The sequence below is a fragment of the Dama dama genome, chromosome 9 (assembly GCF_033118175.1).
Source record: "Dama dama isolate Ldn47 chromosome 9, ASM3311817v1, whole genome shotgun sequence".
Lineage (NCBI taxonomy): Eukaryota > Metazoa > Chordata > Mammalia > Artiodactyla > Cervidae > Dama > Dama dama.
In genome coordinates this window covers 91,872,208-91,944,296 of record NC_083689.1, presented here as the reverse complement: position 1 = coordinate 91,944,296, position 72,089 = coordinate 91,872,208, and the positions used below count along the sequence as shown (strand labels likewise).

Sequence of the window (72,089 nt, the reverse complement as noted above, 5' to 3'; positions counted from 1 at the left end):
ACTATAACTCAAAAAGGTACATGCACCCCAATGTTCATTGCAGCACTATTTACAATAGCCAAGACATGGGAGCAACCTAATTGTCCATCAACAGGGGAATGGACAAAAGAACGAATCAGTGAGCTGGAAGATAAAATGGTGGAAATAACTTCTGAAGAGCAGAATAAAGTAAAAAGAATGAAAAGAACTGAGGATTGTCTCAGAGACCTCTGGGACAATGTCAAATGCACCAACATTCAAATTATAGGGGTCCAAGAAGAAGAGGAGAAAAAGAAAGGGTATGAGAAATTTTGTGAAGAGATTAGAGTTGAAAATTTCCCCAACATGGAAAAGGAAATAGTCAATCAAGTCCAAGAGGCACAGAGTCCCATAAATGCTAAACCTAAGGAGAAACACACCAAGACACCTACTGATCAACTAAGAAAGACTAAATACAAAGAAAGAATATTAAAAGCAGCAAGGAAGAAGCAACAAGTAACATACAGGGAAAGCGCCATATGCTTAACAGCTGATCTTTCAGCAGAAACTCTTCAGGCCAGAAGGGAAAGGCGGGATATATTTAAAGCATTGAAAGGGAAAAAAAACTACAACCAAGATTACTGTACCAGCAAGGATCTCATACAAAATTTACGGAGAAATAACAAGCTTTTCAGACAAGCAAAAGTTAAGAGACTTCAGTACCACCAACCTAGCTTTACAACAAATGTTGAAGGGACTTATATAGTCAAGAAATACAAGAGAAGAAAAAAGATCTACAAAATCAATCCCAAACAATTAAGAAAATGGCAATAGGAACATATATATCAATAATTACTTTAAATGTAAATGGATTAAATACTCCAACCAAAAGACACAGACTGGTTGAATGGATATGAAAACAAGACCCATACATACGCCGTCTACAAGAAACCCACTTCAGACCTAAAGACACATATAGACTGAAAGTGAGAGGATGGAAAAATACATTCCATGCAAATGGGAAGCAAAAGAAAGCTGGAGTAGCAATTCTCCTATCAGACAAAAAGGACCTTAAAATAAAGAAGATTACAAGAGACAAGGAAGGACACTACATAATGATCAAGAGATCAATCCAAGAGGAAGACATACCAATTGTAAATATCTATGCACCCAACATAGGAGCACCTCAATACATAAGACAAACACTAACAAACATAAAAGGAGAAATTGACAGTAACACAATAATAGTAGGAGACTTTAACATGCCACTCACACCAATGGACAGATCATCAAAACAGAAAATTAATAAGGAAACACAAGTCTTAAATGATACATTAGATGAGATTGATCTCATTGATATCTTCAGGACATTCCACCCAAATGCCGAAGAATACACCTTCTCAAGTGCACATGGAACATTCTCCAGGAGAGACCACATCTTGGGTCACAGATCAAACCTCAGTAAATTTAAGAAAATTGTAATCATTTCAAGCATCTTCTCCAACCACAATGTTATGAGACTAGATATCAATAACAAGAAAAAAAAACTGTAAGAAACAAAAACACATGGATATTAAACAACATGTTTATAAATAACGAACAGGGTACTGAAGAAATCAAAAGGGAAATCAAAAAATTTCTAGAAACAAATGACCATGAAAACACGACAACTCAAAACCTATGAGATGCAGCAAAAGCAGTTCTAAGAGGGAAGTTTATACCAACACAATCCTGCCTCAAGAAACAAGAAAAACATCAAACAGACAACCTAGCTTTACACCTAAAGCAACTGGAAAAAGAAGAACAACAGCAACAAAAATCAGTAGAAAGAAAGAAATCATAAAGATCCAAGCAGAAATAAATGAAAAAGAAATGAAAGAAACAATGGTAAAGATTAATAAAACTAAAAGCTGGTTCTTTGAGAAGATAAACAAAATTGACAAACTTTTAGCCAGACTCATCAAGAAAAAAAGTGAGAAGAATAAAATCAACAAAATTAGAAGTGAAAAAGGAGAGGTTACAACAGACAATGCAGAAATACAAAGGATTATAAGAGATTACTATGAACAACTATATGGCAATAAAATGGATAACCTGGAAGAAATGCATAGAGTCTTAGAAAAGTTCAATCTTCCAAGACTGAACCAGAAGAAGTAGAAATTATGAACAACCCAATTACAAGCACTGAAATTTAAGGTGTGATCAAAAATCTCCCAAAAAACAAAAGCCCAGGATGAGATGGCTTCACAGGAGAATTCTAGCACACATTTAGAGAAGAGCTAATGCCTATCCTTCTAAAACTCTTTCAAAAAATTGTAGAATAAGAACACTTCCAAACTCATTCTATGTGGTCACCATCAACTTGATACCAAAACCAGACAAAGACAATACAAAAAAAGAAAACTACAGGCCAATATCACTGATGAACATAGATGCAAAAACCCTCAACAAAATTTTAGCAGACAGAATTCAGCAACACATCAAAAAGCTCATACACCATGATCAAGTTGGGTTTATTCCAGGAATGCAAGGATTCTTCAATATATACAAATCAACCAATGTGACATACCATATTAACAAATTAAAAGATAAAAATCATATGATAATCTCGATAGATGCAGAAAAAGGCTTTGACAAAACTCAGCACCCATTTATGATTAAAACTCTTCAAAAAATGGGCATAGAAGGAACCTACCTCAACATAGTAAAGGCCATATATGATAAGCCTACAGCAAACATTATTCTCAATGGTGAAAAACTGAAACAATTCCCCCTAAGATCAGGAACAAGACAAGGGTGTCCACATTCACCACTATTATTCAACATAGTTTTGGAAGTCCTAACTACAGTAATCAGAGAAGAAAAAGAAATAAAAGGAATCCAGATTGGAAAAGAAGTAAAGCTCTTGCTGTTCACAGGTGACATGATACTGTACACAGAAAACCCTAAAGATAGTATCAGAAAATTACTAGAGCTGATCAGTGAATTTAGCAAAGTTGCAGGATACAAAGTCAATATATAGAAATCACTTGCATTTCTATACACTAACTATGAAAAATCAGAAAAAGAAATTAAGGAATCAATCTCATTCACCATTGCAACAAAAAGAATTAAATATCTAGAAATTAACTTACCTAACGACACCCTGGAATGTGATGTGAAGTGGGCCTTAGAACGCATCACTATGAACAAAGCTAGTGGATGTGATGGAATTCCAGTTGAGCTCTTTCAAATCCTGAAAGATGATGCTGTGAAAGTGCTACACTCAATATGTCAGCAAACTTGGAAAACTCAGCAGTGGCCACAGGACTGCAAAAGGTCAGTTTTCATTCCAATCCCAAAGAAAGGCAATCCCAAAGAATGCTCAAACTACCACACAATTGCACTCATCTCACACGCTAGTAAAGTAATGCTCAAAATTCTCCAAGCCAGGCTTCAGCAATACGTGAACCGAGAACTTCCAGATGTTCAAGTTGGTTTTAGAAAAGGCAGAGGAACCAGAGATCAAATTGCCAATATCCACTGGATCATCGAAAAAGCAAGAGCGTTCCAGAAAAACATCTATTTTTGCTTTATTGACTGTGCCAAAGCCTTCGACTGTGTGGATCACAATAAACTGTGGAAAATTCTGAAGGAGATGGGAATACCAGACCACCTGACCTGCCTCTTGAGAAACCTATATGCAAGTCAGGAAGCAACAGTTAGAACTGGACATGGAACAACAGATTGGTTCCAAATAGGAAAAGGAGTAAGTCAAGGCTGTACATTGTCACCTTGCTTATTTAACTTATATGCAGAGTACATCATGAGAAACGCTGGGCTAGATGAAGCACAAGCTGGAATCAAGATTGCTGGGAGAAATATCAATAACCTCAGATATGCAGATGACACCACCCTTATGGCAGAAAGTGAAGAGGGACTAAAAAGCCTCTTGATGAAAGTGAAAGAGGAAAGTGAAAAAGTTGGCTTAAAGCTTAACATTCAGAAAACTAAGATCATGGTATCTGGTCCCATCACCTCATGGGAAATAGATGGGGAGACAGTGGAAACAGTGGCTGACTTTATTTTGGGGGGCTCCAAAATCACTGCAGATGGTGACTGCAGCCATGAAATTAAAAGACACTTACTACTTGGAAGGAAAGTTATGACCAACCTAGATAGCATATTAAAAAGCAGAGACATTACTTTGCCAACAAAGGTCCATCTGGCCAAGGCTATGGTTTTTCCAGTGGTCATGTATGGATGTGAGAGTTGGACTGTGAAGAAAGCTGAGCACCGAAAAATTGATAATTTTGAACTATGGTGTTGGAGAAGACTCTTGAGAGTCCCTTGGACTGCCAGGAGGTCCAACCAGTCCATCCTGAAGGAGATAAGTCCTGGGTGTTCATTGGAAAGACTGATGTTGAAGCTGAAACTCCAATACTTTGGCCACCTGATGCGAAGAGTTGACTCTTTGGAAAAGACCCTGATGCTGGGAGGGATTGGGGGCAGGAGGAGAAGGGGACGACAGAGTATGAGATGGCTGGATGGCATCACCGACTCGATGGACATGAGTTTGAGTAAACTCCGCGAGTTGGTGATGGTCAGGGAGGCCTGGCGCGCTGCGATTCATGGAGTTGCAAAGAGTCGGACACGACTGAGCGACTGAACTGAACTGACTGACTAACGAGACAGAAGAACTGTACACAAAAAATTGTAAGACACGAATGAAAGATATCAAAGACAACATAAACAGATGGAGAGATATTTCATGTTTCTGGGTAGGAAAAATCAATATTGTGAAAATGACAATACTACCAAACACAATCTACAGATTCAATGCAATCCATATCAAACTACCAATGGCATTTTTCACAGAACTAGAACAAAAAACCTAGATAGCATATTAAAAAGCAGAGACATTACTTTGCCAACAAAGGTGCGTCTAGTCAAGGCTATGGTGTTTCCAATGGTCATGTATGGATGTGAGAGTTGGACTGTGAAGAAAGCTGAGTGCCAAAAAATTGATGCTTTTGAACTGTGGTGTTGGAGAAGACGATCCAACCAGTCCATCCTAAAGGAGATCAGTCCTGGGTGTTTATTGGAAAGACTGATGCTGAAGCTGAAACTCCAATACTTTGGCCACCTCATGCAAAGAGTTGACTCGTTGGAAAAGACCCTGATGCTGGGAGGGATTGGGGGCAGGAAGAGAAGGGGACAACAGAGGATGAGATGGCTGGATGGCATCACTGACTTGATGGACATGTGTTTGGGTAAACTCTGGGAGTGTGAAAGTGTTAGTTGCTCTGTCATGTCCAACTCTTTGTGACCCCATGTACTGTAGCCCGCCAGGCCCCTCTGTCCATGGGATTCTCCAGGCGAGAATACTGAAGTGGGTTGCCATCACCCCTTTAAAATGATTTAAATCTTTGTGGGTTGAAATGGTAAGGTTTTCAAGATATTATTTTCTGAAAAGACATTTTTATCATTCTACCTCACGGTTCCCTGTTGGCCCATGGAAGAGAGCATACTCTCTTCTGTGCCCCCAGGCCACTTCTCAGTGCCTCCACCTACTTCTCAGCTCTCCCTCTGCCTCCTAGGAGAGGAAACACTGACGTCATCAGCCTCATGCTTGGATCAAAGTTGACTAGTAGAAGAGCTACTATTCCAAAAGTTAAGAATAACTTCCACTAACTTTCTATACTACCTGATCCTCTTCTGTTGGTTCACAGACCAGAGTCCAGCCTCAGAGGCAGACCAGCATCCTTATCCAGGGGCTGGCTAGATACCTGGACTTAGGAAGCCAGGGGCAAGGAGCCCTGCCTAGAGGGCTAGGCCACTTGCTCATGAACCACTGCCATTTCACAGGGAAACCTGCTGTCTAGAGCTCTGGGCACTTGTCCAGCTATTCCATCTCAGAAGTCATGGCTTGTACTTTGGCTCCCTCCTCCCTGCCTCTCAGTGGTTGTTTACTAGTCAAGAGTCCTAGAGAGCAGGTGGGCCAGTGGTAGGCTTTAGCATTAAAATTCCACCAAAAATTCCAGCACAAATCTTTCAGTGGAAGAAAGAAAAGCCTTAGAACAATATCTACATTATAATTCTGCTTCTGTCAAATAAAAATGTCCCAAAATTCTGTGTATGTTCTTATACAATTATGAGAATAATGTTTGAAAAGGTCACAAAGGGTGCAAACCAAATTCTCACCATGCCTGCCATTAGAGAGGAGAATGGGTTGGATGGAGTTAGAGGGGGAAAATGTAAAGAGAGGTATTGACTTTTTCGCTGTGTAGTTCTGTATATTGTTTGGATTTTTACAATGAGCTTATATATTCATACTTGATGTGTGTTTCAAGCAAGAAGGTTTTCTGGTTTTTCATACATAAAAAAATAACTTGCTGAATATCAGAAATCTAAGGAACGACAAAACTCTTGCACAAAGATTTGCTTGAGCAAATGTATGGCCTTATCTAAAACAACACCTCACTTCCTCTCAAAAAAATAATAAGAACTATGTGAATTGGTGGGGAAAATCACTTTTTAAAAACTAAGAAAAAAATAAAAAATAATTCCTATCCTAAGTTTTATTCTTGGTTCTTTTGACTTGCTGCCACCTCTGGGCCTTTATGAGTACTAGACAAACAAGAGGTATTTTGAGGGATGGGTGAAGCATTATGAATTCTCAGGGAACAGAAGAGAGGATGTAATTTGCCAAAGCAGGAACTGATGTCTGTCTTCTGAGTCAGGTGGTATGATTACCAAGTACTGTATATAATATACATATACACTTAGATATATAGCACACACATATCTATGTATATTCACACAATTCATGCAAAATATATATTCCTGAACTTCCCAAAAGCAAGAGCCATAATTTAGCCATCTTTGTATCATAGTACTCAGTATAATAACTTGATACTTCATCATCAATACAAATATTCTGAGCTATGTAACAATATTTTAGCTACCACTGATTGAAGACTATGCTGGCCACTTAAGTACACTGTCATCTAGCCAACAACTTACCAGGTAGGTATTATGGCCTGAATCATGTTCCCCCCAAATTCATACGCTGTAGCCCTAACTTCCAGAACTTCAGAATGTGATTCTATTTGAAGATAGGGCCTTTAAAGTGGTAATTAAAGTAAAAAACGAGATCATATAAGTGGGTCCTGATCCAATACAACTAGTGTCCTTATAAGATGAGATGAGAAACGACATACAGAAGCAATACCTAGCAAAGACACTGGCACCATCTACAAGCCAAGGAGAGACCTTACTTGGACTTCCAGCATCCAAGACTAAGAAAAATCCATTTCTATGGTTTAAGCCAGTCTGTGATAATTTGTTATGGCAGCTTTAACCAACTAATCTAGTAAGTAAATGATTTTACCCTACTACCTGATTTGAGATTTACTCAAGTCCGGATAGTATAGCCCAATGGACTTGTGATGGGTATCTGTTTTGGTAACAGGACGCTGTTATCCCTAAAGATTTCTATTCCATGAAGTCTTTCTGGGTCTACAAAGGATAAGCACAATATCAAGACTATGACATCCTAAGAGTCTTCCTTCTGTAGCTGGCCCATGGGAGACTTCTGGACCAAGCAATCAATCAGCCTCTCTCTCTTCGGATCTGAAATCTAAGTAGAATCACACAGGACAGAAGGAATTTGGAACTGAGACATTTCAAGTCTACTGCCCTTAATAGATTCTCCATGAGTTCTTATCATAGAGATCGCTGGGGCTACTCTGGTTACTGACCTTCGCAAGGCCTTGAATTTTCAGCTCTTCCTCTGCTTCTGAACCAGTGCAGTCCCTTTTTTGACCTAAACTTACTAGGGACAGTCTTTGCTTCCTGAAGCCCAAAACGCTTCAGTGATACACATATCATTTCATATAATTAAGTCCCTCCCATGATAGTCTCCTAATAAGTATATCAACTGTATATTCTTGGGCCCCTTAAGGAAAACAGTTTGAAAACACCTTGCAAAATAAAACTCTCCACCATACCCATCCAATGTCAGTAGGTGACAATGCCATTTCACAGATGAAAAAGGTCAAAGAATAGAAGCTAACATATAACCAGACTTTTCCAACATACCAAACAGAACTTCAAAAAAATTAGGGGCAAGAGAAAAGAGTACATGGAAAAGTTGAATTGCAGAAGTATAGAATTTGCTCAATAACTAGGCTGTAGTTTATATCTGCAGTGTGCTATGGCACGCAGCTAAGAGCTAGACAGCAATTGAGTGCAGAAGTTTTGCACAATAATTCTGCCCTACTGGACTCTCAATCCCTAAGCCAGATGGTTTCCACAGAGACAACCTAACTCATTACCAAGGTGAATTAATATCATGGCTTGGTAAAAGAATTTTAGAATCACTTCCAATAGCACTATTTTCTGATATCCCTACACAAGTAATATGCCAAGTTGTGTCTATTTGCCAAAACAGTGATTTCCCACAATGAAAATTACTTATCCTTAATGTATTATTTATATCACTTGCAATTTTTTAGCATAAAGTTTATTAAAAAATATATTCCCCCAATCCCCATCAGTCACAATTTTAAAATTGTCTACAGCCAGATCACACAATTAGATCTCAGAATTAACATATCTTTTTTTTCTGCTTAAATTTTAAAACTTCAATAAAGCTTTCGTTTACTTTTCCATGCTCCTTTAAAATTAGAAATTAAATTTCTTTAACTGTTTTCTAACACCTGGAAGATTTTTACTTGCAGTTTCTGCTTTCCTTTATCCATCAAAAAATGGCTACAGTGGTTTTCAAAAACTTTATATAAGTCACAATCTAAACTGATTTCATCCTTCGTGAAACTGGCATCATTCACCCTGCACTTGCTACCTCAGATAGTGAGTATTAGGAATGGCTTTTATATTCCAGTGAAGTAAACCACCTACTAAGATAGGTTAACTAACCTGATCAACAGGAAAGTGTTATTCTCGAGTCCTATGCCCAGAGAAGTTTGCAGGTGTCTTCATGAGGTGTCCCCAAAGCTAATACTTATTTTGCCCAACTACACATCTACAAATCAAAATCTCTCCTTTCCTCCCCCTCCCTCACTTCCCACCTTCCCCTTCTCCCCCCACCCCACCCCCACCCTACCCTCATCTCTCTGTTTCTGTTTCAGTTTCAGTGTCTGGATCAATCAATCCCTGCTCAACCAATTAGCTCTCAGACAGAGAGAAACACTGGGAGAGAAAACACTATGACTTACAAGTTGCTAAGAGTCTCCATGGTGCTCCTTCCTCTACGTAACCATTCACTTTGCCCCCAAATTCCCACATTAATAACCACAGACATTTAAGTCCTGATCAACTCTGTTAAAATACCTAGTGCTGCCCTTGGTAAATCAGTGCATGAATAGCCACGGCCGTGGAAGGGGGTCTTGTGCTACAGGGATGAAAAATGCCATCACTTAGAAAGCCTAGACCCAGACATTTGGCTCTGATGTGAGGTAGAAACAGATTAAAGGCAGAAGTGAAACAAATGGGAAGGTATAAGAAGTAAGTATATGTATGGCTGAGTCCCTTCACTGTTCCCCTGAAACTACCACAACATTGTTAATTAGCTATGACCCAATACAACATAAAAAGTTTATTTTTAAAAAGTAAATTATGATCCAGAAGGAGAGAAGGAAAAGTCTGTAAGGTGAATTGCTTTGATCAGAATGGTAGGGGAAGATTGACATTTGTGTCATATGCAGACTGACTCTTTTTTTTTTTAATTGGCATAAAAGTGAAAATGTATTTAGAATGAGAAAATAAATAACAATGAATTACTCATTTTTTAAAGATGACATATCTGACACATTTTTTTTCAGCCTTTCCCATATTTTTATTTGGATCTTAATAAATGTATACATTAATCTAAATGGAATTGACAGCTTTACAAGTTTAAGCTTTTTATCCCAAGATAAGTATGTGATTTATTTAAGTCATCTTTTACAGACATAGAGATAGAGATATAACATTTTCTTCAAGAAGGTTCTGCTCATTTCTAGTTATATTTATTCCAAGGTATTTTAAAAAATCTTTCTGTTGCTACTGTTAACCTATCTATAGATATACTTTTATACTTTTTGATATCTATCTATATGACATATCTGCCAGAGTTTTAAGACTGATTTCTACATTGTTTTAATCTGTATACTCACTGACCATCTCTATAAATGACAACAGCTCAAATTTTCTAAAGAGGGAATAGAAAAGTAATTCAGTCTTTCTTCTAACACAGTTGGCAGATTTTTAGTTTTTGTTACAAACAGATTCTAAACGTTTCTGTCATAACACCACCTAATATGGTATTGAGAAAATTTGGGGATTTTTTTTCCCCATTTATTTTTATTAGTTGGAGGCTAATTACTTTACAATATTGTAGTGGTTTTTGTCATACATTGACATGAATCAGCCATGGATTTTTTTTTTAATTTGACAAGGCTTCTTATTAAGTTTCTTTCCTATATGCCTGGTTTCTGGTTCTCTGCATTTTCAAACCCTGTTTCTCTCCGCTGCCTACGCACTTCCCACGCCAAGAACACGCTCGCATTGCAAATGCTCCTGGTCTTGCACCTTCCAATCCAGCTGCCACTGTAAGCAGCAGCTCTACTCAGGGACAGTAGCTTCGGTTGTGAAACCACGTGTTAAATGTAGAACATACATCAGCAGCTATTTCCTTTTTATAACATTTCTCTGTCACCAAGTTGCAAGATAAAGAAGCATGCAGAGTATCAAGCAAATCCACACCAGCTTTTAATTGTATGTTAAATGTCATAAATCACATGAATTTGGTGATAATTTCCTCCTCACCAGAGCAGTTGCTTCTAGCGATTTGGCTTTCTTCCAGGCCCTTTTAGATAGCAGTGCTGACCAAATTATCCTGTTATTCAGAAAGCTCAATGAAACATTAGATCACATTTATTTTCAATAATTAAATTCATACCAGCTGCCGAACAAGAAAAGTGTTCCTTCTAACGCAAACCAAAATCAGTTTTAAAAAGACATTGCTCACAAAGAGTGCATGCAATGAACCAGAATATTTTACACTTCAAGCCACACATAGCAACGTGGGCAACTGTAGACACGTTAATTTGCAGGTAGTAGGGGATGTCTTCCTGTTCACATTCTTTTGTTCTTATAAAATATAGTGTTCTATCTAAGTAGTTTACAAAAGAATTGATCATCATTTTCAAAGTGCCCAATATAGAAGTTAGATTGAGAAACTATGAAATAAAAACTGTATTTCCATAAAGTTATTTGAGAGCATCTATTCACACTAATTCTTAGGACAACTATAAAATTTCTGGTTTGTGTCAAAATTATTTTATAAAATTGAAAAGCTAAGTATATGGGCTTTTTACTCTGACCTTAATTTACTAAAATGCGGAAACCTAAAAATGCTGCTTTATCACACATTTGATCCTTTAGGAAATTCTTGTAGGAAAAAAAAGCTTAGGAATTCAAGACGAAATAAATACGCTTTAAAGCTCACTTTGACTATAAGCAATAGTACTATGTTGTTTAAAGGCAACTGTTCTCCATCTTGAATCCTTGTTAGAATCATGTGGGGAGCTTTTAAAATTCCTACTGTCCAGACTACACCCCAGAAGAGTTCATTAGCATTTCTGTATATAAGGGCCAGGCATCAGTCCCAAGTGATTCTGATATGTGTTAAAAAGTGAGAACAAGTGCATTATTCTGTATTTGTAATGAGCAGGCAGGCAAGAGCAGACAAGAATATTTGCTCTAAATTAATTCAGAAGGAAAAGCCATAGAAAGCACCAAAGTCACTCCCAACCTCTCCAGGCAAGAGGTCCTCAAAATAGGAAGATTCAGCATAAAGATTATTTAAGGGTGTGCTATGAAACTCTTTTTTTAAGTCTTCAGAAAAACTAACCCTCTCCACCATTCCAACTGGCTTCTGTGACTAGTAAGGGCTTTGTCTCACAGCACCCTATCAGCCAACCCAGAGAGGGATCTGTCTTGAAGAGACTTGTGGGTGTGGTTTTTATCTAATGGAGTAAACCCCAACAGGACTTACAGAAAACTCACAAAACTTTCAAGAAAATTGTACCAACAGGAGCACCATTGGCTTAAACTAAAGGGGATAAGGAAGAAGGTCCATGGTGCCGCCAATTCTGCAGAGGGTGGAAAGCCGTCTGCGAAGTTAGTCTGCCCAACTACCACATCGATGAGGAAGGATGATACAGAGGGTAGACCCAAAGATCCTAGGGTATGGAGCCAAGAGCTTAGAGACGTATAACCAGGGCATCACAGGACCTGATCAAGAAACTGGTGGCAGCCTGTGCCCAAATGTATTTCAGAATTGCTATAGATCAGGAGACTCGTTGGAGAAGGAAATGGCAACCCACTCCAGTGTTCTTGCCTGGAGAATCCCTGGGACAGAGGAGCCTGGTGGGCTGCTGTCTATGGGGTCGCACAGAGTCAGACACGACTGAAGCGACTTAGCAGCAGCAGCAGCAGGAGACTCGTTTTCCCCTGATGCCATAACAAAATACCGCAAATTCAGTGGATTAAAACAACACAAATTTATAATCTTAGAGATCACAGATCAAGTACAACAAGTTTCACCAGATGAAAACCAAGGTACCAGCAGCGCTTTCTGGAGGCTCTAAGACAAAACCTGTTATCTGTCCATTCTGGTGTTTGACAAAATTCAACAGCTTGAGATCATAAGAGTGAGTTTCCTATTTTCTTGCTGACTATAAACAGAGGGCCATTTCCAGCTTCTGGAGATCATGACATTCCTCAGCTCATGGTCTCCATTCTCCACCTTCACAGCCAGCAGCAGCCTTTCTCTGACTCACTCCTCCTTCTTCCTCTTCTACTTTTAAGGACACAGGTGATCTGGACAACCTAGAATAATCTTCCCATTTCAAGTCACCTTAAACACACCTGCAAAGTAACCTTGGGTATGGAAGGCAACATATTCAGATTCTGGAAATTAGGACATGGCATCTTGGGGTAAAGGGGTCTTGTTTTATCAGTCATAACCACTAGGTGGTACAAGCCTTCTGTTCTCCCCCTTTTTAATAGGACAACTTCTGCAGTGATCCTATCTCCGTCTCACTAAGGTATGCATGGGAGTGGGGATATTCAGTTTAGTTCAGTCACTCAGTTGTGTCCAACTCTTTGTGACCCCATGGACTGCAACACGCCAGGCCTCCCTGTCCATCACCAACTCCTGGAGCTTGCTCAAACTCGTCCATCGAGTTGGTGATGCCATCCAGCCATCTCATCCTCTGTCGTCCCCTTCTCCTCCCACTTTCAATCTTTGCCAGCATCAGGGTCTTTTCACATGAGTCAGTTCTTCGCATCAGGTGGCCAGAGTATTGGAGTTTCAGCTTCAGTATCAGTCCTTGCAACAAATATTCAGGACTGATTTCCTTTAGGATGGACTGGTTGGATCTCCTTGCAGTCCAGGGGACTCTCAAGAGTCTTCTCCAACACCACAGTTCAAAAGCATCAATTCTTTGGTACTCAGCTTTTATAGTCCAACTCTCACATCCATCCATGACTACTGGAAAAACCATAGCCTTGACTAGATGGACCTTTGTTGGCAAAGTAATGCCTCTGCTTTTTAATATGCTGTCTAGGTTGATCATAGCTTTTATTCCAAGGAGCAAGCATCTTTTAACTTCACAGCTGCAGTCACCATCTGCAGTGATTTTGGAGCCCAAAAAAGTAATATCTGACACTGTATCCACATTTTCCCCATCTATTTGCCATGAAGTGATGGAACTAGATGCCATGATCTTAGTTTTCTGAATGTTGAGTTTTACGCCAACCTTTTCACTCTCCTCTTTCACTTTCATCAAGATGCTCTTCAGTTCTTCTTCACTTTCTGTTATTAAGGGTGGTGTCATCTGCATATCTGAGGTAATTGATATTTCTCCCATGATGTTAACAGTGGGGAGGTTAAAATGGGGAAGAAGGACAGTTAACCAGTCTCTTCAATGAACAGGTCTTCAGAACAAATGGCTCTGAATGCAAGGAACTATACCCAAGTTACCACATGTGAGGCTCTTCAGCCATACCTGCATCCAATTTAGTTAAAGAAGTCCTGGATTATGGACTGATGCTATAGTAGAATGACAGTTTGGAAAAACCCTGGAAGGGGTACATGTTTTTGCAAGTGAGAGGGATGTAAATAATCTGCAACCAGAAAGCAGACTGAGGTAGACAGACGATGACAGAAAATGCTTAGACTCCTCCCACTAAAATGTAGTCTGAGGCCCCACCCCTTGAATCTTATGACCAACAGAGTAGGCAGAAGTGATGCAGTGTGACTTCCCTGGCAGGTCATTGTACCTGTCAACAAGAGAATACTCAGAAAACATGTGTTGAGTGAGTGGGTAAATGAATACCTACTCTGTGTAGAAGTCAGGGGAGACGATTATTTTAAACATTAATAATGCATATGGTCACATAACCATTTATTGGAGGCTTACTAGGTACCAGGCAGTATGTAAAGTGCCCTATACATGTGTTATAATTGTATTATCTGCACTTTATACATCAGAGAGATTAAGTGATGTTAATGAAATCATATGGTCAGTAAGTGGCTGAACTGGTATTCAAACTTGGGTACCTCTAACACCAGAGTCCCCTTATTTGCCTTCTCTCTTCTTTCATTTCTTTTGAACTTCCCTTTTAGTTATTCATATAAATGGTCAAAAAACTCCACAAATAGTGTCAAAAGCATACAGTGAAAAGTCTCTCTCTCACCTCTGAGTCTCATCTCCCATTCCCATTCTCCAAGAAAAGCATGGCTACTAGTTTCCTCTGTATTGTTTTAAACATATCCTAGGTAATTATTAATACAAATATATGTGAGTATCTCTTTTTACACAAATGGTGGTATTTTAAATGCAAAATGTAACTTTTTCTCATATAATCATGTCTCCAAAATTGTTAAACAATACACTGCATTAATGTATACACAAAAAAGAGGCAAAAACTGGATAATATCCAAATAATTTGAGTCAGTATAATTGTTTAAACAATAAAACATTAATGTAGTGAAAACAAAATAAATATTCTATTCCTCAGGGTTTTTTAATTAAATCTCTTAAATGTGTATTGCATTCCTTGAAACAGTTTAGGAATATCAAATTTTATATTCATTAAGCACATAAAAAATCAGTCAATGTAACTTTAGTAATATTGAAATTTTATTCAAGCAACAGACACCTTTAGAATCTTAAATGGTAAATAGCAAAGGTTTAGGTCTGACAATATTTAATTAATTTTAACTGACCAATAAGAGAAAAAAAAATGAAGGGTATACTAAGAACAAAATATAGACATTTTCCAGAGTTATGAAATACATTTTTTAAAAATTGTGAACCTACAGCTAATTATCATATGGAAAATACTATCTTGGCTACCTCTTATACTGAGCTTGCTTTTCTATCTAGTACTGATGCAAAATAAAATTTAGGCTGAAGTTTTCTGAAGAGGAAGCAGGAAAGTTTTATTAGTATAAAAGGAGAAAATATAAATTTAACAAAAGATGAAAGAAAAATTTTGCCATATGAAAGATTAATTCAATACTTCAAGAATCACTGTCCTGGAACAGGCATTTATGTTCAAAAATATGAGAAAATTATCAAACTGCATCTTTAAGGATAAATTTGGCCGATAAATGTCAAACAGAATAAAACTATCAATTAATAAAATCTGCCTTTCCTTTAGTAGTAAGAAAAAAAATGACCCAAATGTTTGGTTATAAATTTTTCATCACACCTGAGTAGCTTATATATCAAAGTGACACCCTAACTAATATATATACACGAATAATTCACATTTGTCTTGGTTTGGATTTTCCCCCAGAAGCACACTGTACAACAAGGATTCTAGTACAAGGAGTTGATGTGGAAGATCTCAGCAAACAGTGGAGTGGAGTGGAAGTCAGTGAAGGGTGTTTTACCGAGGCAGTTAGCACTGTGGGCAACCAAAAACGACCCTAACAGTCAGTGTTGAATACGCCCAAGGAGGGACAAGGAGCTTGGGCGTGTATCCACCAATACTCACTGAGACAAAACAGCTCCCTCAAGGTAGTAATCTGTGGCTGCTTCCCACCTGCGGAGAACCCAGGTGAGGGCACCCAGGCCCAGAGAAAGCCTGCAGACCAAGGCAAGGATTTTGCACTCCAGGGATGGGTGTGATCTGAAGGGATCTGGAGAGTCTCTGCTCTATTTCAGACCAGAAGAAGACAAAGGTTCTCTGTAAAGGTCCCAAGAGTAAACATTCTAGGCTGTGTGGGCCACTACAATCTCTGCTGCAGCCGCTCAGCTGGGCAGTTATAGCGCAAAAGCAGCCACAGACAATACATAGACAAAGCTGCATGACTGTGTCTCAATGAAACTTTAGGGACACTCAAATGTGAATCTCATATAATTCTCATGTGCTAAAAAATATGATTCCTCTTTTGACTTTTTTCAACCACTTAAGAATGCAAAAACTATTCTTTGTTTGCACCCATACAAAAGTAGGAGGTAGGCTGCATTTGGTCCATTGGTTCTAATTTGCCAAACTCTGTTTCAGACTATGAAGATATTTAACAAACATTTATAAAATCCCATGGGAGACAACAATCAATTTGTAAGATTTCATATGATAATATTTAATAACCAACCTAACACAAAAACTTCCCTATTGTTTTGAAAATAGTGTATTTCCATTCTAGTGTACTGATCTATGCTGTAGTTACTAATGAGTTATTAAATGAACGTGCACAGGAAAATGCAAGTATACAAATGATTTCAATCCTGTTTAAATGCTATTAGAGTTCATCTCATTAACCTGTTCTTTTGTCAGAGTAATCTCATATCTAATGAATACCAAAAAATACATACATTAGTAAATTACGGACAGCTTTTCATCAGTCATGAGTGCATTGTGCTAATCTGCATATTTATATCAGCTATGAAGTCTACGTAACGCAATCTAAATAAGCAAGTACAGAATGTCATTTTATAGAAGGGATTTAGGTGAACTGGTTGGAAAGTGAGGTTAGTCTTGGCCTATTTTTGCAAAATGATCATGTTATTGTTCTTTAGACTGTAAATTTATGTGGGATGAATAAGTAGGGAAGAAATGTAGATGTAGATGACAGAAGGATGTAAAGTCTTCTCCTCAAAGTGCCTCTTTATGCCAACACTACAGGAGCCAAAAGCATTAGAGGACTTGAGTTCAATCTTCCAGAAAGTGGTATGTTACCTTCAGTCAGTTCAGTCACTCAGTCATGTCTGACTCTTTGTGACCCCATGGACGGCAGCAGACCAGGCCTCCCTGCCCATCACCAACTCCTGGACCTTGCTCAAACTCATGTCCATCGAGTCAGTGATGCCATCCAACCATCTCACCCTCTGCCGCCCCCTTCTCCTCCTGCCTTCAATCTTTCCCAGCATCAGGGTCTTTGCAAACGAGTCAGTTCTTCACATCAGGTGGCCAAAGTATTGGACTTTCAGCTTCACCATCAGTCCTTCCAATGAATATTCAGGACTGATTTCCTTTAGGATGGACTGGTTGGATCTCCTTACAGTCCAACGGACTCTCAAGAGTCTTCTCCAACACCACAGTTCAAAAGCATCAATTCTTTAGCACTCAGCTTTCTTTACAGTCCAACTCTCACATCCATACATGACTACTGGAAAAATATAGCTTTGACTAGATGGACCTTTGTTGGCAAAGTAATGTCTCTGCTTTTTAATATGCTGTCTAGGTTGGTCATAACTTTTCTTACAAGGAGCAAGCGTCTTTTAATTTCATGGCTCCAGTCACCATCTGCAGTGATTCTGGAACCCAAAAAAAATAAAGTCTGTCACTGTTTCCATTATTTCCTCATCTATTTGCCATGAAGTGATGAGACTGGATGCCATGATCTTAGTTTTCTGAATGTTGAGCTTTAAGCCAGCTTTTAAACTCTACTCTTTCACTTTCACCAAGAGGCTTTTTAGTTCTCCTTCGCTTTCTGCCATAAGGGTGAGGTACCCATTTGACCTCTCTGGTCATCATTTGTCTTGAAAATAGACACTCAACACCAACTGAAACTATGCAAAAGCAACTTGCTAGATGGAGATGGCCAGACACCATCTTCTCAAAGTCCAAAATCTGGGACTTCCCTGGTGGCCCAGTGGTTAAGAATTTGCCTTCCAGTGGAGGGGATGTGGGTTTGATCCCTGGTCGGGGAACTAAGATTCCACATGCCACAGGGCAGCTGAATCCATGTGACACAACTACTGAGCCAGCATGCCCTAGACCCCATGTGCCACATCTAGTAAGAAGCCCACTCGCCACAATGAAGATCCTGCATGCCACACCTAAGACCCAACACTTTTTTTAAAAATCCAAAATTTAATGGACAGATGACAATTCAACATGAGAAGTGCTCAATTAAATGTGTACACAATGCAGAGTGGGATATCAGAAGAGAAAGTGACTAAGGAGCTTCACACAGATAACATGTGGGCTAATTCTCAAAGGGTAAGCATGGCTTACCTTTAAGCCCTGGGAAGATGGCTAGAATTTATCCTGCGGACAGTAAAGGGATATGACATGTGTTTTAGCACAGGCAGCAAAGATGAGGTAAGCAATCAGACTGGGAGACACATCTGAGCTAAAATGGGCCGGACTTGCTTGATCAGATATGGGATGAAGCAGAGCAATACTCCAGAGGATTCACATTGCCAGCCTGGTGGACTGTGTGAATGGTGTGGACATTGATCTTGATTTACAAGAAGAAAGAAGTATGCGAAGAAAATAACAATTTGGCTTTGATAAAACATTATGTTTAAGTTACTTGTATTCGGAAAACTCATAGTAATAGCAGCCTAAAATTAAAAGAAATGTCCCAGCTAACGGGTTAGGTTTAGGAGATTCTAATCCATGGAGAGCTGTGAGAGAAAACAATTAGGCTGAAGACAAAATCCTGGTAGAACAAGTGTTCCTGTTAGAGAGGGAGGTGGGAGGGGGGATGGGGATGGGGAATACATGTAAATCCATGGCTGATTCATGTCAATGTATGACAAAAACCACTACAATATTGTAAAGTAATTAGCCTCCAACTAATAAAAATAAATGGAAAAAAAAATATTCAAAAAGTAAAAAATGGGTGTCATTATGGGCCTCGGAGAAGCATTCTAAATGCACAGACAGGATGCAAGAAGTTCCACCAAAAATTGTTTATTTGTTGATTAAACCAATATTCATCAAATACCTTGTAGGTACTAAGTCCAGTGCTCACAGATTTGCAGCAAGAACCAGACAGACAAATTTAAAGATGTGAAGACCTTACAGTCTATTATAGAGATGCATTTAACTAGGAAACAAAGTAAAAATAATTCTATACTATTCCAATAAGAAGAAAATGAGTAAAGTGCTATGATAGAATAACAAAGGATCTACTCAGAAATTTAAAAAAAAACTTCAATTATGGTTTGTCAGGACCAAATTTCTCTGCAGAGGCTTCATTTGAGTTGAGACCTGAGAGAAAAGATAAAGGAAGCATTTCAGGAAGATGATGTCACATACCAAATCCTTTTGTAAGAAAGAGCTTGATTTGTTTTCAAAATTTCTAGAATGCCCACATAACTAGCAGATAAGCATCAGGAGAGAAATGAAGGTAGAGATGGGGTAGGAGACAGGCCTTACAAAATCTTGTAAAACATGAGGTTAGGGTTTGAGAGTTTTTAGAAAAGAGATAAGGATGACTCCCAATTTTCTGATTTTATTAACTATATTGATAATTTGCAGAGGAAATGGAGACCCAGGAAAAGAAAAATTGAGGGCTAAAATCTAGAATTTGATTTGTGCAAATTAGGTGAAACATGTACAGATGACAGAGTAAAGAATGTTAAAAAGGCATTTGGGTAAATGAAGAAATACTCTGGGAATATTTATCTTCTATCTGATATTGTAAGGGATGAGAAGATATGAGATTATCTGACAAGAGTGACACACCAGTAAATGTTTGCTAAATGAGTGAGTAAATAGTCCATTTAAAAATATGTCTTATAAGTCAGATAGATAAAGATTTAAGTCTTGACTGTGAGCTGTGTGACCTTGGGTAAATTACTTAACCACACTAAGTATAATTTTTTCATTTATGAAATTAAAAACAATAATAAAGAGCTCACTTGGTTAGTTTTAGGACTAACGAAATTATGGGTATAATGTGCTTAACAGTACATAGTAGTAGTCATTTTAGTTCCGAAATCATTTTCAACTCTTGAGACCCCATGGACCATAGCCCGACAGGCTCCTCTGTCCACAGGATTTCCCAGGCAAGAATATTGGAGTGGGCTGCCATTTCCTTTTCCAGGGGATCTTCCAAACCCAGGGATCGAACCTAGGTCTCCTGCATTGCAGCTGGATTCTTGACCGAATGAGCCACCACGGGACCCTTTTATCGTGCATGGCATATAGCAAATTACAGTGAGTGCTAACCTTCCACCACCCCAAGTCCACAGCACCCCTACTTGGCCTTTTATGTGCCAAGTAGTTGGAGAAGACTCTTGAGAGTCCCTTGGACTGCAAGGAGATCCAACCAGTCCATCCTAAAGGAGACCAGTCCTGGGTGTTCATTGGAAGGACTGATGTTGAAGCTGAAACTCCAACACTTTGTCCACCTGATGCAAAGAGCTGACTCATTTGAAAAGACCCTGATGCTAGGAAAGATTGAGGGCAGGCAGAGAAGGGGACGAAAGAGGATGGGATGGTTGGATGGCATCACTGACTCAATGGACATGAGTTTGGGTAAACTCCAGGAGTTGGTGATGGGCAGGGAGGCCTGGCGTACTGCAGTCCATGGGGTCACAAAGAGTCAGACATGACTGAGCGACTGAACTGAACTGAGAGGATTAGCTCCTCTCCCTTCCTGCCTTCCCTTCTTTTCCTTTCTCTCTCTAAATTTCTCCCTTTCTTTTCTCTTTCTGTTGAAACAGAAATTGAATGCCTACTTTACACTTAAGGCTGCTACTTCCTCTGGATACTGGAGACAGCAGTGAACAAAGCGTAACAGGAAAGAACACAAACAACTCTGTGCCTTTCATTATCCTAAAAACAGAAGCATATCAGATATCTACTGAATCTAATTAACAATGACAAAAAATCAGTTCCAATAAAAAAAAAAGATTGAAAAAAAAATTTGTCAATTCAGTTTTCCTGGCACAGATTAATAAATGAGCAATTGCAATCACTCTAGTAAATTAAAGTTGCTCTCTCCCCAAACATCAGCATTTACGTCCATAACCTTTTAGACTTATTTCTTGAGCAGTAAAACCAAGGCAACACTGCCTACTTAAAGGCAGGGTGGTGGGAAGTAAATGAGACCACCTTCTAAAAGCACCTTGCACAAGGCTGAATACAACACAGGCAATTATTTACAGCTTCCTTCTTTCTCCTTCTTGGATTCTAAAATTCGTTTCTGAAATGAAACACACACACACCACCTCTAGATCAAGTTTTTATAGAAATGTGAAAATATAAATTTGAGTATTATTGAACATAGATAAATCTAAATTCTCCTTGGAAAACACTCTTCTTTATATTAAGGAAAAGGTGACGGTTTTATCTGTGTAATGTTCTCAAAAACAAGTATAAAAAGAAATTCAAGATTGCAACTGTCATATAATTAAAAGTAGCTTAAAACTGTACAGGCATACATTCATTTTATGTGCAGAAGTTCCTGAAATTTATATTTGAAAAAATTTTACTTATTTACTTAATGGTATTTACTAGAATGTATAATAACAGTCATAAAAGGTTTTGAATCCAAAAAGTCAGTATTTGACCAGAAGATGGCGCCAAGCTCCCAAAAATCTTTGTGGCAGGCAAACAACCGAGTTAATTTAGGTCTAGAAGGTGAGTCAGTTGCTGACTGACCTTTGTGGTCACATACACAACCATCTTGAAGAATCAAGGGAAATTATTTTTGAAGGGTCAAGACTCCTTTATGAGATCTTACCAGATTCTTGCTTTGCTGTTAATATTTTAATCTACATATGAATCTTCTTCCTCATCTGTATTTTAGTTGCCAATTAGCCACTTTCAGTGTTTCACTGTATATTTTAAAATCCATTCTATATGTTTCTGAATGATACTATGAGATCCTGAGACTTTGGTATTTATCTCATTAAAATGATTCAGGTGTCAACATTTTCTTCTTTTTTAAATATAAGAAATAGAATATATTGAAATGGTAGATATTTAACATAATAAATGATTAATTTTTAAATTATCAATAAAGTTAGAAATTTTATTTTTGCAAAATGTTTATTTGTATCAATAGATTAAGTTGTGCTGTTATTATCTACAACCTCCAAAATCTCAGTGGATTAAGAAACAAAACTTTATTTCTTGCTCACACTGCAAGTCCATTGCAGGCTGTTTGGGGCTCTCTTTCACATCATACTCACTCTAGGACTCAAAAAAGTGAAAGTGTTAGTCACTCAGTCATGTCCAACTCTTTGTGACCCCGTGGAGGCTGTCTGTGGGATTCTCCAGGCAAGAATACTGGAGTGGGTTGCCATTTCCTTCTCTAGAGGATCTTCCCAACCCTGGGATCAAATCCAGGTCTCCTACATTGCAGGCAGATTCTTTACTGTCTGAACCACCAGGGAAGCCCCGAGAAGCCAAGCTAAAGATCATCTGCCAACTGGAATATTCCTATAGTTGCTCAAAAGCGTCCATCTGGGAGTAACACTCCACTTTCATTCACGTCTCAATGGCCAAACTCAGTCACACGGATACACCTAACACCAGGAGACCTGCAAAGAAGAATGCTGGAAATACCTGGTGAAGAGTCACTGCATGCTATTCATAACTTAAATTACTCTACCATATACAACAGATTTAGGACTAATATAAACCATTTAAATGAATTTTTATGGCTTTACCAAATCTCCCTAGTATTAAGGAAATGCCAAAGTTCTTTCTTTCGCAGGCATCAAAACTGGTTGGAGAGAAAAGACATGTTCGAAAAACAAAATTCTGATGTCAACCAATACCCATACCAATAAATAAAGTGATAAAATTGTCACAAAGTGATAAAGAAAATTAGCTGAAGGAGAGGAGATTTGATCTGAGCATTACAGGAAGTGTAGAATTTGTACTGAAGTAGCAAGAGGATATTTGAGACAACAGGAATGACTGTGAAAAAGGACAGAGAAGTGGGAATAAACAACAGTTGAGTATAAATTACATAAAACAACCTAGATCATCATTTCCCCACCCTGCAAAAACAAAAACAAAATTTGAGAAAAAAAAAAAAGTATGTGTGTGTGAGTGAAAGAAAGAGAGAGAGAGAGAAAGTGTGCATCTATGTGTGTGTCTGTATCGTGTTTTTGTGGTGGGGAGAACTAAGAGGGGTGTGGAGGTGAAAAGAAGGCAACCATCAAACCCGTCAACTTATGCTTTTCCCAAGCAAGATCTTTTCAAAAATTCTGCCATCAACAGCCAGCATTTTACAAAGAATGAACATTTTATCACAAAAAAAGCAAGAGAAACAATCTCAATTTTTAAAAATTTGAATACACCATTCTAACCACATTTTTCATATTTTTATCTTTTTACTATGGGCCAGTAAAAGCTCTGTCACAAGCCAGCTTCTGTGAGGAACTGACCTGAAAACAGAGTCCAAATTGAGCTGAATGAGAAAGTCAGCACGTCTTCAAAACAAGGCAGAGTAATTTCCTCTGGTGGGAAACCAGTAACTACTGTATGTTTCTGAGTAGAAGGCCAACTAGAATCAGGGTGGGAAGCTGGAAGGGGGGTGTAGAAGAAAGAACATCCAAAATGACCTACACTAACCCAGCAAGACACAGGAGCCTGGATTAAGACGCAGACAGAGGAGAGGCATGGTGGAGGGAAGCCAAAAAGAGACCTTAAAAATAAACCTGTTCTCTCCTGGCGGGCTACAGCCCACAGCATGGCAGAGTCCGACACGACTGAAGTGACTTAGTACACGTGCCCCCGCTGCTACCTCCCACCTCCCTATCCGGGAACGTTTTCTTTCAATGATTTATATAACAGAGTTCTTGAAGGTCTGACACCTCAACATGTCCCATGGATCTTGAAAAAACTGCTATATAAACAAAGCTTTAACTGGGCAATTAGAAAGCATTTCAACACCCTCCACAGTTCTGGGACTATCACTGAAACCTTCATCTCCTAGAGTTGGCCCCAGGGAAATGCAGCAAACTAATCTAATGCTAACCTTATTTGTGTTTTAACTTTCTTTGTGACCCATTCAACCACATCACCCTATGAAAACAATACTTCTTAAGCACTAAATCCCAGGTCAGGAAGATCCCCTGGACGAGAAAATGGCAACCAACTCCAGTATTCTTGCCTGGAGAAGTCCACGGGCAGAGGAGCCTGGCAGGCTACAGTCCATGGAATCGAAAACAGTCAGACATGACTGAGCAACTTTCACTTTTTCTCACTTTTAAGCCCTAAATGGTTAGTTATTTATACATGTGTCACTCTGGAGAAAGACAGCATTACTTAAATTACTATGAATATTTACCAGGAGTTACTGAAGCCAAGAGTACATTTTTCATCAAGATTTTAACCTAACTCTAAATCACAGTGTTGTCCTTTGAAGTAAAATAATGCTTTATATTTATCTTAAAAAAAAAAAAAAAAAGTTTTTCTGTGTTAACTTTTAAAAACATATTTCTTTATACAGGGCATTCTTCTCCACTGCAAATAAATTGAGAGATACCTTAATTTTTTTTTTTAATTTTCAGAGGATAATTGCTTTACAGAATTTTGTGGTTTTGTGTCATACATCAACAAGAATCAGCCATAGGTATACCCATGTCCCCTCCCTCCCATCTCCCTCCCCACCCCATCCTTCAGCCTGTTGAAAAGCCTGTTTGAGTTCCCTGCTTCATACAGTGAATTCCCACTGGCTATCTGTTTTACACATGGTATTGTAAATTTCTACGCTGCTCTGTCCATACATCTCCCCTTCTCCCTCCTCTCCTCCCACCTTGTCCATAGGTCTGTTCTCTATGTCTGTTTCTCCCTTGCTGCCTTGAAAATAAATTCATCAGTGCCATCTCTTCATATTCCATATGTATGTGCCAGTATACGATATTTATATTTCTCTTTCTGACTTACTTCACTCTCTATAATGGGCTCTAGTTTCATCCACCTCATTAGAACAGACTCAAATGCATTCCTGTTTATGGCTGAGTAGTATTCCATTGTATATATGTACCACAGTGTCTTTATCCATTCAACAGATGCCTTAATTTTTAAAAGATGAATCCAATCAAGTTCATTATAATGGCATTCATCATTTTGGAAAATGCTTACTGCCATATGTTTTTAAAAAATAACAAGTGGGGGGAGGAGCTAAGATGGCAGAGGAATAGGATGGGGAGATCACTTTCTCCCCTACAAATTCATCGAAAGAACATTTGAATGCTGAGCAAACTGCACAAAACAACTTTTGATCGCTAGCAGAGGGCATCAGGTGCCCAGAAAAGCAGCCCATTGTCTTCGAAAGGAGGTAGGAAAAAATATAAAAGATACAGAGACAAAAAATAACAAGTGAATTTTTCCCTCATTTTAAGTGTGGATTTTGTCAGGCCTATCAAAACATACAGACAGTAACAGTAGAAATAGCTAAGTACCCTTCCCTGAGTTTAAAATATGAAACAGAACATTAAATTTCCTGTGAATCTCCAGACACCGTAATCTGATCCCAGAGATAAACTCTTAACTTGATGTTATTATAATCCTATATGTTGCTATATCTTTACTACTTATCTAAGCACCTATGAACAAGTACAATATTATTTGGCCTATTTTTAAACTTTATACACACAGTATTCTGTTGTGCAGATGCTTCCCCATTTTGCCTTTTCATCCAACATAATAATGTTGGGATTTAGCTACACACTGACACATATGACTAAAGGTCATTCAGATTTTCTACCACATGCACATCACTTATCCACACTTTTATTACTGGAATTAGATATTTTTCCATACTTATATTATGAGCAATGCTGGCATCAACCTCCTTGCCCCAATCTCCTTGTGCCCATGCAAGACTTTGCCTGAATTCCACCTTTTGAGGCACATCACTGACTTGACACAGTCTCTCATTAGCGGTATGAGTTCTTCATTTCTCTTCCTCACCAAATATTTTAACGAAATTTTCAAATCGTATGCCAGTCTGATAAATGTGAAATAGTACTGCAATGAGGTTTGTTTTTTTTTTTCATTTTCGTTTTCCGAATTACAACTGAGTTTAAGCATCTTTTCTTGGGTTAGTGGTCAGTTTTTCCCTTCTATGAAATGCCTTTTCATATATCTATCTATATCTCTATCAGGTTGCTGATCTATTATTGATTTTGTAGGATTTTTTGTGTATATGGAATACCATTCCTTTGAAAGTCAGTAATAAGCATTGTAAATATCTTCTTTCCAACTGTGGCTCCTATTTTTACTTTTTAATGCTTTCTAAATGTACATAAAGTAATACTAGGAATATCTACCAGGCGGCTTCATCTCTTTGGCTTTATGGTTTGTACTTTTTGTATCTTGTGTCTTGTTTAAAATAATAATCACTATTTTATGAGTTAAAGATATTTCCTTATATTTTATTTTAAAAATTTTAAAGTTTTTCATGCACATTTAAGACTTTAATGAACCAAAAATATATTTTTGAGTATGATGTTAGGTAAAAATCTAATTTTATTTTGGTGTGATAAAAAACCAACATGCCTCCAGAGCCAGACCACTTCTATTGAGTCCTGGCTCTGTCACGTTCTAGCTATGAGACCCTGGCCCTATCACTAAACCTCTCTGAGCCCGTTTCCTCACTGGTGAAAAGTAGATTAAAATGATAGCTACCTCACAGGATTGTTGTGAAGAATAAATGAATTAATATTTCTAAGGCATTTAAAAAGTGCCAATAGATGCGTTTTTTCCAGTGGTCATGTATGGATGTGAGAGTTGGACTATAAAGAAAGCTGAGCGCTGAAGAATTAATGCTTTTGAACTGTGGTGTTGGAGAAGACTCTTGAGAGTCCCTTGGACTGCAAGGAGATCCAACCAGTCCATCCTAAAGGAAATCAGTCCTGGGTGTTCATTGGAAGGACTGATGTTGAAGCTGAAACTCCAATACTTTGGCCACCTGATGCGAAGAGCTGACTCATTTGAAAAGACCCTGATGCTGGGAGTGATTGGGGGCAGGAGGAGAAGGGGATGACAGAGGGTGAGATGGTTGGATGGCATCACCGACTCAACAGACATGAGTTTGAGTAGACTCCGGGATTTGGTGTTGGACAGGGAGGCCTGGGGTGCTGCGGTTCATGGGATTGCAAAGAGTCAGACACAACTGAGCAACTGAACTGAACTGAATAGATGTGACTCCACTGTCTTCTGGCTTCCAGCATGGTAAAAGAACTCTTAATAGTCCGAGATTTTTCTCCTTATAGAATCTGTTCTTTCTGCCTGAAGTCATATACCATTTCCTATTAATAACTGGAGTTCTGGGATTTTATCATGATATACTAATAAGAGTTTTCCCTCATCTCTCCAGCCTGGAACTTGGTGACATATTATAGTCTGCAAACTCATTTCTTTCATTTTATGGACACTGAGTTCATTTGTTTAATTACTGTCTGACTTCCTTTTTCCTCTTCTGCAACTACCATAAGTCTCATGGTAGACCTTCTAGACACATTTTCTAGGTGTCTAATTGCCTTCCTAGATGCTCATCTCTTTATCTGTTTACTCTGCAGTTGGAGAAATATCTTGGCACTGATTTTCATAAAATGTCAGATTTCAACAGTGGGAACACCCTCTCCCCAAGTTCCTCTAATAAATTACGTATTTGGTTGCTTTGGTTGTTTTTTTGTTTGTTTGTTTTTTGGTTTTTTTGGCTCCAGAAAGCCTCTTTGTGATGCGTTTTTATTTTCTTGGGTGCTCTTCTCATTTTTGAATTCGGGATTTCCTTTTTCTCCATCCAAAAGCTCTATTTCACTTAATGGTCTGCCTATTCTTCCATTCCACTTTGGGTTCCAACTCCTTGACTGTTTAGAAGCCAAGGAGACTGGATATACTCATGCTAAGCTTGGACTGACCCTCCTCCCAGGGTTCAAAGTCTCCCCTGAACCCACTGCTTTCTGGCTCTTCTCTGCCCACTCAGCCACTGGTCTCACTCCCTACCTGCACTCAGCTTACTCAGCTCCATCTATGAGAACTGTGGTGTTGGAGAAGACTCTAGAGAGTCCCTTGGACTTCAAGGAGATCAAATCAATCAATCCTAAAGGAAATCAAGTCCTGAATATTCATTGGAAGGACTGATGCTGAAGCTGAAACTCCAATACTTTGACCACCTCGTGCGAAGAACTGACTCATTGTAAAAAACCCTGATGCTGCAAAAGATTGAGGGCAGGAGAAGGGGACAATGGAGGATGAGATGGTTGGATGACATTACCGACTCAATGGACAAGAGTTTGAGCAAGCTCCGGGAGGTGGTGATAGACATGGAAGCCTGGGGTGCTGCAGTCCATGGGGTTGCAAAGAGTCGGACATGATCTGAACTGACTGAAGAGGAAAAAGGCTGCAAGAAAATTCATTCATAGAAGTAGGTGTAAAAGAAATTTTATAGGTGGGGAATGTTTACTATTTCTAGAATTTCCAAGTATCCTAAAACAGATATACATGATATTAATAAACAAGAATGTTATATATTATTATTCATTTTAAAGCCACTGTTGGCCACTCATATGCCATTTTAAAAGTCTATGCTTGTGGGACTTCCTGGTGACCAGAGGCTAAGACTCCATGCTCCCGATGCAGGAGATTCAATCCCCGGTCAGGGGACTAGATCCCACATGTCACAACTAAAAGTTCACAAGCCACAACTAAGCAACTAAAGATCCCACATGCCACAATTAAGACCCAACACAGTCAAATAAATAAAAATCAATATCACAAAAAAAGTCTGTGCTTATGATTGGCTGAAATGTGTCACAGGCTTTATAAGTGATAAATTAGGTCACTATTGTGATTTAGTTTCAGTTTAATCCAAAGAACTGAATTAAAAATGAGGATTAAATCAGATCCAACACATATTATACATTATTTCATTATTATAAACTATAAATTATTATAGATCCTGATTGACTGCAGATAATTTTATACAGATTTAAGTAATCAAACATACATATTGAAAATGCTAAGGATCATTCTGTTAGCAACAGCTTACTTCCAGAATTTGCCAATGAAAATTTCTATTTCAATAGGTGAAACAATATTTTGGAAAAATGTCTGCCCTGAATGGATATTTACCTGTTGTTGTTCAGTCATTAAGTCATGTCCAACTCTTTGCAACCCCATGATCTGCAGCACACCAGGCTTCCCTGTCCTTCACTATCTCTCTGAGTTTGTGCAAACTCATGTCCATTGAGTTGATGATGCCATCCAACCATCTCATCCTCTGTGGTCCCCTTTTCCTGCCTTCAATCTTTCCCAGCATCAGGGTCTTTCCCAATCAGTTGGCTCTTTGCATCAGGTGGCCAAAGTATTAGAGCGTCAACATAAATCCTTCCAATGAATAATCAGTGATGATTTCCTTTAGGATTGACTGACTGGATCTCCTTGCAGTCCAAGGGACTCTCAAGAGTCTTCTCCAATACCACAATTCAAAAGCATCAGTTCTTTGGTGCTCAGCTTTCTTTATGATCCAACTCACATTCATACATGACTACCGGAAAAACCATATGGACTATATGGACCTTTGTCAGCAAAGTGATATCTCTGCTTTTTAATACACTGTTTGTTGTAGCTGTTCTTCCAAGGAGCAAGTGTATTTTAAGGCTGCAGTCACTATCCACAGGGACTCTGGAGGCCAAGAAAATGAAATCTGACACTGTTTCCACATTTTCCCCATCTATTTGCCATGAAGTGATGGGACTGGATGCTGTGATCTTTGTTTTTTGAATGCTAAGCTTTAAGCCAGCTTTTTCACTCTCCTTTTTCACCTTCATCAGGAGGCTCTTTAGCTCTTCTTCACATTCTGCCAGTGAAGTGGTATCATTTGCATATCTGAGGTTATTGATATTTCTCCCGGCAATCTTGATTCCAGCTTGTGCTTCATCCAGCCTGGCATTTCGCATGATGTACTCTGCATGATGTTCTCTGATAGCTCAGTTGGTAAAGAATCCACCGGCAATGCAGGAGACCCTGGTTCGATTCCTAGGTCAGGAAGATCCACTGGAGAAGGAATAGGCTACCCACTCCAGTGTTGTTGGGCTTGGCTTGTGGTTCAGCTGGTAAAGAATTCGCCTGCAATGTGGGAGACCTGGGTTTGATCCCTGGGTTGGAAAGATCCCCTGGAGAAGGAAAAGGCTACCCACTCCAGTATTCTGGCCTGGAGAATTCCATGGACTGTGTATAGTCCATGGGGTCACAAAGAGTCAGACACGACTGAGCAACTTTCACTTCACTCTCCATAGAAGTTAAATAAGCAGGGTGACAATACACAGCCTTGACGTACTCCTTTCCCAATTCTGAACTAGTCTATTGTTTCATGTCCGGTGCTAACTGCTGCTCCTTGTTCTGCACACGGGCTTCTCAGGAAGCAGATAAAGTGGTCTGGTATTACCATCTCATTAGGAATATTCCACAGTTTGCCGTCATTCATGTAGTCATAGGCTTTAGCATAGTCAATGAAGTGGAAGTAGATGTTTTTTTGGAATTCCCTTGCTTTTTCTATGATCCAGCATATGCTGGCAATTTGATCTCTGATTCCTCTGCCTTTTCTAAATCCAGCTTATACATCTAGAATTGTCAGTTCAAGTACTGCTGAAGCCTAGTTTGAAAGATTTTGAGCATAATCTTGCTGGCATGTGAAATGAGTGCAACTGTATGATAATTTGAACATTCTCTGACATTGCCCTTCCTTGGGATTAGAATGAAAACTGACCTTTTTCCAGTCCTGTGGCCAATGCTGTTTTCCAAATGTGCTACCATAATGAGTGCAGCACTTTAATAGCATCTTCTTTTAGGATTTGAAATAGCTCAACTGAATTTCATCACCTCCATTAGCTTTGTTGATAGTAATGCTTCCTAATGTCCACTTGACGTCACACTCCAGGATGTCTGGCTCTAGATGAGTGACCACACCACTGTTAAGACGTCTATATATAGAAAACAGAAGTTTAACTTTAAACTTGTTCTTTACAATTAAAAAGTACACATGCATGATTCAAAATTTCAAACAGTACAAGAAGGTACATAGTGAGAAAGCAGGCTTATGGAACACCTATTTCCCACCCGTACCCAAGTACCAACAGTTTCTTGAATATCACTCCCCAAAAATGTACATACATTATGCTTCTGTGTTGAAAAAGATACTACCAAGTGATTCTTTTTCTTTTCACCTAATGCTGCTACTTATGGCATGATTTATTAGTTTTCCTATGCAGAATTCCTGTCCACTTCCACATGCCTCTCCTGTCTGGGCTGTAACCAGGGCCTGGGTGCCAGCTGGTAGAGGCCACAGCTGTTGAAAACCCTAGCAACGCCTCCATCTCTCGGACCATCTCCTCACACAGTCTTGATTTCTTTTCTCCCAGCACTGGAGACTTCCCCAACTCTTTCCTTTCAATAGGGAAGAGTATACTGACAAGCTCTTCTTAAAGGCTGGTAGGTGCTAGACTAAACCATTTACTTGACTATACATTAAGTTTGGGTGTCCAGCATTTCTAGGTCTACTGCTTATTTTGTGTTCTGCAGTTGCCACTGCAGAGTTAGGTTGGCAGTGACTTCAAGATCTGTGCAGCCCCAGGCAAAGTGAAAGCCACCACTCATTCACCTTTCCAAGCAAGACAGAGGACGAGATGGCTGGATGATGGCATCATCGACTCAATGGACATGAGTCTGAGCAAACTCAGGGAGATAGTGAAGGACAGGGAAGCCTGGAGTGCATGCTGCAGTCCATGGGGTCACAGAGTCGGACACGACCGCGCGATCGAAAAACAACCTGATTAGTATTCACAGTCTCTCAATACAGCATTCCAGACAAGAACTCCCAAGTGACCACAAATGACCGGTAAGATAACACTCTCCCACATTTAGGTTAAAGCCCAGAAGAGGCAAATTTCATTTTTCCACAGTGACATGTCTTTCTCATTATAAACAAAGCAATTCAACTATTTTGCTCTTATTACCTTTTCTGGGTTTTTTTAAAACTTGATTTTTGATGGATATAATATTGTTAACTTGTTCCCCAATTATGAAGTTTGTTTTATTAATTATCTGATGCTTTCAAGTGTAATATTAACCATCTCTAGAGTTTAATTACTGAGTTCTCATATCTAATCCAAATAAATCTATTTCAGTAATCGATCTGTGATCAGGGCTTGCTGAGTTGATTGGGTGAATTTATCTGTGATCTCATTGGTAAAATACAGTACAGAGACAAACATTTATAAGAGAATGAGGTGGGGTAGTTCTACTTGCTGTGAAATAATATTATGCATTTTTATTTCTTATAAGGATGTATACTTTTAGTTTATTGGAAGTATATAACTAATCATCAAATATACCCTGGATTCTTAATATTAGAGGATAATGTCTCAACCTAAAAAGGTGAATAAAATTTGTTTATATTTTAGTGTAATTGAAATGGAAACAGATCTACATGACAGGAGGATATTAATTAAGTTTTAGAAGGAGGCCCATTGTCTATAGAATCCTGGTTTATTTAGAGCCCTCGTTTACATTATAGGGGAACTGCCTCTGCAAAGCACTTCCCAAAAAGTTACTGAGTCTGAGTCTCAAAAAAAGACTGAGTCTGACCGTTGTCAACAGCTGGAAGAGCTGGGCTTTGGAATTAATCACTGCTGAATGTGTTACTAGCTGCATAATACTGAGTAAGTTATTGATCTTTAAAAGTCTCAGTTTCCTCACCTGTAAGAAGGAAGTAACATCTCCTAACCTGCAAGAATGACGTCATCAAGATTAGAAATAGGTTTAAAAGAATTTCAAGACAAAGATTTTTTTGGTTACTTATGAAGTTGCTGCCTCTCATGTTTTTGCTAGAACTGAAGCTGAGAACGCAGTATTGCACAGGCCTACGTGGGGGAAGTGACTCCAAAGTTAATTAGCAAGATGTCTACAGACTATGGAGTAGCTTCCTTCTTATCTGGTTTGGCTCTCTGATCCAGGCTCTGAAACCCAGAAATTGGCTTGTTCTTTCCAGGTGGACGTGATTCACCAAATGCTGATCCTTGGGGATCTATGCATAAAACATTTCTTTCATTCTGTCACTGGGTGTCCATTGAGGCTTCCCTGCTGCTCTGGCACCTACGACAGTAAATGCTGTCACTATGCTTTATTCTCTTTTTAGCTTTTTTCACTACTGGAAATTACATTCTAAGCTGATAGGTTAACTTGCTCATTATTTGCCTCCACCGTTAAAAATATAGATTCTATGAGGGAAGACGATTTGTCTCTCTTTTTTTACCATGTGATCCTTGGTGCCTAGAAGAGTGGCTGGAATGTACAGTGATTTGATTTCAACAAATAATTTGTTAAGTGAATAAATGATTTAAATAACTGCACTCACTCTGTGCAGCTGAACATAAAACTCAGCTCTGATTCAAGTACTACTAAATAATTCACTCAAAAATACTATTGGGCAATGTTGATTTTACCGAACATTTTGTATGGGAAATGAAGATAGGGTTTATATTGGCATTCTTCGTTAAAAATTGCTCAACCTCACCCACAACAAAAAGAATATAAATTAAAACTGCACTCAGAAGCTTCAGGAGGAACAAGAACTTCTTTGGGAGATGGGGGAGGCGGAGTGGAGAGTGGCAAGTCTTTATGTGGGAGTGAAGCAGTGCATGAGACGTTTACACACAGGGAATGATCAATTAGGGAAATCTGTAACGATAACACACAGGGAATGATCAATTAGGGAAATCTGTAAGGATAACAAGAGCTAGCTTCTCACTGTCAGAGAAGGGAATTAAAAACATGCAAAGGGAGAAAAATAAAATCGATCCCGTGGTGTCAGGTAAGAATTGAAAGCATGGTATAGACTCATAATTTTCACTATAGAAGTAAATAAACAAACATAGATGTGGATATGTGTCTGTTCAGGTGGCCTAGGAACAGAGACACCCCAATAGGGAGAAGCACACCTAGCACCAGATCTTAACTTCTATACACCACTCTCTGCTCAAAGCTTCCTTGAAGAAATCAGTAATTCCAAGTCTGGGTCAGAAAAAGTACAATGTGGCCCTGGAACATCTCTTTGAATCAGAAAACAAGGGAATGCTCACAGAATGATAGAAGGAAGTCAAAAGGACAGAGAAGCCCACTTGAAGGAGCACCCACTCATCAAATCTAGGGTAATCTGACCAATGATATAAATAATGACGGTAACAGATTATGATCTATTGAATATAATAGAAACCAATGAGTTCACAATAATTAAAAGAAACAATAAAAAGAAATTCTAATATTGAAAGAGATATTTACATAATTTCAAAAGGACCCTACCCAAAGACATTAGCAATTGCAAAAGGAAAAGATTAAATTTACAATGGAGAATCCTGGCAGCCACATCTTCAATCAGATGACCAGAATGAACATCATCATTAACGCAGTAACTCAAAATTATACACCATCTGATAGGTTACAATGAGAACACAGCGTTGCTTCTGTGATATCCCTGCCAAAGATGTGTTATCTGAGTTGAGTCAAAAGGAAACATCAGGCAAACCCAAATTAAGAGAAATTTTACAAAATATCTGGCCTTTCAGCATCATGAAAGGTAAAGAAAGCGGAAGGAACCATTTCAGATTGAAAAAGGTTAAAGAGGCCCAGCAGCTAAGCACGACACATGATTCTTACTGGATATTTTTTCTATAAAGGACACATTATGGATAATAAGCTAAACAAATGGAATCTGAGGGTTAGATGGTAGTTATGTAGCAAAGCTAATGCCCTGAGATTGATGGTTTTATTTTGGTTATAAAAAGAATGTACTTGTTTGTAAAATATATACCTAAGGTTTTCCAGAGTGCAGGAGTATCATGTCAGCAACTCACTATTAAATAGGAAAAAAAAAAAACTTTTCTATAAGTTTGAGATAGTTTGAAGTTTTTTAAAAATTGAACTTGATAAAAAAAAAAAAAAAACCCTAGACAACAAGATGCTATTTGTTACTTACCAGGCTTGTGGAAATGTAAAAATCTGACATACACTGCATTGGCAAAACTTTGGAAAAACAAGGGCTTTCATTTACTTCTGTTGGGAGTATAAATTGGTATAACTCCTTAGGAGGGAAATGTAGCAAAGTCAATCAAAAATTCCAACTGCATATATGTTTTCCAACAATACCAACACTGGGAATTCTTTCTGTGGGTATCTTTGTGCTAATGCAAAATAAGTTCTATATGAAACGGCATGCTAAGTTGCTTCAGTTCAGTTCAGTCGTGTCTGACTCTTAGCAACCCCATAGGCTGCAGCCTACCAGGCTCCTCCGTCCATGGGATTTTCCAGGCAAGAGTACTGGAGTGGGGTGCCACTGCCTTCTCCGGATGTACTCTGCATATAAGTTAAATAAGCAGGGTGACAATGTACAGCCTTGACGTACTCCTTTTCCTATTTGGAACCAGTCTGTTGTTCCATATGCAGCTCTAACTGTTGCTTCCTGACCTGCATACAGGTTTCTCAAGAGGCAGGTCAGGTGGTCTGGTATTCCCATCTCTTTCAGAATTTTTCACAGTTTATTGTGATCCACACAAAGGCTTTGGCATAGTCAATAAAGCAGAAATAGATGTTTTTCTGGAATGCTCTTGCTTTTTTGATGATCCAGCGGATGTTGGCAATTTGATCTCTGATTCCTCTGCCTTTTCTAAAACCAGCTTGAACATCTGGAAGTTCACAGTTCACGTATTGCTGAAGCCTGGCTTGGAGAATTTAGAGCATTACTTTACAAGCATGTGAGATGAGGGCAAATGTGTGGTAGTTTGAGCATTCTTTGGCATTGCCCTTCTTAGGGATTGGAATGAAAACTGACCCTTTCCAGTCCTGTGGCCACTGCTGAGTTTTCCAAATTTGCTTGCATGTGGAGTGCAGCACTTTCACAGCGTCATCTTTTAGGATCTGAAATAGCTCAGCTGGAATTCCACTAGCTTTGTTCACAGTGATGCTGCCTAAGGCCCACTTGACCTCACATTCCAGGATGTCTGGCTCTAGTTGCTTCAGTCATGTGCAACTCTGTGCAACCCCATGGACTGTAGCCCACCAGGCTCCTCTGTCCACGGGATTCTCCAGGCATGAATACAGGAGTGGGTTGCCATTTTCTTCTCCAGGGAATCTTCCCAATCCAGGGATCAAACCTGCATCTCCTATGTCCCCTGCACTGGCAGGCAGGTTCTTAACCACTAGCGCCACCTGGGAAGCCCCAACCTCTATGTAAGTTTACTCAATATTATAAATTCAAACAACTAGAAATAACCCAATGTCCACAAATAGGTTAGGTTAATTATGATATATCAATAAAATGGAATGCAGCAGGACAATAAAAAGAATCATAAAGTTCTCTATGTGGTGACAAGAAAGATGTGCAGAACATATTTGTTGTTGTGCATGCATGCTCAGTCATGTCTGACTCTTTGTGATCCTGGAGGACTGTAGCCTGCCAGGCTCCTCTGTCCATGGGATTTTCCAGGCAAGAATACTGGAGTGGGTTGCCACTTCCTCCTCCAGGAGATCTTCCAGTCCCAGGGACTGAACCCACATCTCCTGCATTGGCAGGTGGATTCTTTACCACTGATCCTCCTGGGAAGTCCATTCAAAATACATAGTACAGTGAAAAAAAAAATTAAGGTACCAAACAATGTAATAACCTATATTTGGTGTTAAAAAAAGCAGATGAGGAAGATAAAAATCAATATTCATATTTGTTTTTATGTATATAAAGAAATTTGCAAGCTTACATTTAAAAAAAAAAAAAAAAACAGTTGTCTCCTGGTGGAGAGAGGGGTGAACACTAAGGGACCAGGCTATTAATGAAACTTTATGGTCCATGTTTTTATACTTGTGTTGAAACATGGGTTTCTATCTTCTATTTGAAAAATTAATTTTAAAAATCTCTTTATTAACATGCTTGTTTTTCAAAGTTTCTCTTAAACCAAGTGGCTGCTTTCCTTTATTCCCTCTCTAAAGGCCCAACAAACTGGTTCCTCACTGCCCCCAGCATTCCTCAGGATCTCTTATTCCATTCTCCTCATAAATACTCCCAGACTCAGCCCTCTCCTTAATACTACCTGCAAATCTGCTTACCAACTCTTTAGGGAAGTGACCAAGACAAAGGGCCCTATGTGGGAAGCCAAGTACTAGCAACTATTCCCCAGCAGTTTGTCAAAGCATTTTTAAAAATACATCCATTGTTTGCTCAGGAGCCGCTCTAAGGAATGGGATTTCTTCCACCTCATGAAGAACTCACTCACCCACCCACTAATGGTGCCCTCTGTCCACACAAGCAGCATCACCTTCCCTGTGACTTTCTCCTGCTCTTCATTTTGGGGGGCTGATATGCATAGGCCACCATCCTTCTTATCCAACACTGGACTAAGTTAAATCTGTATTAGGCCAAAGGTTCTGCCCAAATTTGGAGAAAACACTTAAGAACCAGTCAAAACTAGGATTTGGGGCTCAAACTCAAAATGAGAAGGATAAACAAATCCTGTCCAAATGGGATCTAGTTTTGACATATTTTCCTGCTTCCTCATTAAAGCCAAATGTTTGAATAGATTCCAAATTACTTCTGATGAAACTCGCTGCAATATTTTGCCTTTTTAAAAAAAGCAGAGGAACCTATATGTACAAATTGTCAATAGATTTATTTCAGGGCATGGTAATTTTCAGTGCGGTTGTCACAGGATACCATGAATCTCTAGCATAGATGGCCCAACAAGCTCTAGTCTCTGATGGACTGACACATTTGGTCCCTGGGCCACACATATAACAAAGACTTGTGGGAGCCACAACTGGAGAGAATCCTCTCTCACATAATTCTTCACCATTATTTTTCTCCCTGCCAAGGATACAGGGGAGCCAGGGAAAAAGACTCCATGATATCGTGGATCAGTTAACACCAACACTGGAAAAAGTAAAGTCCTCTGACTTGATCACATTTCAAAACAATTCTCACAATCTCAAACATTTCAGCAAGACTCTAGGAATCTACTGGAGGTGTTATCCCATTGGATTTCCACAAGGTGAAGTGGCTATAACTTATCCCTATTCTCTAAGTCAGGAAATGAAGACCCAGAGATGATCACTGAATCTCCCCAGATCACACAGCTAGGAAGGAACAAGGCTGTGACATGCCTGAATTAGGGTTACCTTCAATGATCTCAGAGTAAATCTCTGATTATCACGTTTAATAATTCTATCAGTGATGGGGATTTCTAAATTCAAATGAGTTTAAAGTTTTATGAGGCTATTTAATGCCTTGAGAAGACAGTCTGCAGAAGCTGGGAATTCCAGAAAATAGGAGCTAAAAAGGTTAATTTATTCTGAGAGAAGGATGATTACTATAAGGTAAGATTACCTATCTCTAATTAACCTAGTCCATTATTGAATTTTTAACAAGAAAGATATGGATAGCAGAACTGTCACTCAGAAAAGAATTCAGCTGAGAAAGTCTGAAGACAGTACCACTCTGGGAATGATAATCATTATATTTGTTAGCCACTGGGAATGCTTAAAATCATCTTCATATTTAAGCCAGAACCTAAAATACTTCCATATTCAAACCTCTCTTAAGGGGACTATGGGGTGCAAGATTAACAAATACATTTTAACACCTACTTAAATTTTTTAAATTGTCTTTCAAAGGTCTTAAATGAAGATCTATTTCTTTTTTAATTGATGCTGATTCTGCTTATTATATTGAAAGCCCTTCTAATAAAAATAGTTAAACATTGTCACTGAGCTGTATTTTTCACTGACCAATGATTTAATAATAGGCCTAACTCCTCTCCCTCACTGTCACCTGCCATATTCCAATAGGAAGCCAGAAAAAACAACTATATTATTATTCGTAAGTAATATTTCTGATGACTGGAGAATCAATGCCATTTTAAACACAGCTAACTAAAAATCTGAGGCACCGAAAAGATCTGGTTTGCCATAACTTATGGGCTAGAGTTCGCATGTTTTTCTTATCATTGTAAACTGCAGTATCAACTAAGAATAAAGGTTACTATTCAGTTTTATAACAGAATGTTGAATTGGATTTTTCCTGTTGTCTTGAAATTAGTTATTCTCACTGAAAAGTGATAACAAAAAGGCACAAGGATTTCATGCTTTTAAAGGCCTCTCCAACTACTAGGGTCCAAAGTCTCCCAAAGGACATCCTCAGAGGCATAGTAACCATCTCTGCTCCTCCTAACCGATAACTCAGTCCTAGGTGGCCAGAAAAATATTTCCCCTCAAGCCTCTGAAAGCCGTCCCTGGTGACTCAATAAAGAATCCACTTGCAATGCAAGAGACCAGGGTTTGATCCCTAGGTCAGGACGATCCCCTGGAGAAGGAAATGGCAACCCACTCCAGTATTCCTGCTTGGAAATCCCATGGACAGAGAACAGAGTCTGGCAGGCTACATTCCATGGGGTTACAAGAGTTGGACACAACTTAGAGACTAAACCACTACCAACCACCAACCCCCTGAAGCCAAGTGAATGAGGAATTTCAATGGAACACAGAATGTGAGTGCTGGCAAGGAGCAAAGATTGAAAGCCTGCTACTTGGCTGAAGACTTGTAGAGTCGGGAACCAACCTGATGCCTGCCTTCAAAGTGCAGTGAGTCCCATGAGGAAATCTGGGGAAGAATTTGACGTCTTCTGGAATTTGGGAACATATCTGAACACCAAAGATTGTGCCTGTCTTTTGAAAGACAAGGACTTGCTGGCTGAGCCCAGGAAAGTGGAATAAAAAGAGACTATGTTATAGAGAACTTAAAAAGAAGGTGAGGAAGTCTCCAACCTATTCCAGGTTTCCTCATCTTTCGAAGGGTGCAGAGAAGGACTTGCATGGCTGACACCTAGTGTGCATACATGCTAAGTCGCTAAGTCATATCTGACTCTTTGCGACCCCATGGACTGTAGCCCACCAGACTCCTCTGTCCATGAGATTCTCCAGGCAAGAATACTGGAATGGGTTGCCATGCCCTTCTCCAGGGGATCTTCCCGACCCAGGGATCAAACCCGCGTCTCTTACGTCTCCTGCATTGGCAGGCAGGTTCTTTACCAATAGTGCCACCTGGAAGCCCTTGACACCTTAGGAAGGAATATAGAGAAGAGAGGAAATATGGTTGGGACGTGGATCAAAGGCAAGACTACGGGAAGACATAAATGCTCCCTCTGGAGGTCATCCTCAGTGATGTGATAGCCCAAGGTAAAGCTAAACAACTCTAAAAATTGAACAAAGTTGTGAGGAGACCACCACATCCTCAGAGGCCACAAGCAGCAACAGAACCAGGCACGGTCTTGTGGGGAGGAGCTCTCTTCATCTCCAGTGGCACCCCCTGCCATCTCTCATATTCTTCCTTCCTTCCCCCACCCTCCACACAAAGGAGTTAGATGATAGCAGAGGGAATTGAAAGGATTATATTTGAATCAGATTCGAGATTGGATTTTTACACAGGAGTGAGATTAGACTGGTTTGGCTTTGTTTTTTTAATAACTGAAAGTGATGAGAAAGTTTTGGAATGTACCCAAGAAATTGTCTTGGGAGATTCTATATAGCACTACTGGGAATTGTGATTGGAGAAAAATAAAAACATCACTGTGTTAATATCCACAAAGTACAGTCTATTCAATAAACTGTTTACACTTAAATGTTGACTTTTGAAAGTAGGCTGGGAGGGGTTGTTTTGAGAGGAAGAAGGTTACACACTGTCTCAAGAATAATGGACAATGAAAAGAACAATGATAATGAAAACAAGTCAGTTCGTAAATGTAGGGATTATGGAAAGAGGTTTTAGAAAAAAAAATCATATAATATTTTATTGTATAAGTTGAATGTAATAGTTACCTATGTCTTTTCCAAAAGGGGACATTTTTATTAAAATCAACCTTGGTACTGACTTCAAAGTTCTCAATGCACTGTTTTGTACTTTAACTTATGAGCAAGAGAACAAACTCTCATTATGTGCTTCATATCCACAGTGTACATGACGGACCTGAACCACAGAAAATATCCAAACCATGATTTTCAAATCAATCTATCACCTTCTACCAACTTCTCCCCTTTGTTGTCATATCTTGCTCACTGATTCGCAGTCACTAAAGATATAGGAAAGGGCGGTAGTTTTAATTATTTTTATAATGTAGATTTATTATTTGTGATTAAAAAAATAAAAGTTAAAAAATATATTTTATCTTCTTCCTTTCTGTATCAAATCATGCTTTATCCTATATAAATCCAACACCACACAAGCAGTCTACTACTGCTAAACATGTTTCTGCTGCCACAGCATGCATTCTCTTCCTTCAATTAACAGCACACTTGTTTTCTTTTGAGGAACTACCCATATCCCAAATAGGGAAAGGAGGACATCGAGGCTATATTTTGTCACCCTGCTTATCTAACTTATATGCAGAGTACATCATGCAAAATGCCAGGCTTGATAAATCATGAGCTAGAATCAAGATTGCCAGAAGAAATATCAACAACCTCAAACATGCAGATGATACCACTCTAATGGCAAAAGCAAAGAGGAACCAAAGAGCCTCTTGATGAGGATGAAAAAGGAGAGTGAAAAGTCTGGCTTAAAACTCAACATTCAAAAAATGAAGATCATGGCATCCAAGTGCATTACTTCATAGACAATAGATGAGGAAACAGTGGCAGATTTTATTTTCTTGGACTTCAAAATCACTTTGGATGGTGACCACAGCCATGAAATTACGAGATGCTTGCTCCTTGGAAGAAAAGCTATCACAAGCCTAGACAGCATATTAAAAAGCAGAGACATCACTTTGCCAACAAAGGTCCATCTAATCAAAACGATGGTTGTTCCTTTAGTCATGTACAGATGGAAGAACTGGACCATAAAGAAGGCTGAGTGCTGAAGAACTGATGCATTCAAATTGCAGTGCTGGAGAAGACTCTTCAGAGTCCCTTGGACAGCAAGGAGATTGAACCAGTCAACCCTAAAGGAAATTAACCCTGAATATTAATTGGAAGGACTGATGCTGAAGCTGAAACTCCAATACTTTCCCCACCTGATGCAAAAAGCTAGCTCACTGGAAAAGACCCTGATGCTGCGAAAGAAGGAGAAGGGGGTGACAAAGAATGAGATGGTTGGATGGCATCACTGACTCAATGGACATGAGTTTGAGCAAACTCCAGGAGATAGTCAAGGACAGGGAAGTCTTACATGTTGCAGTCCATGGGGTTGCAAAGAATCAGACACAACTTAGCAACTGAACAACAACAACAAATATATATAAATAGCTGGGACTTCCCTGGTGACCCGGGGGTTGAGAATCTGCCCTGCAATTCAGGGGACACGGGTTCAATCCCTGGTTGGGGAACTAAGATCCCACATGCTTTGGAGCATCTGAGTCTAAGAGTTGCAACTACAGCCCCAATGCCATGCCACAACTAAGACCAGTTGAAGCCAAAAATAAATTAATTAATTAAATTTTTAAAAAATAGCCAACAAGGACATACTATATAGCACAGGGAACTATGCTTAATATCTTATAATAACCTATAATGGGAAAGAATTCAAATCTACATAATCATATATATAAAATTGAATCACTTTGCTGTACACCTCAAACTAATACAACATTGTAAATCAACTATATTTCAATAAATTTTTTAAAAGAACTCTTCAACATTCAGTATTTATTTCCTTCATGTCAGGCTCTCTCTAGTCAGTATCTTCAACTTGCACCATGTCTATTTAACTATTTAACTGATAAAAACTGCCTTCTCCACTCCTATTACTAGGACTGCTGAGAAAATACTACAACTGTTCAGGCTAGCGTCTTCATTCATTTTCAGTTTCTATTTTCAATTAGACTTGCCATACCACTCAGAAATCTTCCTGTGTTTTTGCTCATTTCAGTTCTCTTTTTCTACAGTGATTTTAGAACTCTCTCTACTTTACTCAAATCTCCAACCAAATCCCTCCTCAACAATCTCCAAAAAAGAAAGTAAAAGCCATAGGATGGAAATTCACTCCCCTTCCAGGTGGCAAACTCTCAAAGAAATCTGTATTAAACCCATTCTTCCCTCCCATTCTTTGCTGGAGTGGAAAAAGAGTCTTGTACTTTAATCCTTAGGATTATGTTCTAGGTCTTATTCTTCTCTACCTTCTGGGAGAAGTAGCTTTGTCAATTATCTCTGTCTCTTCTATATCTTTAACCTCACCCTCCAAATGGGCATCTTACAAAAAACAATTCTTTCCTGAAGGAGTCACCTTTCAGCTACTGTCCTTAACTCACTCACAACTAAATTCAAATCGTCTTATATCTGCCCTGCTTGTGGAAGGAAGGACACTGAAGGACATCTATGCAGGGGGCAGTCTGATGTGGAGGTCTGAGCCCATGCAGAAGAGAACATCTTTATGAGAGAAGGGATGGCAGTGGAAAGGAGAGATTCATTACATACAGGGAGAATGAATAAACAAGTAAATCTAAGAAAGCCAATGGGAGCCACGTTTCTCATCATGAAAGAAGGGAGTACCATATATAGAAAGGAAGAAAATCAGAAGAAACTCTGAGGTGAGAGATTAGAACTGATGGGATCAGTATACATTCATGGCCAGACAGACAGATAAAACACAAAGGTGTGTATCTACATTCCTATATACATGCATATTTATCTTAATCTCTTCGCTGAGACAGGCTTCAAGTACCATACTCCAAAAGCAAAGAGCATACCTAATGCACAGATCCTGTCTTCTAAATATTATTCTCTGCTAAAAAGACTCAGGTCTAAAATAGCTAATTCCAGAGCTAGGGGAGGGAAAGTACAAGATGAACTTGTTAATATCTTGTGCTAGAAAGAAAGTAGTCAAAAAGTGATGGAAAAATGCAAGAGACACAGAAGCTACCTGGAAGGAGTTCTCACTAGCTAAATTGGGAACAATGTGAACACCAAGATAAATAATGATAGTAATAAATTAAGGCTAAATAGAACTGTGGTGTTGGAGAAGACTCTGGAGAGTCCCTTGGACTGCAAGGAGATCAAACCAGTGAATTCTAAAGGTAATCAACTATGAATATTCATTGGAAGGACTGATGCTGAAGCTGAAGCTCCAATACTTTGGCCACCTGATGTGAAGAACTGACTCACTGGAAAAGACACTGATGCTGCCAAAGACTGAAGGCAGGAGGAGAAGGGGACGACAGAGGACAAAATGATTGGATGGCATCACCAACTCAATGGACATGAGTTTGAGCAAGCTCTGGGAGATGGTAAAGGAAGAGAAGTTTGGCATGCTGCAGTGCATGGGGTTGCAAATAGTCGGACACGACTGAGCAACTGAACAAAAACAACAAAGAACTATAAATGTGTGTATTGAAAGCTTAATGACCAACGATATACATGCAAACTCTCAAAGAACTTCCCCACAAAATATTAACTACCCAAAGAAAAAAAAACTCAATTGCTGAGAATCTTGACAGACACATCCTTAATCAAGTAACCATTAGTAATGGGTCAAATCAAAATTGTTTATCATCTAACAGGATTCAATGAGAAGAAAACAGCATCACTTCTGAGGTATTTCTGTCAAAATCTAATAATTTAGCTTTTTTAAACTAAACCACAGAAACATAGTGACTATTTCCTCAACTCTCTCAAGAATGGTTCATAACAGTTTTGGTGTATTGAGAGAAGTTAATTTTTTCATACAATAGATGCTTTAGGATGTTATAGCTAAATTCTCTTCTAGAACCCAGAATGAAAAAGGCCCAGAGGTACAGTCCGTAAAAGAACTGATCTAGAACTTTCATAATGTCAAGGTCATTAAAAACCAGGAAAAGATTGTGTTGCTGCTCCCACCTGAAGGACACTAAAAAGTCATGACAACTATACGCAACAGGTGATTTTGAACTATATCTTTTTGTTCTAAAGTATAGTATTAAGACAACAAACTTGACTGGGATTTGATGGTAGTCAATGTAGAATGTCAATGACCTGATTTCCACAGTTGTGTTATGTCTATAAAAGCAAAAATCCTTACTTATAGGAAACACACAGTAAAGGATTTAGGGGTAGTAAACCAGCACACAGACAAATTACTTCCCAATGGTTCAGGAAAGAAAGTCTTTGTACTTTTTAGTGCCTATAAATTCTCTATCAATTTGTCATTGCTTCAAAATTGTAAAAATCAAAAAAATTCTAAATGAACAAATATAAAACTAAACAAATACAAATTCACTGTCACCCTTAGTCCTTCTCATGTTCCTCATTTCAGTGAATGGCTGCACCATTCATTAATCAAGTTGACTAAGCTAGTGTCATCCGTTACTCTCCTTCCCTCGGTTACATGTCCAATTAATATGTCTCCCACGGAACCCACATCCAATCACACATCAAGCTCCAGTGATTCTACACCCTGAATATATCTTGATCCTAATTCATTTCTCTCTACTTCTCTGAGTTCTGGCCAGCATCCTCTCTCTCCTGCATTACTAAACGTCAGTCTCCTAAAATAAGCTCAAACCTCCTTCAATGCATTTCCCACACATCAGTCTGAGTTATTCTATCACTAAAACACAAATCTGATCACGTTATTTTCCCTTAAAAACCCTTAGGTACTCTTTATTGCTCCTAAAGTCCAAACTCCCTATGTTATCATACATCCTGGTTTGCCCAGAGTGGTTTTCATTTCTGTTGTACCGAAACAGACATTAGTGGCCTCCTTTTCATTCTCAAGTGTCCCAACCAGGACAATCAATACTGTATGTGTGCTCAGTCATGTCCAACTCTTTGCAGGAAGTGAAGAGGAATTAAAGAGCATTTTGATGAAGGTGAAAGAGTACAGTGAAAAAGCTGCCTTAAAACTCAACATTCAAAAAACGAAGATAATGGTATCAAATCCCATCATTTCATGGCAAATAGATGGGGAAATATGGGAACAGTGACAGACTTTATTTTCTTGGGCTTCAAAATCACTGCAGCCATGAAATTAAAAGATGCTTGCTCCTTGGAAGAAAAGCTATCACAAACCTAGACAGCATATTAAAAAGCAGAGACATCACTTTGGCAACAAAGGTCCATATAGTCAAAACTATAGTTTTTCCGATAGTCATGTATGATTGGGATAACTGGACCATAAAGAAGAAAAGGGTGAGTGCTGAAGAATGTATAGTCAAAGCTATGGTTTTTCCGATAGTCATGTATGGATGGGATAACTGGACCATAAAGAAGAAAAGGCTAAGTGCTGAAGAATTGATGCTTTCAAATTGTGGTACTGGAGAAGAATATTGAGAGTCCCTTGGACTGCAAGGAGATTAAACCGTCAATCCTAAAGGAAATCAACCCTGAATATTCATTGGAAGGACTGGTGCTGAAGCTTAAGCTCCAATAATTCGACTACCTGATTCGAAGAGCTGACTCATTGGAAGAGACACTGGTGATGGAAAAGACCAAAGGCAGGTGAAGGGGACAACAGAAGATGAAATGGTTGGATGCCATCACTGACTCAATAGACATGAGTTTGAGCAAACTCTGGGAGATGGTGAAGAACAGGGAAGCCTGGCGTGCTGCAGTTCATGGGGTTGCACAGAGACAGACACGAGTTAGCAACTGAACAACTGTATTGGCAGGCGAGTTCCTTACCACTAGTGCCACCGAGGAAGCCCCGACAATAATTGACATACATAACACATCCTCACTGTAAGGCTCTGAAAAGCTGGCCTCTGTTTACTTCTGTAGCTTGATCATTAAGCATTCCCCCAATTTTCTTCTCCTCGCTAGTGAATCTCAACTCTTCTGGAAAGTTCTGCCTAAGCACTGGATCAGAATTCACTACCTTTGCTAGATGCTCCCTAACACTATACTAATCCTATTAGCAACTCTTTGTATTGCATACATATCTCTAGTATAACTATTTGTTTATATTACCTCTTAAACTGTATTTCTGTACAGATAACTCTGCTATTGACAGTGCAACCTTGAGCAAGTTGCTCTTGAGCAAGATTATTTCTTAACACAAATATAACAAGTCTCTATGATAGAGTTCTCTTTAATTTTATTTCCTTTTTTTTTTTTTTTTTTTTTTTAAGAAAACACATGTCTTTACAGAAAGTTATCTTCTGGGAAACGAGATAACACCAAAAAAGGATTAGCTCTTCTCAGGAAGGGGTATTTCTTTCCTCTCTGTTCTAGTGAGTATAGACATGTTCCCACAGCAAATTCTTCATATATGTAATGTAGCAAATATAGTGCATAGATACACTTTAAACCTATTTGGGAGCCAAATGTATAAATTTGTGGAAAACAATGTTTTCAATCACTTAAAAGAGTTGTTTATTAACAACTAAATATTATTTTGGGAAAGAAAGCCCTACTGAAATAAAAAAGAATAACAATTCAACAACAACAATTAATGAGTCCTATACTGACAGATTAAACATTGAATATGACATTTAAAAGTCTTTTGAATTTCATAACTGTGAAGAAAAATATGTAGGTATTTTGAAGCTACCTTACAGTGTGTCTTTTATAAATTTTAAGCTAAACATTATGGCTTCTAGAAGTGAAAATTCAAAATTACAAGACTGTATATTTCTATTCATTGACTACACTCTAAATTTAACTGTCATTGTTTTATCTTTGTTAATTGTACAGTTTAATCATAGATACCTTTTGTTTAGTAAAGCATGTAATACAATAACCACATCCCTAAAGCTTTCCATTATTAAAGGAAAGTAATTCATATTATCAGAGTTAAATTTATACAAACAAATTTAATCCACAGCACTAACCATTGCTCAAGCTTTCTGATATCTTGTGGATATCTGGAATGTCACATCTTGAGTCATAAATGCATAAATATCTGCTTCTCATAGCAAACACTGTGTCATATTCCACTTAATTATTTCACATCTTTAAAAATAAAAAACATATTTAAAAGTATAGTTCACCCTTGAGCAACATGGGTTTGAACTGCATGGATAGGTGGACTTTTTTCACTGAATACATACTACAGGCTAGGCAATCTGAGTTTGTCTGAGGTTGGCTGAATCAGAGGCTGCAGAACCTTGGATTTCAAGAAACCTAGGAAATGCAGGACTGACTGTAAAGTTATACACACAGGGGAGGGGGGAGGTTGTCTGTAGCCCTCAAGGTCAAGGGTCAACAGTATATGTAAAATCATTTTAAAATTATATGTATTTTTAACGACTAGGGTTTCATATAACTGTTGAATTTACCAAACCTATGAATAAATGTTGGTCTTCAGAAGTGCTTTTAGTGATTTTAATTTCTAAGATTGATATCATCTCTACATAACCTAAATATATGCAGCAAATAAAATACTGTATAATTGAAACCTTTGAAATAAACCTGTTGCCTACTCGCAAATCTGTTCAGAATACTTTATTAAATGTCAGCTGTGAAACTGTGTCAAGAATGCAGGTAAACAATATTACAAGTTTCATTTAACATTCCTAAATTTTTACAATCTGGTATTTTGCTCTGCTATGGCACACAACTGCATTTTTTCCTAAGCAATCAAAAGCAAGCCAGAAGACTTTGTTCATCAGTTGTAAATAATGTAATATAACTAGAAAAATGCCCTAAGAGGATATACCATTAATAATCATATTTTAATATAATTATTACTTTATAACCACAAAACTTTAGCAAAGACTAGTAATCCTTACTTGCTTTAACTGGTATTGGATAATACATCATGATAGTGACTGTGCGGCAATCAGCATATATTTATAAAATGATGGTTTGAAACTTAAATCTTATTTTTAATTCTTCAGTCTCATGTGGTTGTCTAGAAAAACTTCCCATAAGATTCTACAATCTTACAATGGAAAACTGCTTAAAGATAACACTCCATTATCAATTGATCACATATCAGTAAATATTTATTGAGTGTGTATCATGTGCCAGGCACTATGCTAAGTGCTGAAGATATAAAAATTACTAACACTTGAGCACTAGATAAGACATGGAGTGTGCCCTTGAGAGGCCTGGAGTACTGTAGAGGAGAAAATTAATGTACAAACTATATGAAAAATTGTTAAGGAATAGTGTTTTTATAAGGCGTTGTGTACCAAGAAGAGAAATACATAATCCAAGCTAGCAGAGCAGAGGATGGTGACAGGAGCCTTCTGGAAGGAGGAACTGATAAATAAGCCTGCTGACTTGCTTGTAGTATGGCCTAGTAACAGCACAGGTTCAAATCCTAGCATCATCTTTTACCAGCTGTATAAGTTTGGACAACTTACTTTATCATTCCGAGCTTGTTTCCTTGATTATCAAGTGGATATAACAGTATTTACCTCATCGGGCTGTTAAGAGGACCAAATAAGAGTAGAAAGCACGTAAGATATACTTGTATTCTGGCTGTTATAAAGATAATCTCTTTCTCACACCCCACTCAGCGTACAAGCTGGTAGTTTCTAGACTTCTTCGCCAATGTATGCATGTCCCACACCCCTATAGAAGAAAAACCCACTCCATCGTCACCCCTGTCTTCTGATATCAGCCAGGTTTTCCAGTCTCCTGAAAAGCTGGCCTGACCTGTGGTCATTACCAGACATGCCTGCACCACATTCATTCTTTGAACATGAGTCTGACCACTGACGCATCTCTGGACTGCCTGTCCCCCACCACTTTCCTCTCCTTCACCGTCCCCCACATTCACCAGGAGACACATCTCTTGGCCTTCACCCCCACACTACTCTCTGATGGGTCTTTCTTACCAGTGTTTTGAAAATTTTTATGCATTTCACTTTATCAGCTTTGCCCTCTATTAGCCACCATGTCTCCAAGCCAGTAGCCAATGTTTATTTCATTTGGAGTTATCATTATTGCAGAGACAGGAAAAAAAAAAAAAAATGTGATTAGAACACAAAATCATCAAGGTTTGTGAGACTGAGGAAGGCTAGTGCTAGAAAAAGAGCTAACAATTGGGCCTGTTGTTCTTTCCTGCATTATTCTCTTTAGGATCATGACTCTGTTTCACAATCCAGGCTGATAATCTTCCACTGGCCACGCCATCTATCAAGTGACTTTTTCTAAAAGATTTTCTGCTCTATTTGCAGAAAGACCTATGGGAGCAGCAGGGCTCAATTCTCACACATTCACCTTTTTGAGGCCTTTTACCCAATTTCACCAAAAAAAGATTCAAATGATAGCAGGAAATAATAATAAATAACAAATTAAAGTTAAAAGATATTTTCCTATTCAAGGGACTCATGATAGATATAAAGTGTTTATTTCTAAGAGTGCAAAACATATGATTTAGGTATTATAACTATTGAGCAAATGGATATCTGGGGGCTTCCCAGGTGGTGCAGTGGTAAAGAATCCACCTGCCGATGCAGGAGACATAAAAGATGTGGGTTCAATCCCTGGGTTGGGAAGATTCCCTGGAGAAGGAAAACGACAACTTGCTCCAATATTCTAGCCTAGAAAATTTCACAAAAAGAGGAGTCTGGTGGGCTGTAGTCCATGGTATCACAGAGTCGGACATGACCGAGAACACAATCACACAGAAGGGTATCCACTTTAGCTTCCAAATTTTGTTTTTAACCTATACCTTACAAAATTGTTTTGGCTTTATCAAAGCATCACTCCTACTTTCTAAAAACCAAGACAGACTATATTATTTTAATTTGCAAATTAGCTATAATTTAATTCCGTTCCTCGCTTTGGATACTTCACTCTGGGCATCTTTACAACAAGGTGTATACCACCATGCCAACAAAATCCCTCATGTATGTTTCAAAGTCCAAAATATTTTTTTAATCAGATATTCTGCAGCAAAATAATCGGAAATTCTTAAATGAGCACAAAAATGTTACAACAAGTTGAGGCAGAAAATTATGGTTGCCTCATGTTTCCACTGAAATGTACTAATTTAAGAAGTTTATACATTAAAAAAGACATTTACGTTACAAAAATAACAAATATAATGCTAATATAATGCTGATAATCCACATAAGAATTTACTAGGTCATAGATTGAATGTGTGATTTTAAGGTTTAGCTATCACCTAAACTGTTTCCAGATCCTGAAATAAAAGGTCACTTGAAATTCTTAAAATTCTGGAGACAGTGAGTGCTCAGGAAACTTCTAAACTTAAATTGCCCCTTCTCCTCACAGCTTATCACACTGAATACTTCCTTCATCACAATTATTTCTTCAATGTGGTAGCAAGTAAAATTCCCCAACAACAGAAATGACAGTAACATGAAAACTGAGCTGATTATAGATGGGTCGGAAGAAAGAATTCTCTCTTATAGTTTTTAAATTATGATAATAATAATTAACAGTAAATAAATAAATAAAACAGTAAATAAAGCAGAAGGCAAACCTTTGGAAAATGCTTCCATTAAACAGTATTGAGAAGGTAGTGGCAGTAAGTAACAAGTTTGGGGGTTTTTTTAATCATTCATAATGATCCTCGACATTAAAAGGAAAAAATATAGATAACTAGAAAGGCAAAATACTTCAACTAAGATACTTAATATGAAATCCCAGTTGGCCCAATATAAATTTGATGTAAAAAAATGGAGAACTGGGTCCTTTCAGTTAATACTTTGCCACCAAAACTCAACATACATCAGAAAATATTAGTTATTATAATTAGAATTCTTTTATCTGCATTACAAAATGATGTGCCTGGTCAAAAACCATAAAATAGTTCGGAAAAGATTTTAACATTTCTGATCCTTCTTCTAGGCCTGATGCCACTTGAGCCTGGATGAATAAACTTTTTCAACTCATCTAATTTAGCAGGTCCTAAGTATTATAGTTTCATGGCTACAATCACCATCTGCAGTGATTCTAGATAGCATATTAAAAAGCAGAGACATTACTTTCCCAACAAAGGTCCGTCTGGTCATGGCTATGGTTTTTCCAGTGGTCATGTATGGATGTGAGAGTTGGACTGTGAAGAAAGCTGAGTGCCAAAAAATTGATGCTTTTGAACTATGGTGTTGGAGAAGACTCTTGAGAGTCCCTTGGACTGCAAGGAGATCCAACCAGTCCATCCTAAAGGAGATCAGTCCTGGCTGTTCATTGGAAGGACTGATGCTGAAGCTGAAACTCCAATATTTTGGCTACCTCATGCGAAGAGGTGAGTCATTGGAAAAGACCCTGATGCTGGGAGGGATTGGGGGCAGGAGGAGAAGAGGACGACAGAGGATGAGATGGTTGGATGGCATCACCGACTCGATGGACATGGGTTTGAGTAAACTACGGGAGTTGGTGATGGACAGGGAGGCCTGGCGTGCTGCGGTTCACGGGGTCACAAAGAGTCGGACATGACTGAGCAACTGAACTGAACTGAAGTATTACAAACTAAGCAAGCAGACTATACTCTTGGAGCCACTAATCAAATCTGTTGTCAAAATATTCTACTGGACTCAACAGCAAAAAAAAAACAAACAGCCTGATTAAAAAAATGGGCAGAGGATCTGAATAGATATTTTTCCAAAGAAGACATACAGATGGCCAACAGGCAGATGAAAAGATGTTCAACATCACTATCAAGAAAGGCAAACAAAAACCACAATGACATATCACCCCACACCCATCAGTATGGCTATTATCAAAGAGACACAAAATAACAAATGTTATAGAGGACACAGAAAAGGGAAACTTCATACACTATTGGTGGAACTGTAAACTGGTGCAGACACAGTGGAAAACAGGAGGGCGATTCCTCAAAAAACTAAGAATAGAACTACTGTATGACTCAGCTATTCTACTTCTGGGTATTTACTTGAAGAACCACTAACCTGAAAACATACGTGTACCCTGATGTTCACTGCAGCATTGTTTATAATAGCCAAAATATGAGTACAACCTAAGTGTCCGTAGACGAATGAATGGATAAAGGTGTGTTATACATAGGAAGCATATAATTAGCTATATGAAAATGAAATTCAGCCATCTGCAATGACAGAGAATATTATGTTCTCCATCTGAATGAACCTGGAGAATATTATGCTAAGTGAAATATGTGCTGTGAGTGCTCAGTCGTGTCCAACTCTTTGTGACCCCATGGACTGGAGCCCACCAGGCTGCTCTGTCCTTGGGATTCTCCAGGAAAGAACATGGACTGGGCTGCCATCTCTTTCTTCACGGGATCTTCCCGACCCAGGGAGCAAACCTGCATCTCCTGCAAGTCTCCTGCAATGGCAGGAAGGTTCTTTACCACTGAGCCACCTAGGAAGTCAAGTGAAGTAAGTCAAACGAAGAAAGATAAACATCTTACGCTTTCACTCATAAGTAGAGTATAAAAAGAAAAAACAAGTGAACCAAAAAATAAAATGAAAATAAACTCAGATACAGAGATAAGATCAGATCTGATCTTACCAGAGGGGAAGGCAGTTGGAAGGTGGGTAAGAACAGGGAAGGGAATGATGATGAATGTGAATGGTAACTAGACTTGTGGTGGGGATTATTTTGTAGTGTGTACAGATGTCGAATTATAATGCTGTTATACCTAACACTTACGTTCCTTCTTTTTAAAGTTTAAAAACTGTACTTGATAAGAAGCACTGTAATTGCTTAACTGGTAACACTTTTATTTTTTAGATGTACAGCTCGATGGAAATGTACCAAAATGTTAACAGTGGCATCTCTGGGTGAATAGAATACTTATGAATGATTTTACATTAAATCAAAAATAAGATTAAATGGCATTCACATAATACATATCACACTATTTCTTAATGATGGCAAACAGAAACCAAATTTGGTACTGAATTTTATCACAAAATCCATAAGACATTAAAACATTTATTAAGTAAAAAGAATGTAACAAACATACCATATAATTAGCTAATATAAAAAGCAAGTCTTACTCATTTTGCCGATACTACGTATAGCAAATCTTACCTCTGATCTCCACATCAAAGTCAAATTTGTTGCAGCCTGAAGATGTTAGCATTAAGCCACAGTTGCAAAATCTTGAAATGCAGAGTTAAGACTCAAAAAACAAACAAACAAAATCTCCCTTAGTTCTACAGCACTCGAGCCTGTCAGGTGTAAGATAAAATAAGGAGTAAGCATGGATTTCATATTTCTCCTTAAGAAACAGGTTCTGATGGCTGATACAGGTTTTCTTACAACCACACAACAAGACATTCAGTTGAGATGCCTTGCTTTTAATGATACTCAGCATTTTGATATTATACATGGAAAACTCCAGACTCTGCAGTAATTTTGACATATAGCCTCAATATTATAGATCTTAAAAGCAATTATCATTTGTCTATTATTGACACAGTTGTTGAGCTTGAGTTTAAAACTTTACACAGTAAAGTGGAACAGCCATGGAATTTAAAATCCAAGAAGGGACTTCCCTGGTGGCCCAGTGGTTAAGACTCCATGCTTCCAATGTAGGGCGCACAGGTTCAATCCCTGGTCAGGGAACTAAGATCCCACACGCCATGAAGCCAGGCAAAAAAAAAAAAAAAAAAAAATCCAAGAAATAAATACCATAAGAAGAGATTCCTACACAAGTTCAGAAGAAGCTATAAAAGGGGGAGGAGGAACTGGTTATTCTGCCTAGTCAGAATTTTACTCAGCTGTTCCGAGTGAATCTAGTAGAGGGGTTAGAAGAAGGGAAAGGAGACAACACAGCAGTGGGATGTTTTTCTGGGCACAGAAAAGCAGCCTGTAACTCTATTTCGGCAACTGTGAGACAAGTTAACAGTGCGAACAGAAGATGTACTTGACAGGAGTAAAGAGAGTTAGCAGAGTAGGAGGAGACGGCATATGAGACTTGGCTAGGGTGCAGTAGGAAGGAGTCTTGCTGGTAAAGATGAATAGCTTAAATGTAACACAAAACACAATTAGGGCCCAGTGCAGCAAGTCCAGAAGCCTGAGACAAAGGCTACAGTACAACATTTCAAGCTGTCCAAAGGGTAGATATTGAGATGAGGGGTCTTAAAAGGGGAAGGTTATAAAAGTCAGGAGACAAAACATTAAAACTTAGTCCTAAGTGTTTTCACAGAAATGAAAACACAAGCAGGGATTAAGAGGTGCCAGAGTTGTTCATTTGTTGTTTGTTCTCGATGGTTTTATAGCTTGAATAAACAGGAGGAGGAAAACAAAACTCAAAAAGTAAACTCAAGTTTAGGTGTTTAAGAAATAATCACATGACTGAATCCAAAGAGAATAAAGGTTATAATTAGGGTAAGTGAGTAGGACCTTGAGTCAAAGTGATAGGGGTAAGAATTTCTTTGCAACTTGTCAGTTACTAAAGCATGTAGGAAGACACTGTAAAAAGAAAATAGAGAGAAGCAGAAAAATAATGACGAGAATGATTTGTAATATCCTAAAAGCGTCACACAGAAGGAATAATGTAATATAATGACAGGATTGAATCATTTAATGGGCTAAAACAATTTTACAAAATACAATTCTTCAGAATTCTTTTTGGTTAAATGGAATTCTAGTTGTCTTAATTTAAACAGCTGACTTATTTTTTCAGAAATAAGTTATACTCCAACTAAAGAGAGATTTTAGTAAAGAGTAAAGAGGTTTTAGGAAAGGAGAAATTTTACTAAAAATTCTGAAGAATTCAACCATTGTTCACTGGCCCTTAATAAATTAAAATAACTTTGGTACTAAGGGCCTCACCATAAACTTCACTTTTAAATCCACGCCCAAAGTCATCTGAACACTAGATATACAGTTTGACTTTACTGCTAAACTAACACAAATTCCCCACTTTTACCACTAGGTGGCAAGAAAAACCCAAATAGTATCAGTTATCAAGGCCAGTACAAGATCCCAAGTACTTGAACAACTAGAAAAGCCACCAGGTGTCATCCAAGAGGTAAAAAAGACTACTCCTCCCCACCACTGAAATACACGAATTCATAGTTTTAAGCAAAACCATCTAAGCTCTATCGGAGATAAATGTCCAGCCTATTAACTGTCAAAATAGTTTGCATATTTATATTCCATGTAAGCAATTTATTAATGCTCTTGACTCCAAAATGCTGCCTTTCAACTAAAGGCAACAAATAAAATTTAGTTTCTGGATTAAAAAAAAAACAACAGCAAGACCAATGAGCCCAACAGGTCATGATTTAGAGCTTCATCCTATCTAAATACACTGCACAAAATAATTTAAAGTGGTTTACACACAAAAATCTGCCAAAGAGTATTTGGTTATGTATACATAATTTGAGATTCATATTCTTTTCTCCCCATTTCTCTCTTACAGGTAATTTCATTGACTCCATACAATCTAGATAATTTTATGCTGTTAAGCCTTGCTTCCCAGTGTGATACACCAAAGCACTCCAATTTGTTACCAAAACATTCTCAACAGACAAATGTACTTGCCCTTAAGATAGATGTATTATGCGAATTATTATGTTGAACAGTCCAAAGCTGAAAATTAAAATTAAAGCTTCACAGAATTAAGTCCTAGTTATATAACAAATCATTCTTTTTAAAAAAAAAAAAAAAAACCATCCTCTGGGCTTCACTAACTTCTAACAATGATTTTTCAACGCTGCTGTAAACATTGTGTCAGCTAAAACACTATGTCATGCTGCCTTTTATAAGGTGGTACTTTTTTAGGCCAAATCCTATTCTTAACCCTCTGGACACAGGAATTGCAATCATGTCATACCCCGCAAATCTAGCTGTAGGTGGTGTCTCAAAAAAAGGATGGCTTCTTCTTTCGAGGAAGTGGTCAAACCTTTTTCCCCTGGTGTCACCAAGCAGACATCTTGGTTGTTTTTCATTGCTATCAAATTAAGAGATGGAGGAGAAAGCAAAATATAATGATTAAATTATAGATGCTTCTCTTCCTTACTCCTTATTGCAATCTCTTTTAAGGTTTCGACTGGGTCATTTCCACCCTGCCTACAAGGCACTGGTCTTTTTAAAAAAAAAAAAAAACCCAAGCCAAGAATGCTCTTGTCTACTGAACATTATCTCTTCTCTGGTTTTTATTACATTTTCTTTTGAAATTGGTTAAGATTATGCTCAGCGACCAGCCCTTGCCCAACCGGTTTCTCCCCTTCCCCCATCTCTCTACACACATCACTTTTTCCTCCTCCCATCCAGGCAGTGGGCAAAACTCTGCAGTGCCGGGAACGCACGCTTCGGGCCGGTCACTTAGCAGTTTTATCCTTACTGGCCTTTGCAAACAGCTCCCCACCCAAACCTTGTCCCCCGGTGGCCCCCTCGGCCATCATCTTTCTACTAGAGTGTGCTCGGTAAGGGACTCCGGCTAGCACATCGAGGGTTTACGGTAGCCTGCCTACCAATAGGAGGCCACAATGCAGAGAAGTCTGGTTCAGCCTCCCGGCAGCCCCAGTGTCTTCCTCCCGTGGCTTACACCTACTGTACCCGCGAGCGAGCAAAAGAGCCAGGGAGCGAGCCGGGCGCGGGAGGGGGCGCGCTGGGAGGGCCGACAGCAGCCGCGGCGTGCGCATGCGCACCGGGGTTGTTTTTCACAAAGCTCCTCTTAAAGTGAGCTGGCAGCTTCCAGCCGCCCGTCTTTGTAAGGAGACCACTGAGACTCGCAGGAGCGCGGAGCAGCCAACAGCCTCTGTGCTGCCCTGACTTTTTAAGAAATCTCAATGAACTATTTGTAAAGAATCGCTGATCTGCCTGCAAGCTTTTTGCACGGCAAAGACATCGATCAGTGTTAAGTGAGGATCACATCGTATATGTGATCTTGACTTTTTTTGTCTTACATTATATTTTTTATAGATTTTGTTATAAACATGGTGCTGGGAAAGGTAAAGAGTTTGACAATAAGCTTTGACTGTCTTAATGACAGCAATGTCCCTGTGTATTCTAGTGGGGATACAGTCTCAGGAAGGGTGAATTTAGAAGTTACGGGGGAAATCAGAGTAAAATCTCTTAAAATTCATGCAAGAGGACATGCGAAAGTACGCTGGACCGAATCGAGAAACGCCGGCTCCAATACTGCCTATACACAGAATTACACTGAAGAAGTAGAATATTTCAACCATAAAGACATCTTAATTGGACACGAAAGAGGTAAGTTTTTTTCCTAACATTGTTAAGAAATTATTAGACCTTTGTTTGGAAAGTACCTTTTCGATTTTTCTGAATTAATTTAATCCTGCTCCTAGAAACATATAGCAGTTTGATAAACGTTAGCAAAGTTAGAAGATTTGGATTCTCCTTGACATTCATCGTGTGTTAAGCCGTAACGCATGCAGGCATCTGCAAAGTGACTGCAAACTGCACTTATTCAACTACCTCTATACCCGGCTTGGTTTGTGCCATACGCATTTGGAATCCATTTCAACCTTACATATAAATTAAAACCGATTCAGTAATTTTACTTATATGTTTTCAAATGAACTGCTAAAAGCTGCAGTCCAATATTAGATTTTTCCCTTATACGCTGCAACCTGAGATCTTAAAAACTAAGCTTCAATGAAGAAATAACACTTTAAAGTGGGTTAATAGGTGTATTTCATTTTTTAATACTGACACGCAAAAGACTTTTAAAGAATTGACCGTAGTTCTTTGATAAAGGGTTTCTGTGGCTTATTTTGACATATGGTATCAACACCCCACGTGTTTTTTCCCTATTCTTTCCAATTCCTTCAGAAATTTACATCAGGCGTTCTCTATTTTAAAGGACAGCACCTATCATGATGATGTGTTAAAAATCAGTTTTAGAAGCCATTAGGGTCAGAAATTTTCTTTTCCGAGCATCATGCCTAACTTTGGAACGTGGATTCAATGAAACCCCTGCCAGTCAAATGGAATTGAAAAGTATTCGGCTCATTGGGTTTGATTTTTGGTTAGAAAAGGAAGATAAAGGGTTGTCAAAGGGAAAGGGGGTCCTGAGATTTCCAATCTATTGTTTAAATGGTTACATTGTGGAAATATAGGAGACTCTAAGCTTGTTTTTCTAAGTTTCCACCCTTTGTTAGAAGCGGTTCAATCCTGTTTCGGACCAGTTCTGGGGGGTGGTGAGGAGGGGCGCTTGTTCTGCTCTCAGCAGATTGGTTACACGCGTCAGGTGGTGGCGATGACTTAATTCCTAGCCCAAGAAGAATATAATGTGAAAACTGGTTATGTAATTTTGTGCTTCTCCTTTTTAATGCAGTATTTAGTTCGAATGTTGACGATTTTTCAAAAAATAGAGCACATTTTTAACCTTTTTTTTAATTAAAAAATACACACTCATGAGGAAGTGCTAATTGAACTAAGGCAAGTGTGGAAACGTAGGGTGCTTTGAGTTACAGCATGAACGCTTTATTTTTAAAGTATTCAGATTAAATTAGTCTTTTAATTGCGTTTTCAGTTACACAGATCATTTGCATCCTGAAATAATTTCTAGTTAGTCTCTCCAAGCAGTGACAGTCATAAGAAATGGAACTGCCTAATGACAGTCCTGGTATTGGTTGAACAGGATGCCCAGGAGTTTGCATTTGATCCTTCCTAGACTGGTAGCTTTTTTTAAGATGGGTTAGAAGAAACAGGTTTTAAAGGAGTTGAGGTGTGCAGTGGGGTAAAAGTAGAATAATAATACGACTTACGGGGACAAACACAAATTTCATTGCTTGCGCCACGGTTTTATAGTGAAGAAAACTGTGTTGCCCCACACCCCACCCCACCCCCCACCCCCCACGGGACACCCCTCAACCCGTTCAAGCCTGGACGAGCTCTTTGGCTTGGAAGAGTTTCAATGACTTTAGAACTGGGACCTCTCAAACTAGCCTGGTATCTGAGGCCCCGCCCCGGGCGGCCGGCGATAGGCGGAGCCGGGTTTGTTAGCCTGTTGCTAAGGCGATGCCAGGCTCTGATTGGACTGGGCGCAGGCGGGTGGGGAGTGAGGGCTCGCCGGCTGGGGCGAGGCTTGGAACCGGCGTGCGCCGGTAAAGGTCCCTCTTGAGCCGCCGCCGCCGCCGCCCCCGCCCGGGCTTCTGGAAGCGCACGGGGCTCCTGTCACATAATATTCTCTCCCCCACCCCCCCACCTCACCCCGCTTGCAGACCTGGAAAGGGACGACTTCAGGTTTCAACAGAAAGGCGAGGCAAGCCTTCCAGGCGGCCCTGGGCGCAACTTTTTAGCTGACAGTTCTCTGTTCATGGGTGAAGTTGGGTGGGCCGGGTTAGCCGGACCCCATTTTCTAGGTTTTTCAGGTGGAAGTTATTAGGCAGCTCCTTTGACCGTTGTCCCCGCTCCTAGCTAAAACAAAAGCACGTTGCCCGGTCTCTGCAGTCACCAGACGGGCTACCTTGATTTGCCCTCAGGGAGAGCGAGCCCCCAAGACGGGCCGGGACGGGAAAGTGACAGGAACATCGAAGGCAGGGTTTGGGCGGGGGGGGGGGGGGGGGGGTACCTTGGCGAGTCTTGCCTGCCATCACCACCCCCGCCATTGTTCCCCCACCACCACCGAGCTTTTGCGTCTATTCGACGCCCCCGCCCCCATTTCCTTTGCCGCAAATGTAAAGGTGTCAGGGTGGCCCGAGCCAGATCGAACCGGTCACCGGCTGGGGCGTGTAAAGCGGAAGCGCTGCAGCGCTCTGGCCCCGCCCCCCCCCCCCCCCCCCCCCGCCGCCAGCAGGTTAGGCTGTGCGAGCGCGAGTGCGAGCGCCGCGCGACATATGCCGTATGTATAGCGGGGCGCGCGGGCGGCGGCGCGCGGGCGGGCCGGCTGGGATCTGCTCGCGCCGGTTTAGGCCGGTCCTCTCCTGCTCCGGTCTAGTTCTTGATTGACAGCCCGGCACTTGTTTACCACGGCGCGGCCGCCGCCGCCGCCGCTCGCCTCAATGAGACTGCTGAGCTGGCACAAAAAGGGAGCGAGAAGGGAAGAAAAGGAGACACAGGGAGGCAAACTTTGGGCGCCTTCAGGAGGGAGCGGTTTTAAATGGCCCCCAACTCATCAGCCGGTTTTCAGGGCCGAAATCCCAGAGAGAGAATGTGCACGGGGGTGGGGGGAGAAGAAAAAAAATACTGCTGGCGGAAGACTGAGTCGTGATGGTTATTGAATAAAAGGTATCCACATATAGGCACCTTTTTTCCCCCTCTGAGGGAAGCATCATGTTTTTTGTGTTTGTTTATTACTCTTTTAAGGGAAAGTTAAATGATAAAAGCCGTTTCTGGTAGTCTAGTTAATGATAAAGGTTTCTACACCGAGGAAACTGCACTAGTAGACGTTTATGTAATTAAATTACCTAGTTAGAACGCTTCAGAAAAGCATGTTAAGAATCCAGAACCCCCTCCCATATTTCCCTGTGTTTATTTTTGAGATATTTTGAAAAATCACCTATTCAAAAGAAATTGGAAGTAAACTCAAAGGTCATCCTGTTTTTTTCTAGCATTGGGGAACATCCTTATCTTCGTTTTTCAAGGATGTATGACCTGTTTTTTCCCATTAAGCATGCACATTGTAAATCTAAGGTACATCTTATATATATGCGAATTTTTAGGTATTAGGACAGACTGAGGTCATAATTTTAGATTCAGTAAGAATTTTTATTTTTGACTATGAAACCGAAATTAAAATCACTGTTCCTTTTTTTTTTTTTTTAACTCCCAACATCTACTTGACAGTTTTCTAATCGTTTTAGAGTTTTCACATCCACGTTTTCTGTATCAAAACTGACATTTTTTAAAAGGTTTACGGAATAGTTCTCGTTTTATATATAGGCTTATTAGGATAAATTTAAGTAGTTGAAGACAAAGGTAACATCTTAGTATGAGATACGAGGTCTGAGTTTTATGTTAGCCTGTAGTGTATTAGATGTAGATGCTTTGCAGTTTAGGTTGTTTTCCGTTAAAAAATCACCTATGGGGTATAAATATTAATTATCCCCATTCTACAGATGAACCAGCTGAAGACAGGACTTTTATTTTACCAAGAGGAAGTGATGAAGTTGGAATTAGAATTCAGATCTCTCACTCCAAAGTTTGTGGCCTTACTTAACTATGTGAGCATCTTTAAAGTTCTGACACCGCGAAGAGAGTGTGAAGGTTTATTAATAAATTTTTTGTTTTCCTTTTCTGTTTGTTTTAGATGACGATAATTCCGAAGAAGGCTTCAACACTATTCATTCAGGAAGGCATGAATATGCATTCAGCTTCGAGCTTCCACAGACGTAAGTATTTTGTTAACAGGCATTTTTCATAAACATCCTTTCTTTTAAAATGAAACATTGTACATTTAAATATTTTTAGTTTTTTAAAAAAACCCTTTTCATTACTGAAACTTGCTAGAGGAAAACAATGTACTAAAAAAAGGAAGCTATATTTTAATCTAGAGTGGCAAAATTATAGAAAGCAAACCTCAATTCTTAGTACTCTCAGAATTTATATGGTCTTTTAAAGTATTTCATTTAAAGTGAATTGGAAGGTGCTAGTCAAATGGTAAACACTTAATAGTTTACCATCAGCATTAGCTGAAAAAAGAGAACATATCAAGTCTGTCATTTAGTAGTTTATAAAAATTAAGTGTTCTATGCTTTCTACCGATGCTTACCAACAGCGATAAGCAAAGAAAGTCAAAATAATTAGGAATATCCTAACTTGAGAAGTAATGTGTGTTTCGGATATGAATTCATTAGCTTCTGTGCAAGGAGCTATTAAGAATGTCACAGGAGATATTGTGACCTAGACTTAAAAGGAAATGTCGATCAGAGATATCTTAAAGTAAGGTCTGGAATATAGTATGAAAGGAAGAAGGAAAGTAAAATATTCATAATGTAATCATAAGGTATTAGATCTGGAAATTATACAAAAAGCAGTTTTTAAAATAATGCCTTAAGATATTAAAGCATGCAAAGTGGTACTTGTAATGTTTGTTCTGAAAGATAAACTTGCATTACAGAAGATTTTGTCAAGTGCCAAATGTACATAATTCTGTGTGTTCTTTAATTCTGGTACTTACTATATGTGGATAGAGTTTATAAGGAGTATTTTTTCAGAGTATTTATCATATTGCTAAGAATATTTTTAATATAATACCCTAATTACTTTATAAGAGAAATATTTTAAGTTTGTAAATACAATAGGGCTAATACAATTGGGCCTGAATATTTTCAAAGGATGAAGATAATTTAATATATATATATATTTTAATTCTTTCAGTAAACCACAGTCATTTAAAATAAACTGTAGAAGTCTTGCATAGATCCTGCATTTTATTTCTCTGTGCTATACAAATTAATGCAGAAGTCCAAAATGTAAAACAAAAAGTAAACACCACTACGCCTCAAAAAAACTAGCACTCTACCTTGTAAATAAATGAACCTTGTGCATTTTTCTGATGAAATTATGAAAAGGAGACTAAATTTACTAAACCAAAATCTTCGACAATTAACACAATCTGAGAGTTGAAAAAGAATTCTAATTCTTTTGATACAGGTCAACAGAAATTCTTTTTGAAGTCTATAATGTAGTTAGAAAACATGGCCAAAAAGAGTTAGAACATAAGTAAATTAGGAAGCGGGAAAGCATTTTTTGAGAGATCAGTGGACTTAATGAAATGTAAAAAGCTTTTGAAGCCATAATGATTATTCCAGACCTTTTCTGGATCTTAATTAGTTGCTATAATAGGAAATAGTAATTTTTAGCTAATGAAAAATGGAGCACCATAGGGAGTTTGATCTGAATGTTTAACCAGAGTCTAGAATTTCTCAAGAGAGATAGTTAAACCATTCTTAATTTTATTTTTAAACTGAAGTCTTGATGTTTTCAAAAATGTTCATTTCCAGACTTTGATAATTTTGCCACCAGCATTAAAAGTAGCCTTTTCTTAGTTTAAAGCAATTGTATTCTTCTGGCTTTTTTTTAACCAAATTTCTGCAATATTTGACAATTATTATTATTTGGAAGGTTTTTTTACCCCCCCCAATGACTTATCCCTTTGGAAATATAAATTATGCCTTCGATACCCCATTGGTGTATAAACATATAATACATTAACACTTCTATGCTGACCTACTCTACAGTTAATTAAAAAGAGGTGTAAGATTAATATATGATCTTTATATTCTGCACAGACCACTTGCTACCTCATTCGAAGGCCGACATGGCAGTGTGCGCTATTGGGTGAAAGCCGAATTGCACAGGCCTTGGCTTCTACCAGTAAAATTAAAGAAGGAATTTACAGTCTTTGAGCATATAGATATCAACACTCCTTCATTACTGGTAAGAATTGACTGAATTCTTAATTCTCTGTTTTTGGCATATAAATACTAAAGAATAATTGCCTAAATTTTGTATTCTTTACAATTTTTAAATAGTAACTTTATTTTTAAATTACGTAAATGTTTTCCAAACTACAGTGAAGAGCAATACCAATTAATGCAGAATATGCTCATATTTTCTGATATTGTAATAAATTTAAGTAAATATTTAAAATAAGACCAATATTTGGTATGAAATATCTCTTAACTCAGAAGATAACAAAAGTAACAAAAGTAAATCTGTTCCCTGGATAGTTTTAGTGGAAAAGGAACAGTAATATCGATTATTACTATAATAATATCACTTACCTTGAAAATATTATAATCTAAAATTTGTACTGCATTGCATTACTCCAATACAGGGATAGTTGTCAAATCATGGGGAGATTATTATTTTCATGAAAAAACTTAAATTCTGTTTTAAAGAAAATCTTTTTTAATTGTATTTTTTCACAAGTTTCAAATTTGAATTCAAAAACTTTACTTGGTTTAAACAAATAATAACATCTTTATACAAATAAGAATCAGTCTTACAAATGAATTTTCTTTTTTTTTTTATTCTGGGTTTTACATTCTCAAAGATGTTATCATTTGAGATTATAACCAAGTTGCTTTCTGAAACTGCCTCTTTTTTTTTTTTTTAATAAAGGCAGTTTAAATAGAATGTGGAAAGGGTTTTTTTGTTTTGTTTTTTCCTTTTTTTTTTAAGTTTTTAATTACTGTGTATGTAGTGCGTGCTAAAACTATGTTTATGAAATACGTTAAACCCTTTTTTCTTTAATTGAATGGAAACTTTAAAGACAGAAATACCAGTATAAATCAAAAGCTTTTGGTTAATAGAAAAGTATATTTGCTACAGAAAAAGAAGCAACATTGCTTTTAATGTTAAATTATTCAGGAATTGAGGATTGTATTTTAAAAATTTTATTCCTGTCTCTATTCATACCTTGATCTTTTTCTCTAAATTTATATCTTACAGTCACCCCAAGCAGGCACAAAAGAAAAGACTCTCTGTTGCTGGTTCTGTACCTCAGGCCCCATATCCTTAAGTGCCAAGATCGAAAGGAAGGGCTATACGCCAGGTATGTATGAGGTGGACTCCCACTAAGACTGATCTTTCTTCATTTAACTTTTGTGCATGAATTTACATTTTTTTCTACTAAATGCAAAGATGATACAGTATTCTTTGGTAAACTGTCATAAATTGTGCTTATCCAGTTTCCTTTTGTAAATTGGGATGTAGTCTTGTTTTTTAAATAGCTGCTGTAAATGTATAGTTGATTTTTAGAAGTTACTTGCCACTCTTAGGGTGGCTTCTTAATCCACATGGTTCACTGAACTTTCAAACTTTAGTTCAAGAATCTACATTTGTTTGGGGGTTGGTTAGTTGGTTTTTAACAGTAGATATATATATATTTTTTTTTTCATGTAGGTGAATCAATTCAGATATTTGCTGAGATTGAGAACTGCTCTTCCCGAATGGTGGTGCCAAAGGCAGCCATTTACCAAACACAGGCCTTCTATGCCAAAGGGAAAATGAAGGAAGTCAAACAGCTTGTGGCTAACTTGCGTGGAGAATCCTTATCATCTGGAAAGACAGAGACGTGGAATGGCAAGTTGCTAAAAATTCCACCAGTCTCTCCCTCCATCCTCGACTGTAGTATAATCCGTGTGGAATATTCACTAATGGTACGTACAGATTTAAGGGTTTGGCGTGGATGTTTTTTGAAGTCTTAATGTCATAAGGGTATCATTTTTGTCATATCTAGAATATGATTTTTTTTATTCCATATATGATATATATAGGTATATGTAATTCTTTGTATAACTTGGACTATAATTTCTAATTTTACCTGAGGTCAGTGCACCATATAATAGTGTACATAATGGAGAAACTTTTCAAGTATATCATTAAAAAATGAAGTAAATGAGGGCCTCAGATGACAATAGATTGGGTTATTTGTTTTTAAAAAAGAAATAGTACTTGGCATTCTAAACCTTTCTTTTCATTGTTTAGGTATATGTGGATATTCCTGGAGCTATGGATTTATTTCTTAATTTGCCACTTGTCATTGGTACCATTCCTCTACATCCATTTGGAAGCAGAACCTCAAGTGTAAGCAGTCAGTGTAGCATGAATATGAACTGGCTTGGTTTATCCCTACCTGAAAGACCTGAAGGTAATAATTTGATAATGTTATCTAAGCTTAATCTGGTATTTGCAAGAAAATAATTTTGCTTCTGATATTTTACGATTAGATAAAATTTGTCTGTATTGAAGAGTGGGGTGTGCCCCTAATGTTAGGTTTAAAATGTATATCCCCCTAGTTTTAATCACAAGACAGATTATTATTATTTTACTTTGACATTCCTTTTTAATACCTTCTATTCTGTGTATTTTGACATGCATAAGAACATGCTGTTCGAATTGCGTGTATCTTTTTCCTTCAGCACCACCCAGCTATGCAGAAGTGGTAACAGAGGAACAAAGACGGAACAATCTTGCACCAGCAAGTGCTTGTGATGACTTTGAGAGAGCACTTCAAGGACCACTGTTTGCATATATTCAAGAGTTTCGTTTCTTGCCGCCACCCCTTTATTCAGAAGTAAGCATCACACCCTCAAGTACAAAATGGGCTGACTCTTTAGTAAGCAGTATTGCAGAGTTTCTGAAAATACAATTAGGTTTTGATATCATAGTAAGAGAGAAATAAATAATTTTGAACAACAGATTAAAAGTTAGGTCAAGATTGTCAATACAGTCTCACCCAGACATTGGACTGGTCTCTTACATTATTGGCTAAATAGAGATAATGATCTAACCCCATGCTTGTAACATGCTAGTTAAAGGAATAAATATTTTAAAGCATCTGTAGAACTAGCATTTGCAACCATTGATTAAATAGCTAGAATTTGTCTTACTCGTCATCCTTTTTAATTTTCATATTTCAACATTCTCAGTGATAGGGGAAAATAACATTTGCAGTAACGTACTTAAACAGCATTCCTACACTGTTAGATTATTTTTATTCGTCTCAAGTAACTGAGCATTTACATGAATAAAACATGGCCGTTATTTGGGAGAAGCGTATAGACTGGTGAGAAAAAAACAAACTTAGAAGCAAAATATTACATAACAACGTGATAGGAATGCACAGTTCATTTAAGGAGCAGCTTATTGGGTCTTGAGAATCAGGAGGGGCTTCCTAAGAAGGTGATTGTTAAGCTGATTCTTAAAAAGTAAGTTTTCTCAAATGTAGAATATTCCAGGCAGGAAGAAAAATATACGCAAAGGAAAGGAGTTGGGAAGAAATCCAGCAATTTCAGGATACTTCACAATACATATATATATGCATATATGTAATATGCATTGTAAGAGACTTCTAGAATTGGCCTTGATAACGATATATTACCAGATAATTTTTTAAATCAGTAGAATCAGCTTTTGCTTTTTGATTGCTATAGTTTAGACAGCTATTTTGCAGTGAAATACTACTCCCAAGAAAGATACAAGAGGATTGTTTCACTCTTCAACAAGTTGCTTTTATTTTTTTTTCCCCCTTAATACCATGACTAGAAGAGTCAGTTTTCCTTTGGATGTGATTAATATGAAATCCACTGTATTCATTGATTATAGGATGTTCCAAAATCTGTTCTGTTCTCTGCAAATTCTTGTTTGGACATAGTTTTTTTGTTTCACTATTTCAGTTCATGAAATTTTTCATTAAATGCTAAAAGTATCCTCCCACTTTTTAGAAATACTGTCACTACATTTTTATTTTTACATTTCTGTCTTGCTTATTAAGTCTCTCGTTTGTGATTTGATCTGAGGCTTCCTAGTTGTACAACAGGCATTTTTAAAGAATGGCAATCTTAAGTATCCACTTCTAAGCAATTTGTCATAAAATTCTACCTTCTTTTAAAATGAACTAAAGCTAATTAAAAGAATATAAAACTTTTAAAAGCCTAAATTAGTTCAGGATATGATTTAATTGTTTAATATCTAGCCACATTTAGGGATGGGGGAGTTCTCAATTGTATTAAAGCTATTTTGAATTTTTTTTTTCTTTAAAGGATAGTCATTAAAAAGAAAAGTGTAAGTGCATATGAAAGTCACTACAGAAAGAGGCAAAATGGGATGCCTCTGGAGCATTTGGGTTCATCATTCTTATTTCTTGATACACACTGTATTCCTAGGCCCTCTCTGGGGCTTTACTCTTATGAGCTATCACCTCAAGTAAGCACCAAGAACATTGTTTACACAACTACATTCTTCCCAAAGCCTAGGGAAAACATCAGTTGACTTTTTTGTAACAGGATGAAATGGAAACTTTACAGGAGAAAATCATTGCTATGAAAATGTTGGCTAGTATATATTTTAAGTCCTCTAAGTTCTATTAAATGCTGAATAAAGCTCCTGTTATCTGATAAACTATTACCTGTAGCTTTTGTCAAATAAAACTATCCTGGCATACCTTTACAATGTAGTTGTTAATCTAGTAATTGAATAGCAAGTACTTCATAAATGATACTAATCCTCTTTCTTCCCCATACAAGCCCTTTATGTTCATTCTGATTACATTTCTCAATGTAATCAGATTTCTGATTACAGCATTCAAAACATTAGCCTGTTTGCTACATCCTTACTAAAAGCTATCAGTTAACTTCGGTTTTGAGGTTTTTGTATTTGTTTTTTTCCCTTTCTAGATTGATCCAAATCCTGATCAGTCAGCCGATGATAGACCATCTTGCCCCTCTCGCTGAAGGAATACTTGGTTAAATCAAGTTGATGTGGGTTCCGAACTGTATCTCTTCCCTTCCCGGCTGAGGACAGAGAAGTATCTTGGAGACATGTTTTCAGAGGAAGTGGAATAGCTTTTGCCCAGAAAAATGGCAAACATGAAACAACCAGTGATCACGCTTTAGAAGCCTACAGCAACATTCTGGGACTGCTCCAACATGCTTGAAGATCTAAGCTTTTCTCCTTTAAAACTGGCACATACTAAGAGCAGTCTTCTTAGCCTATGGTCATACGTGTCAAGACACCACGTTGTAAAGAGGGATGATTTCCTTCTTTTGATTTGAAAATTTGCACATGCTCAATGCTTACATTGTGCGGTTCAATGTCACTACAGCTTTTTTTTTCCATTTATGCCAGACTCTTGATACTCTTTTAAAACTTGTTTGTGGTGAGCACAACAAGGAACAAAAGAAAGCTTTGAAAGAAACTTTAACATGAAAAAAAAATGCACTGACATTTTTTTTTTTATTATTTAATATAGCCTGGACTTTACCTGCGTATGCACATGCTCAGAATTGTCCTACTAGGCTGACCATGTATCACCTCTTCAGCTTGGATCCTATTGTGGATTTATTTACAAACATCAAATGCCTTCAAGCCAATCCTTCTTGCTGTATGTTTGCAGCCTACTGTGGTAGATAAGCAACAGATATGTGGGAAAAGAGATAAGAGGAGGAAGCTAATAAGAGACTTTGTCAAGATTGTATACCTTCTTGGTTTCTTTTAAGAATTTGTTGCCTTTCTACTATTACAGCAAAGCAGCATTTTGTTACTGACTGCCTAAAATCACTTAATCTCAGGTGAACGCATCACTTGCCAAACTGTTGGAATGCTATTTGTGTTTTGTTGCACTGTTGAGTTATTTTTTTGTTTGTTTGGTTGGCTTTTTGGAGAGGGAAATTTGGAAAAGGGACATACACAAAAGTGATAACCCACCCGCATTCCCTTCTTATCATTACATATAAGAAGAAGCTAGCAGAGCTGAGAAATGGAGTCAAAATAGGCAGTATGGCAGGCACCAGCAAAGAGTTAAGGGCTGTTGCTCTTACAAGTTATTGTTATTTTTTATTTTAAAAGTATGGAAGTTTTCCAGTCACTGGAAAGGAGGAGATAGTGCATTTATTTTTATACAGAGTTACTTAATTACCTCCAAAACACATATGTTGGAAATCATTTTTGCTGGTGCAGGGTATTTCCATGAGCAGGAATATGTATGTTCAGATTATGAGAGAGCTCATTTTATACATTTCCTGTCCTGCTCAAGCTTGACAGCTTGTGAAAGCCCCAGTATATTATAAAAGTATAGAATGTCAAAATTACAAATACTAGACTATTTGTTGAAATAGTAACTTTTATATTTTTCTGGGTTTTTTTTTTTTTAAACAAAAGTATGTTTTTCCATAACCTAAAGAAGATTTTGCTAAACAAGAGAAATCATTCACTTTGAGTATATATAGTTATGAAGAACGATCACATCAGTAAATTACAGAATGTATGAAAGATAATTTACAGTTGACTCATAAATATACCAGCATTCATGAAGACCCTTAAAATTGCATTTTCCAAGGTACCAAGTGTACTGAATGTCTTTATTTTAGAAGGATTTCAGCTCTGTTTTTTGTTTTTTTGTGTTTTTTTTTAATGAAAATCGGCATCTCTGATGTTGCAACATATGTGTGAAATGGGTCTTACATCTATCCTGCCATTTAATCCCACAGTTAATAAAGTGGCTGAAAATAATAGTAACTCTGGCTTGGTGCTTGACCTGGTTAAATACTGTCTTAAAGCTTCATACAAAACAAATAGGCTTTTCCATAAGTGGCCTTTAAGAAAACATGGAAGACAATTCATGTTTGAAAAATGCTGACAGGGTGAAGAAAGCCCATGTAAAAATGAATCGCGTTTTAAGTGATTCGGTTAAAGGGTTTGGGCTCCCGTAGCAAACTAATACTAGATAATAAGGAAATGGGGGTGAAATATTTTTTTATTGTTGTTAAATCATTTTGTGAATGTCCCCCTCAAAAGAAGCTAATGGAATATTTGGCATAAAGGGCATTTGGTGGTTTTATTTTCGTTGGGGGTTGGGGGGGGGATTGTCAGAAAATCCCTTTTCTTTTGTCTCTTCTTACGTCTAACTGACTAGGGAACAATTGTTGATATGCATAGCGTTGGAATACTTATCACCATGTACTCTTATAAATAACACATGAGGAAAGAATGACCAATATTCTAATAATTGGCACTGGATCACAAAATGTGATACAAGTTTAAATTTCCCCCATTATTCCTTTACTTTCTTACTTAGAGGCATTACTCTTTTCTAAATATTGGTCAATTCTTGATATAAGATGTGAGCTTCACAGGTGTATTCCAGTATTCAAGGATAGATTCCTGATTTTTCAATTAGGAAAAGTAAAATCCAAAATGTTAGCAAAATGAAGTGCAATATTAAATGTTTGCTTTATAGATTATATTCTATGGCTGTTTGTAATTATCTTTTTTTCTTCTTTTTTATTTGGTGCTGAATATGTCCTTGTAGGCTGTTTTAAGAAAACAACATGTGGGAAATGATTTAATTTTTCCTATTGCTCTTCCTTGTGGAAAATAAAAGTGTTTCTTTTTTTTTTTTTTCTTTTTTATAAAATTGTTTGGAGATTTATTTGAATTTTAATCATTTCAGTAACTCATCATACATGCAAACACTATTAAGACTACAATTAGGGAGTTCCATGGTGGTCTAGTGGTTAGAATTAGGCTCTTTCAATGCCGTGGCCCAGGTTCAACCCTAGTCAAAGAACTGAGATCCTCCAAGCCATGTGGCATGGCCAAAAAGTTTAAAAAAAAAAAAAAGACTACAATTCTTATTT

At 38.1% G+C, this 72,089-nt stretch overlaps 1 protein-coding gene and 1 long non-coding RNA gene across 6 annotated transcripts; one reads left to right on the top strand and one right to left on the bottom strand.

The window, feature by feature from the left end:
* Positions 1-30,820: 30,820 nt before the first annotated feature.
* LOC133062679 (uncharacterized) lies at positions 30,821-57,596 on the bottom strand. The gene is made up of 4 exons (XR_009694228.1): positions 57,504-57,596; positions 56,864-56,980; positions 54,109-54,248; positions 30,821-31,154 (listed from the first exon to the last, which is right to left on the bottom strand). It is a non-coding gene; the product is annotated as an uncharacterized LOC133062679 (long non-coding RNA).
* Positions 57,597-57,739: 143 nt separating this feature from the next.
* On the top strand, positions 57,740-71,844 carry ARRDC3 (arrestin domain containing 3). Of its 5 annotated transcripts, none has more exons than XR_009694227.1 (8): positions 57,740-58,248; positions 62,252-62,333; positions 64,236-64,383; positions 65,401-65,503; positions 65,854-66,110; positions 66,439-66,601; positions 66,835-67,027; positions 69,129-71,844. XR_009694227.1 is itself a non-coding variant. In XM_061152001.1 (8 exons), the coding sequence occupies exons 1-8, from the start codon at positions 57,969-57,971 to the stop codon at positions 69,183-69,185; spliced, it is 1,245 nt and encodes a 414-aa protein (XP_061007984.1). In that variant the 5' UTR covers positions 57,743-57,968; the 3' UTR covers positions 69,186-71,844. The 5 variants fall into 5 exon arrangements, 4 of the variants coding, with proteins under 4 accessions (XP_061007984.1, XP_061007987.1, XP_061007986.1 ...); XM_061152001.1 differs by having other exon boundaries at positions 57,743-58,248; positions 66,873-67,027; XM_061152003.1 differs by lacking the exons at positions 57,740-58,248; positions 64,236-64,383 and adding exons at positions 61,032-61,230; positions 62,061-62,143 and having other exon boundaries at positions 66,873-67,027.
* The last annotated feature ends 245 nt before the right edge of the window (positions 71,845-72,089 follow it).

Bases quoted from the DNA above. Each gene is read 5' to 3' on its own strand.
- ARRDC3 (XM_061152001.1), top strand. From the start codon at position 57,969: ATGGTGCTGGGAAAGGTAAAGAGTTTGACAATAAGCTTTGACTGTCTT. The intron at 64,384-65,400 runs GTAAGAATTGAC...TATATCTTACAG, and splicing joins TCAACACTCCTTCATTACTG to TCACCCCAAGCAGGCACAAA. The intron at 66,602-66,872 runs GTAATAATTTGA...TTTTTCCTTCAG, and splicing joins CCTACCTGAAAGACCTGAAG to CACCACCCAGCTATGCAGAA.